This window comes from Triticum aestivum, chromosome 2A, assembly GCF_018294505.1.
Source record: "Triticum aestivum cultivar Chinese Spring chromosome 2A, IWGSC CS RefSeq v2.1, whole genome shotgun sequence".
Taxonomy (NCBI): Eukaryota; Viridiplantae; Streptophyta; class Magnoliopsida; order Poales; family Poaceae; genus Triticum; species Triticum aestivum.
In genome coordinates, this window is record NC_057797.1 from 773,125,361 (window position 1) to 773,197,449 (window position 72,089).

General features: G+C 44.0%; 2 protein-coding genes and 2 long non-coding RNA genes across 4 annotated transcripts; all 4 read right to left on the reverse strand.

The window, feature by feature from the left end:
* Window positions 1–24,411: 24,411 nt before the first annotated feature.
* Window positions 24,412–34,095, reverse strand: LOC123186646 (uncharacterized). Its single transcript, XR_006493684.1, has 3 exons — window positions 33,800–34,095; window positions 27,736–27,996; window positions 24,412–24,699 (listed from the first exon to the last, which is right to left on the reverse strand). It is a non-coding gene; the product is annotated as an uncharacterized lncRNA (long non-coding RNA).
* A 6,574-nt stretch (window positions 34,096–40,669) lies between these two features.
* On the reverse strand, window positions 40,670–42,855 carry LOC123038271 (putative receptor-like protein kinase At4g00960). The gene is made up of 6 exons (XM_044462139.1): window positions 42,280–42,855; window positions 41,897–42,162; window positions 41,357–41,575; window positions 41,102–41,252; window positions 40,773–40,993; window positions 40,670–40,709 (listed from the first exon to the last, which is right to left on the reverse strand). The coding sequence occupies exons 1-6, from the start codon at window positions 42,853–42,855 to the stop codon at window positions 40,670–40,672; spliced, it is 1,473 nt and encodes a 490-aa protein (XP_044318074.1).
* A 5,667-nt stretch (window positions 42,856–48,522) lies between these two features.
* On the reverse strand, window positions 48,523–58,205 carry LOC123186647 (uncharacterized). The gene is made up of 3 exons (XR_006493685.1): window positions 57,910–58,205; window positions 51,847–52,107; window positions 48,523–48,810 (listed from the first exon to the last, which is right to left on the reverse strand). It is a non-coding gene; the product is annotated as an uncharacterized lncRNA (long non-coding RNA).
* Window positions 58,206–64,780: 6,575 nt separating this feature from the next.
* Window positions 64,781–67,009, reverse strand: LOC123038272 (putative receptor-like protein kinase At4g00960). Its single transcript, XM_044462141.1, has 6 exons — window positions 66,434–67,009; window positions 66,051–66,316; window positions 65,468–65,686; window positions 65,213–65,363; window positions 64,884–65,104; window positions 64,781–64,820 (listed from the first exon to the last, which is right to left on the reverse strand). Exons 1-6 carry the CDS (start codon window positions 67,007–67,009, stop codon window positions 64,781–64,783), a joined length of 1,473 nt encoding a protein of 490 aa, XP_044318076.1.
* Between the last annotated feature and the right edge of the window lie 5,080 nt (window positions 67,010–72,089).

A 72,089-nucleotide genomic window follows, 5' to 3' on the forward strand; every position in this document is an offset into this window, starting at 1 on the left:
GTTTAGTGTGCAGTTAATATCATAACAAATATTAATGCCAATGCTAATCACATAATTAATACGCAAATAATATCCTATCTAGTATTTAAGTGTAATTAATACATTACCTAATATTAACGTGCACTGCATGTACACATTTACTAGTGCAGATAAAGACGAGATGCGGCGCGGCCGGTCCGGGTGCCGACTAGTTCTAGTACCCATTTTGGCAAGGTGTTGCTGGCCGCACGTACGTTTGGGGCAGGCGGGAACCGGCCAGGCATGGACCATCCACCGATGGAGCCGGTCTAAGGCTAGTCATAGTGGGAGTAACTTAGGCTGGTCATAGTGGGAGTAACATAGGTAGTAACATAGATGCCACATAAGCAAAAATGATGATGTGGCAAGTAGTTAATGAGGAGAGAGGCAAATAGAGTAACATAATATGTTACCATCACATAGCGGTTTCCAATGCATAATGAGTCTACAAAGTAATAAATGAAGGCAACTATGTTACCACACCTATGACACTACCCACTATGAAGGTAGTAACATAGACTAGTAACATATGTATGTTACTAGTCTAAGTTACTCCCCACTATGACCAGCCTTAGCAAGTAACATAGCGCACTTCAAGATTTTTTTGCTTATGTGGCAAGTAATTAATGAGAGGTGGTAACATAATATGTTACTGTAACATAGCGCTTTTCAAGACAAGATGAGTCTACAAGGTAATTAATGAAGCCATCTAACTTACTACTATTATGTTACTTTGTATTATGAAGATAGTAACTTAGCCTAGTGTCATATGCATGACACTAGTCTAAGTTACTCCCCACTATGACCAGCCTAATAAGTATTGCTGCTCGTTCCCCTTAGGGCTTTATTCCGTATGACAATCGCTGCTTGTACGTACTAGCTCAGCTCACATGGAGAAACATAAAAAAAACGTACTCCCTCAGTTCCAAAATAGATGATTCAACTTCATATAAAGATCATACAAAACTGAGTCATCTATTTCGGAACGGAGGGAGTACGTACGTAGATAAAGACCGTGCAGTGTTTGAACTGGCGGGAACCGGGGATGGGACGACGAATGAACACGATGGCGTGGCAGGCGGGCAGGGGCCTCCACCCGTCCATCGGATGCGCCTATGCGCCTGCGCCTGTGCCCATACGTGCCCAACCGACCGATCCAAATCGCGAGCGTGCCGTTAGGGATGATGATGATGACCACGAGGAGACGTTAGATCAGATCGGGAGGAGGGACGGTGCAAGCCACAGATTACGTCCGCGGAAATCATTGCGCCGTCGCATCCGTCGACCTCGATCTCCTTTTCAGGGACTTGTTGGTTTAGGAATTTAAAAAAGTCCCTATAAGTCCCATCTAAACCAAACAGAAGGGACTTATAGGGACTTATTGGGGTCATTTGGGACTTATCAGAAAAGACTCTCAGGGAGGAACTTATTAGGACTTATCGATCTGGACGCACCTACCCCGCATCGCCCCGCACGAACCCCGCCCTGCTCGTTCCCCTCCTCCTCGCCTCGCTCCTTCCCTGCCTCGCCCCAATCGCCGCCGCCGCCGGTACCCTCAACCGTCGCCGCCATGGCCGATGAGGAGGACGAGATCCCCTTCTTCTCTCAATTCCCCTCGTCTCAACAGGGACCCGAAGGCTCATCCGCCGGTGAAAATCTCAACAGGCACCCGAAGGCTCATCCGTCGGTGGAAATCTTCGACCAGTCGGCCGGTCATGGCCTTCCTCCGGTTGGACCTGGTCATGGGAGGCCCGTGCCCCAGGGCGGAGGAGGCCGCAGCTGGTGAACATCGGAGGCCGAGGCGGCTCTCACCTGCGTCTGTTCGTCGCCCCGGACTTATAAGTCCCTGTAAATAAACAGGAAGGGACTCGGGACTTATAAATCAATGTAAACAAACAGGTAGGAACTTATGATTTATAAGTTGGGATTTAAAAAAGTCCTATAACTTATGAAATAAACAGGACCTTAGTTTGCGGTCGTTCTCAGTGGAAGAGCACGTGTGAGACGTGGCAAGTCATTCCGTCTTTATTTTGATCTAAAAATATAAAACGTAGATTGCCGTGCTGCTCTCGTCCATTGTGGTGCGTGGTGGACCACTGGACATTTCCTACCTACAGTACCTTGGACTAACAAATGTCAGAGCATTAGAACCGCAAAAGGCGCACCTTACGACCGTTTGGAACCGCTGCTAGTGGGAGTAACATAGGTGGTAACATCACACATATCAAAAAAAGATGAGTCTATAAACTAATAAATGAAGTGATGCATGACACAACACATATGTTAGGCTAGTCATAGTGGGAGTAACTTAGCAAGTAACATAGCACACTCCGAGATTTTTTTGCTTATGTGGCATGTAGTTAATGAGAAGTGGTAACATAATATGTTACTGTAACATAGCGCTTTTCAAGACAAGATGAGTCTACAAACTAATTAATAAAGTCATCTATGACACTACTACTATGTTATTTTGCACTATGAAGGTAGTAACTTAGGCTAGTATTATATGCATGACACTAATATAAGTTACTCCTCACTATGACCAGCCTTACTATCCACTGTGGAGGTAGTAACATAGACTAGTAACATGTGCATGTTACTACTTTAAGTTACTTCCCACTGTGACTAGTCTGAAGAGAAAGGCGAAGTGAGCGGCGACTCAGTTTCCCCCCGTTTCCTCGGTGCCGTCGTGGGTTCCCTTTCCCTTCTCCGGCCGCTTCGGCGGCGGAAGGGCAGGGGAACCCCAGATCTGGTTATCCGGTTTGTGTGCCTGGTGGCGCCGTTTTCATGGGAACAGCGGCGCAGTCGAAGGCAATAAAGTATCCCCGATCCTCGCTCCCTCTCGACGGAGATCTCGGCATTGGCGTTGGTTGATCAGTGGGAATTTGGTCTGGTGCTGCAACAGCAGCGGCGATAGTAACACCCCTGGTCGTTTGGGCTATCAGCTCTTTGGCTTCGAATCCGGCGACCATGACTTCGTCTCTGACATGTTTGGCAGTGATGACTTCTCGTCCGCATGATTTTTCATGGTTCGCCGCAATCTAGCAGCGGGGCTGCCTGAGCGGCGTGCCATGGCCCATCTTGGAGGTTGGAGAAGTGTGACATCCCAGGGACCTGATCACACCACTATCCACTAATTTTCACATCGAATCAAATAATGTTCATATGTATTACATAAGATTCGAATAGCAGTTGCATAATCACAGCAAATAATCTAACAGTAAGAAATTGGGTCCTTGCGGGGGTGAAGCGTTTCTGTTCTTCGATACCGCGAGCGAAAATCCTAGACTTACGAAGGGCTACGTAGCTGCTACGTAAACTTCCATCTAATCTATATATGCCCCCTTGATTTTCAGGTGGGGTGGGCCTAATCCTCTCTTTTAATTCAATCAAATAGTCCCACGTCAGATCAGTTCGTAACCTTACGTAAACCATTACGTGGATGTAGCATTGCTCTACCGCGAGAGTAGGTTGTATTCTCTTCCATTTGTGGAGGTGTAATGTACTTCTTTGAATCATTTTGGATTCCTTTTCTTTTTTTAATGAGACGAGGCAAAACTTTCACCTCCGTTAAAAAAATAAATTGTAGGTAAAATTCAAAACTACAAGGATGTAGATCAATATCGTTGAGTGTGTGTGGACAGGCGGGGACTACGAATACGATCGTGTGCTCTGCAGGGGCCTCCACCACCAGCTAATGCGGCCGCGTGAATACGGCCATGCGCCCATACGTGTCGCCCGGCTCGGCTCTTTCCCAACTGACTGATCCAGACCGCGGGCGTGCGTGCGTGCGTGCGTACAGGTCAGGTCGTTACGCCTACCTCACGTAGTACTACGTAGATCAGACCACGTCTACGTTGCTTGCTCCCGTCCCTTCCCTTTTGCATCTGCTGATTGATCTGGATCATCTTCACTGGAGTAGATCGTTTGGTGTGGCTCGGTGGAAGAGCGCGTGGCGTGTGGCCATTCGCCCACAATGCTCGATCTCGTCTCTTTCTTCCTTTGTGGCGCCTGGACGAGTGGCGATGTCGACATCTCCTTACCTTGAACTAATAAATAACAAATAATTCCCTCAAGGTATTCCGTCCCATTGATCCGGACTAGGGAAAGGTGTGGACACAGGTACGCCATGCCTGCAGCTTGCATCGGGTTGCTTGGTCGGTCGTGATTTGGACAGCCGGGAACCGGGGACGAATTCATAGCCATCGCGTGGCTGCCGTCTCCACCGGTTGCAACCAAGACTGCGTGTGTGTGTATTTCGAAGCGGCCATTTATTTTTATTTATTTATTTCATTTCCGGGCGCTCGCAGCTGCCTGGACCTGACACGCTGCGCGCTGTACGCCACGGCGCTACTGCCTACCCCAGGTCGTACGTTGCTTTGTTTCGAGTGATTTACGGAAGAAAGTCCGTTGGGCCCGTGCCCGTGCTAGGTGGTCAGGACGGGGCGACGAAGGGACGGTCGAGACGAGACAGCGGAAAGCGTAGCCGGATCATCTGCGGACGCCGGGTCGATCGACCTCGATCAAATCGCTGTTTCTTTGCGCTGCAACAGCCACAGTGATTTCGTCACCTTTTTGTATATGGAGATGGCATCTCGAACTTTGGACCGGCGACTGGCCAGTGCCGATGTCGACATCTCTCATGTCTCCTCACCTCAGGGCTGATTGTAATTGGGAGTATCATATACTACTGGTATCATACATATGATACTAGTCTAGGTTAGTCGTAATGATAGTATCATAGTTAGTATCATGCATGCCAACTAGGCAATTTTGATGAGGTGTCATAGCATTAAATAAAAAAAAAGAGTATGGAGTATCATATCATGCATGGCAATAAATAAAGTGCTACATGATACTAATATATGATACTATGCATTAGGGAGATAGTATCATAAACTAGTATCATATGCATAATATTACTATATGATACTCCCATTACAACCAGCCTGATACTACATCTGTAATGTATAATATCATATGTTAGTATCATATAGAATTACATTTATTGTCATGCATGACACAAAGTAGTACATCATTTAATATGACACGGTATCATAATATGATACTCAAGCCTCTTTTTCTTCATTTAATTCTATGTCACCTCATCTAAATTGCTTAGTTGACATGTATGATACTATCTATAATACTTCCATTATGGGCAGCCTCAGAGCAACGACCCGACGCACCTTTGTTCGCCTTTTCTCGTTTGGATCGACAGCCCGCTCCTCGTCTTTTTTTTATCCGCCGTGCGCTCAATACACACACTTATTTTATGTTCTCGTAGAATTTTAAAAAGGTAAATACAACTGTGATGCTTCAACTTGCCATGGATGTTCAGTTTAGTGCCTGAACTTAAAAAATACGTCGAACTGGTTCTAAAACTTGGCACAGACACGCACATACGATGCTAATCACACTCCTAGACGTAAAGTGCGTCGAGGTGGCACCGTATATGCTGATGTGGCACAGACATGGCATGGGGTCCACTTATAACTATGAAATATAATTACTTTACTATATGTCTCTTATAACCACTAAACTCATATATTGAGACGGAAACTCCTGTGTCCTGAAATGGTCTGCAGCTAGTAGCCCATATTGCACACGTTATTTTTTAAAAAAATGTTAAAAAAACGTAAATAATAATCATAATAATAAAAGTAAGATTCAAATATTCATGTGTTATGAGAAATTACCGCATGCCACAAAAATCTGTGTGCACACAAAGTAAATATATAGAGGTGTCACCACTTGGCATGAGTGGTAAGCTATATCAAAAAACAATATAGAGGTGTACCGTACACAATAAAATAAATTACTAAACAATATTCCTGTAATATTTAGAAATATGAAGTTATTATTTAGAAAATAGTCCATATGTCCCATAGTATAAGACATTTTCTGAAACTAGTGTAGTGTCAAAAAACGTTTTACATTATGGGATAGGGGGAGTACTATTTTTAGAAAATAATTATTATTTATAAAAACTATTTTAATGTTAGTATTTACAAACATTTTTAAACACTCATGGATTATATTTAAATAGTATTTTAAAATAATAAGTTAATATTTCTAAAAATTACAGGAACATTTTAAGCAAGATATTTTATTACATACCTCTCTATATTTATTGTGTGCACAAGGATATTTGTGTAGCATGAAGTAATTATTAATTACACATGAATATTAAATCTAGATTTTATTATTGATATTATTATTGACATATGTTTTACATAAAAAAAAATAGCGTGCGTTAAATGGGCCACATGCTGCAACCCATTTATCTATACAAGAGTTTTAGGTTCAAATACATTAAGTATGAGGGGCTGACATTGACATGGAAATATATTTGGTGGAATGATGAGCGAAATTTTCCCCAAGCGTCAGGTCGCAGGTTCAATGCATGTCCAGTACATTTTTATGTTAATTTTCTTACTAATTACTGACAGGCGGGCCCACTAGTCATAGGGTCATATAGTACTCAAGTAATTCTGTTTTGTACCTACAAGTGGGCCCCATGCCATGTCAGTGCCACGTGGACGCACTTTACGTCTGTGGGCAGGATTAGCACCGTATTTGCACGTTCGTGTCAAGTTTTAGAACCAATTCGGTGTATTTTTCAAGTTCAGGCACTGAAGTGAGCATCAATGACAAGTACAGACACCACCGGTGTATTTACCTCAGTTTTAAAAAGGCCTCTGATCATAGATCATTCCAGCGGCCATGTCATCATCCAGAGTTCATGCCGACGTCATGAAAGCGGCCGGCAGACATGCCAGCCTAAAAAAACCGTCACATAGTTCATGCTGGCACATTTGACAGCGGCTGATACTGAAGGAAATATGCCCTAGAGGCAATAATAAAGTTATTATTTATTTCCTTATAATCATGATAAATGTTTATTATTCATGCTAGAATTGTATTTACCGGAAACATAATACATGTGTGAATACATAGACAAACAAAGTGTCACTAGTATGCCTCTACTAGACTAGCTCGTTAATCAAAGATGGTTATGTTTCCTAACCATGAACAATGAGTTGTTATTTGATTAACGAGGTCACATCATTAGTAGAATGATCTGATTGACATGACCCATTCCATTAGCTTAGCACCCGATCGTTTAGTATGTTGCTATTGCTTTCTTCATGACTTATACATGTTCCTATGACTATGAGATTATGCAACTCCCGTTTACCGGAGGAACACTTTGGGTACTACCAAACGTCACAACGTAACTGGGTGATTATAAAGGAGTACTACAGGTGTCTCCAATGGTCGATATTGGGTTGGCGTATTTCGAGATTAGGATTTGTCACTCCGATTGTCGGAGAGGTATCTCTGGGCCCTCTCGGTAATACACATCACATAAGCCTTGCAAGCATTACAACTAATATGTTAGTTGTGAGATGATGTATTACGGAACGAGTAAAGAGACTTGCCAGTAACGAGATTGAACTAGGTATTGGATACTGACGATCGAATCTCGGGCAAGTAACATACCGATGACAAAGGGAACAACGTATGTTGTTATGCGGTCTGACCGATAAAGATCTTCGTAGAATATGTAGGAGCCAATATGGGCATCCAGGTCCCGCTATTGGTTATTGACCGGAGACGTGTCTCGGTCATGTCTACATTGTTCTCGAACCCGTAGGGTCCGCACGCTTAAGGTTACGATGACAGTTATATTATGAGTTTATGCATTTTGATGTACCGAAGGTTGTTCGGAGTCCCGGATGTGATCACGGACATGACGAGGAGTCTCGAAATGGTCGAGACGTAAAGATTGATATATTGGAAGCCTATATTTGGATATCGAAAGTGTTCCGGGTGAAATCGGGATTTTACCGGAATACCGAGAGGGTTACCGGAACCCCCCGGGAGCTATTTGGGCCATAGTGGGCCTTAGTGGAAAAGAGAAGGGGCTGCCCTAGATGGGCTGCGCGCCACCCCCTAGTCCTATTAGGACTAGGAGAGGTGGCCGGCCCCCTCCTCCTCTTTTCCCCTCCGAGGAATCCTAGTTGGACTAGGATTGGAGGGGGAATCCTACTCCCAGAGGGAGTAGGACTCTCCTGCGCCTCCCCCCCTTGGCCGGCCAGCCTCCCCTCCTCTCCTCCTTTATATACGGAGGCAGGGGCACCTCTAAACACACAAGTTGACACAAGTTGATCCACGTGATCGATTCCTTAGCCGTGTGCGGTGCCCCCTGCCACCATATTCCTCGATAATACTGTAGCGGAGTTTAGGCGAAGCCCTGCTGCTGTAGTTCATCAAGATCGTCACCACGCCGTCGTGCTGACGAAACTCTTCCCCGACACTTTGCTGGATCGGAGTCCGGGGATCGTCATCGAGCTGAACGTGTGCTCGAACTCGGAGGTGCCGTAGTTTCGGTGCTTGATCGGTTGGATCGTGAAGACGTACGACTACTTCCTCTACGTCGTGTCATCGCTTCCGCAGTCGGTCTGCGTTGGGTACGTAGACAACACTCTCCTCTCGTTGCTATGCATCACATGATCCTGTGTGCGCGTAGGAAAATTTTTGAAATTACTACGAAACCTAACAAGAACATCCTAAAATACCTGAAAAGGACTAAGGATATGTTTCTCGTATATGGAGGTGACAAAGAGCTCACCGTAAAAGGTTACGTTGATGCAAGCTTTGACACTGATCCGGACGATTCTAAATCGCAAACCGGATACGTGTTTACATTAAACGGTGGAGCTGTCAGTTGGTGCAGTTCTAAACAAAGCGTTGTAGCGGGATCTACATGTGAAGCGGAATACATAGCTGCTTCGGAAGCAGCAAATGAAGGAGTCTGGATGAAGGAGTTCATATCCGATCTAGGTGTCATACCTAGTGCATCGGGTCCAATGAAAATCTTTTGTGACAATACTGGTGCAATTGCCTTGGCAAAGGAATCCAGATTTCACAAAAGGACCAAACACATCAAGAGACGCTTCAACTCCATCCGGGATCTAGTCCAGGTGGGAGACATAGAGATTTGCAAGATACATACGGATCTGAATGTTGCAGACCCGTTGACTAAGCCTCTTCCACGAGCAAAACATGATCAGCACCAAAGCTCCATGGGTGTTTACAGTGTAATCTAGATTATTGACTCTAGTGCAAGTGGGAGACTGAAGGAAATATGCCCTAGAGGCAATAATAAAGTTATTATTTATTTCCTTATAATCATGATAAATGTTTATTATTCATGCTAGAATTGTATTTACCGGAAACATAATACATGTGTGAATACATAGACAAACAAAGTGTCACTAGTATGCCTCTACTAGACTAGCTCGTTAATCAAAGATGGTTATGTTTCCTAACCATGAACAATGAGTTGTTATTTGATTAACGAGGTCACATCATTAGTAGAATGATCTGATTGACATGACCCATTCCATTAGCTTAGCACCCGATCGTTTAGTATGTTGCTATTGCTTTCTTCATGACTTATACATGTTCCTATGACTATGAGATTATGCAACTCCCGTTTACCGGAGGAACACTTTGGGTACTACCAAACGTAACAACGTAACTGGGTGATTATAAAGGAGTACTACAGGTGTCTCCAATGGTCGATGTTGGGTTGGCGTATTTCGAGATTAGGATTTGTCACTCCGATTGTCGGAGAGGTATCTCTGGGCCCTCTCGGTAATACACATCACATAAGCCTTGCAAGCATTACAACTAATATGTTAGTTGTGAGATGATGTATTACGGAACGAGTAAAGAGACTTGCCAGTAACGAGATTGAACTAGGTATTGGATACCGACGATCGAATCTCGGGCAAGTAACATACCAATGACAAAGGGAACAACGTATGTTGTTATGCGGTCTGACCGATAAAGATCTTCGTAGAATATGTAGGAGCCAATATGGGCATCCAGGTCCCGCTATTGGTTATTGACCAGAGACGTGTCTCGGTCATGTCTACATTGTTCTCGAACCCGTAGGGTCCGCACGCTTAAGGTTACGATGACAGTTATATTATGAGTTTATGCATTTTGATGTACCGAAGGTTGTTCGGAGTCCCGGATGTGATCACGGACATGACGAGGAGTCTCGAAATGGTCGAGACGTAAAGATTGATATATTGGAAGCCTATATTTGGATATCGGAAGTGTTCCGGGTGAAATCGGGATTTTACCGGAATACCGGGAGGGTTACCGGAACCCCCCGGGAGCTATTTGGGCCATAGTGGGCCTTAGTGGAAAAGAGAAGGGGCTGCCCTAGTTGGGCTGCGCCCCCTCCCTTCCCCTAGTCCTATTAGGACTAGGAGAGGTGGCCGGCCCCCTCCTCCTCTTTTCCCCTCCGAGGAATCCTAGTTGGACTAGGATTGGAGGGGGAATCCTACTCCCAGAGGGAGTAGGACTCTCCTGTGCCTCCCCCCCTTGGCCGGCCAGCCTCCCCTACTCTCCTCCTTTATATACGGAGGCAGGGGCACCTCTAAACACACAAGTTGACACAAGTTGATCCACGTGATCGATTCCTTAGCCGTGTGCGGTGCCCCCTGCCACCATATTCCTCGATAATACTGTAGCGGAGTTTAGGCGAAGCCCTGCTGCTGTAGTTCATCAAGATCGTCACCACGCCGTCGTGCTGACGAAACTCTTCCCCGACACTTTGCTGGATCGTAGTCCGGGGATCGTCATCGAGCTGAACGTGTGCTCGAACTCGGAGGTGCCGTAGTTTCGGTGCTTGATCGGTTGGATCGAGAAGACGTACGACTACTTCCTCTACGTCGTGTCATCGCTTCCGCAGTCGGTCTGCGTTGGGTACGTAGACAATACTCTCCCCTCGTTGCTATGCATCACATGATCTTGCGTGTGCATAGGAATTTTTTTGAAATTACTACGAAACCCAACAGTGGTATCAGAGCCTAGGTTATTGATGTTGATGTTATATGCACGAGTAGAACACAAGTGAGTTGTGGACGATACAAGTCATACTGCCTACCAGCATGTCATATTTTGGTTCGGCGGTATTGTTGGACGAGACGACCCAGACCAACCTTACGCGTACGCTTACGCGAGACCGGTTCCCTCGACGTGCTTTGCACAGAGATGGCTTGCGGGCGACTGTCTCTCCAACTTTAGTTGAACCAAGTATGGCTACGCCCGGTCCTTGCGAAGGTTAAAACGGAGTCTATTTGACAAACTATCGTTGTGGTTTTGATGCGTAGGTGAGATTGGTTCTTACTTAAGCCCGTAGCAGCCACGTAAAACAAGCAACAACAAAGTAGAGGACGTCTAACTTGTTTTTGCAGGGCATGTTGTGATGTGATATGGTCAAAGCATGATGCTGAATTTTATTGTATGAGATGATCATGTTTTGTAACCGAGTTATCGGCAACTGGCAGGAGCCATATGGTTGTCGCTTTATTGTATGCAATGCAATCGCGATGTAATGCTTTACTTTATTACTAAACGGTAGTGATAGTCGTGGAAGCATAAGATTGGCGAGACGACAACGATGCTACGATGGAGATCAAGGTGTCGCGCCGGTGACGATGGTGATCATGACGGTGCTTCGGAGATGGAGATCACAAGCACAAGATGATGATGACCATATCATATCACTTATATTGATTGCATGTGATGTTTATCTTTTTATGCATCTTATCCTGCTTTGATTGATGGTAGCATTATAAGATGATCTCTCACTAAATTATCAAGAAGTGTTCTCCCTGAGTATGCACCGTTGCCAAAGTTCGTCGTGCCCAGACACCACGTGATGATCGGGTGTGATAAGCTCTACGTCCATCTACAACGGGTGCAAGCCAGTTTTGCACACGCAGAATACTCAGGTTAAACTTGACGAGCCTAGCATATGCAGATATTGCCTCGGAACACGGAGACCGAAAGGTCGAGCGTGAATCATATAGTAGATATGATCAACATAACAATGTTCACCATTGAAAACTACTCCATCTCACGTGATGATCGGTCATGGTTTAGTTGATTTGGATCACGTAATCACTTAGAGGATTAGAGGGATGTCTATCTAAGTGGGAGTTCTTAAATAATATGATTAATTGAACTTAAATTTATCATGAACTTAGTACCTGATAGTATCTTGCTTGTTTATGTTGATTGTAGATAGATGGCTCGTGCTGTTGTTCCGTTGAATTTTAATACGTTCCTTGAGAAAGCAAAGTTGAAAGATGATGGTAGCAATTACACGGACTGGGTCCGTAACTTGAGGATTATCCTCATTGCTGCACAGAAAAATTACGTCCTGGAAGCACCGCTGGGTGCCAGGCCTGCCGCTGGAGCAACACCAGATGTTATGAACGTCTGGCAGAGCAAAGCTGATGACTACTCGATAGTTCAGTGTGCCATGCTTTACGGCTTAGAATCGGGACTTCAACGACGTTTTGAACGTCATGGAGCATATGAGATGTTCCAGGAGTTGAAGTTAATATTTCAAGCAAATGCCCGAATTGAGAGATATGAAGTCTCCAATAAGTTCTATAGCTGCAAGATGGAGGAGAACAGTTCTGTCAGTGAACATATACTCAAAATGTCTGGGTATAATAATCACTTGATTCAATTGGGAGTTAATCTTCCGGATGATTGTGTCATTGACAGAATTCTCCAATCACTGCCACCAAGCTACAAGAGCTTCGTGATGAACTATAATATGCAAGGGATGAACAAGACTATTCCCGAGCTCTTCGCAATGCTGAAAGCTGCGGAGGTAGAAATCAAGAAGGAGCATCAAGTGTTGATGGTTAACAAGACCACTAGTTTCAAGAAAAAGGGCAAAGGGAAGAAAAAGGGGAACTTCAAGAAGAACGGCAAGCAAGTTGCTGCTCAAGAGAAGAAACCCAAGTCTGGACCTAAGCCTGAAACTGAGTGCTTCTACTGCAAGCAGACTGGTCACTGGAAGCGGAACTGCCCAAGTATTTGGCGGATAAGAAGGATGGCAAGGTGAACAAAGGTATATGTGATATACATGTTATTGATGTGTACCTTACTAGAGCTCGCAGTAGCACCTGGGTATTTGATACTGGTTCCGTTGCTAATATTTGCAACTCGAAACAGGGACTACGGAATAAGCGGGCACTGGCAAAGGACGAGGTGACGATGCGCGTGGGAAACGGTTCCAAAGTCGATGTAATCGCAGTCGGCACGCTACCTCTACATCTACCTTCGGGATTAATATTAGACCTAAATAATTGTTATTTGGTGCCAGCGTTGAGCATGAACATTATATCTGGATCTTGTTTAATGCGAGACGGTTATTCATTTAAATCAGAGAATAATGGTTGTTATATTTATATGAGTAATATCTTTTATGGTCATGCACCCTTGAAGAGTGGTCTATTCTTATTGAATCTCGATAGTAGTAATACACATATTCATAATATTGAAGCCAAAAGATGCAGAGTTGATAATGAAAGTGCAACTTATTTGTGGCACTGTCGTTTAGGTCATATCGGTATAAAGCGCATGAAGAAACTCCATGCTGATGGACTTTTGGAACCACTTGATTATGAATCACTTGGTACTTGCGAACCGTGCCTCATGGGCAAGATGACTAAAACACCGTTCTCCGGTACTATGGAGAGAGCAACAGATTTGTTGGAAATCATACATACCGATGTATGTGGCCCGATGAATATTGAGGCTCGTGGCGGACATCGTTATTTTCTCACCTTCACAGATGATTTAAGCAGATATGGGTATATCTACTTAATGAAACATAAGTCTGAAACGTTTGAAAAGTTCAAAGCATTTCAGAGTGAAGTTGAAAATCATCGTAACAAGAAAATAAAGTTTCTACGATCTGATCGTGGAGGAGAATATTTGAGTTACGAGTTTGGTGTACATTTGAAAAAACTGTGGAATAGTTTCGCAACTCACGCCACCCAGAACACCACAGCGTAATGGTGTGTCTGAACGTCGTAATCGTACTTTACTAGATATGGTGCGATCTATGATGTCTCTTACTGATTTACCGCTATCTTTTTGGGGATATGCTTTAGAGACGGCCGCATTCACGTTAAATAGGGCACCATCAAAATCCGTTGAGACGACGCCTTATGAACTGTGGTTTGGCAAGAAACCAAAGTTGTCGTTTCTTAAAGTTTGGGGCTGCGATGCTTATGTGAAAAAGTTTCAACCTGATAAGCTCGAACCCAAATCGGAGAAATGTGTCTTTATAGGATACCCAAAGGAAACTGTTGGGTACACCTTCTATCACAGATCCGAAGGCAAGACTTTCGTTGCTAAGAATGGATCATTTCTAGAGAAGGAGTTTCTCTCGAAAGAAGTGAGTGGGAGGAAAGTAGAACTTGACGAGGTAACTGTACCCGCTCCCTTACTGGAAGGTAGTTCATCACAGAAAACTGTTTCAGTGACACCTACACCAGTTAGTGAGGAAGCCAATGATAATGATCACGAAACTTCAGATCAAGATACTGCTGAACCTCGTAGATCAACCAGAGTAAGATCCGCACCAGAGTGGTACGGTAATCCTGTTCTGGAGGTCATGCTACTAGATCATGATGAACCTACGAACTATGAAGAAGCGATGGTGAGCCCAGATTCCGCAAAGTGGCTTGATGCCATGAAATCTGAGATGGGATCCATGTATGAGAACAAAGTATGGTGGTTGACTTGCCCGATGATCGGCAAGCAATTGAGAATAAATGGATCTTTAAGAAGAAGACTGACGCTGATGGTAATATTACTGTCTACAAAGCTCTACTTGTCGCAACAGGTTTTCGGCAAGTTCAAGGGATTGATTACGATGAGACCTTCTCACCCGTAGCGATGCTTAAGTCCGTCCGAATCATGTTAGCAATTGCCGCATTTTATGATTATGAAATTTGGCAAATGGATGTCAAAACTGCATTCCTGAATGGATTTCTGGAAGAAGAGTTGTATATGATGCAACCAGAAGGTTTTGTCGATCCAAAGGAAGCTAACAAAGTGTGCAAGCTCCAGCGATCCATTTATGGACTGGTGCAAGCCTCTCGGAGTTGGAATAAACGTTTTGATAGTGTGATCAAAGCATTTGGTTTTATACAGACTTTCGAGAAGCCTGTATTTACAAGAAAGTGAGTGGGAGCTCTGTAGCATTTCTGATATTATATGTGGATGACATATTACTGATTGGAAATGATATAGAATTTCTGGATAGCATAAAGGGATACTTGAATAAAAGTTTTTCAATGAAAGACCTCGGTGAAGCTGCTTACATATTAGGCATTAAGATCTATAGAGATAGATCAAGACGCTTAATTGGACTTTCACAAAGCACATACCTTGACAAGATTTTGAAGAAATTCAAAATGGATCAAGCAAAGAAAGGATTTTTGCCTGTATTACAAGGTGTGAAATTGAGTAAGACTCAATGCCCGACCACTGCAGAAGATAGAGAGAATATGAAAGATGTTCCCTATGCATCAGCCATAGGCTCTATCATGTATGCAATGCTGTGTACCAGACCTGATGTGTGCCTTGCTATAAGTTTAGCAGGGAGGTACCAAAGTAATCCAGGAGTGGATCACTGGACAGCGGTCAAGAACATCCTGAAATACCTGAAAAGGACTAAGGATATGTTTCTCGTATATGGAGGTGACAAAGAGCTCATCGTAAAAGGTTACGTTGATGCAAGCTTTGACACTGATCCGGACGATTCTAAATCGCAAACCGGATACGTGTTTACATTAAACGGTGGAGCTGTCAGTTGGTGCAGTTCTAAACAAAGCGTCGTAGCGGGATCTACATGTGAAGCGGAATACATAGCTGCTTCGGAAGCAGCAAATGAAGGAGTCTGGATGAAGGAGTTCATATCCGATCTAGGTGTCATACCTAGTGCATCGGGACCAATGAAAATCTTTTGTGACAATACTGGTGCAATTGCCTTGGCAAAGGAATCCAGATTTCACAAAAGGACCAAACACATCAAGAGACGCTTCAACTCCATCCGGGATCTAGTCCAGGTGGGAGACATAGAGATTTGCAAGATACATACGGATCTGAATGTTGCAGACCCGTTGACTAAGCCTCTTCCACGAGCAAAACATGATCAGCACCAAAGCTCCATGGGTGTTAGAATCATTATAGTGTAATCTAGATTATTGACTCTAGTGCAAGTGGGAGACTGAAGGAAATATGCCCTAGAGGCAATAATAAAGTTATTATTTATTTCCTTATAATCATGATAAATGTTTATTATTCATGCTAGAATTGTATTTACCGGAAACATAATACATGTGTGAATACATAGACAAACAAAGTGTCACTAGTATGCCTCTACTAGACTAGCTCGTTAATCAAAGATGGTTATGTTTCCTAACCATGAACAATGAGTTGTTATTTGATTAACGAGGTCACATCATTAGTAGAATGATCTGATTGACATGACCCATTCCATTAGCTTAGCACCCGATCGTTTAGTATGTTGCTATTGCTTTCTTCATGACTTATACATGTTCCTATGACTATGAGATTATGCAACTCCCGTTTACCGGAGGAACACTTTGGGTACTACCAAACGTCACAACGTAACTGGGTGATTATAAAGGAGTACTACAGGTGTCTCCAATGGTCGATGTTGGGTTGGCGTATTTCGAGATTAGGATTTGTCACTCCGATTGTCGGAGAGGTATCTCTGGGCCCTCTCGGTAATACACATCACATAAGCCTTGCAAGCATTACAACTAATATGTTAGTTGTGAGATGATGTATTACGGAACGAGTAAAGAGACTTGCCAGTAACGAGATTGAACTAGGTATTGGATACCGACGATCGAATCTCGGGCAAGTAACATACCAATGACAAAGGGAACAACGTATGTTGTTATGCGGTCTGACCGATAAAGATCTTCGTAGAATATGTAGGAGCCAATATGGGCATCCAGGTCCCGCTATTGGTTATTGACCAGAGACGTGTCTCGGTCATGTCTACATTGTTCTCGAACCCGTAGGGTCCGCACGCTTAAGGTTACGATGACAGTTATATTATGAGTTTATGCATTTTGATGTACCGAAGGTTGTTCGGAGTCCCGGATGTGATCACGGACATGACGAGGAGTCTCGAAATGGTCGAGACGTAAAGATTGATATATTGGAAGCCTATATTTGGATATCGGAAGTGTTCCGGGTGAAATCGGGATTTTACCGGAATACCGGGAGGGTTACCGGAACCCCCCGGGAGCTATTTGGGCCATAGTGGGCCTTAGTGGAAAAGAGAAGGGGCTGCCCTAGTTGGGCTGCGCCCCCCCCTTCCCCTAGTCCTATTAGGACTAGGAGAGGTGGCCGGCCCCCTCCTCCTCTTTTCCCCTCCGAGGAATCCTAGTTGGACTAGGATTGGAGGGGGAATCCTACTCCCAGAGGGAGTAGGACTCTCCTGCGCCTCCCCCCCTTGGCCGGCCAGCCTCCCCTCCTCTCCTCCTTTATATACGGAGGCAGGGGCACCTCTAAACACACAAGTTGACACAAGTTGATCCACGTGATCGATTCCTTAGCCGTGTGCGGTGCCCCCTGCCACCATATTCCTCGATAATACTGTAGCGGAGTTTAGGCGAAGCCCTGCTGCTGTAGTTCATCAAGATCGTCACCACGCCGTCGTGCTGACGAAACTCTTCCCCGACACTTTGCTGGATCGTAGTCCGGGGATCGTCATCGAGCTGAACGTGTGCTCGAACTCGGAGGTGCCGTAGTTTCGGTGCTTGATCGGTTGGATCGAGAAGACGTACGACTACTTCCTCTACGTCGTGTCATCGCTTCCGCAGTCGGTCTGCGTTGGGTACGTAGACAATACTCTCCCCTCGTTGCTATGCATCACATGATCTTGCGTGTGCGTAGGAAATTTTTTGAAATTACTACGAAACCCAACAGATACATATGCCTGCACACAAAAAAGAAGCGGGAATTCAACCACGCCATGTTGGCCATGGTCATGCCCGCACACTTGCCGGCATACAAAAAAAGGATGACACTCTCCACCATAAATCACTCGTCATCAAACTTGAGCATATCGGCCTACACCTTCTCAAACCAAGGCCTCTTCCTCAGGACACCGTACTGAAGTCCACTTTCATGATCTCCACACCTGCCATGATGCTAGCGAGCGCCATTTCTTTTGCCTTGGTCTTGACGTTGGTGGCCTCCATCTCGAGCATCTTCGCTTGCTTCTCCGCCTTCATCTCGAGCATTGACGGCGACTCCGGCATTGTTTTCCTCTTGCTGTGCAGCGGAGGCCAGGGCGGCGGCGGACACGGCTTCGAGCTTGCAGTCCTTCGCATGCCTCTGGTCCTTCCTCTTGGCCGACTGCACGGCCCACTGCTCGGCTGTCAATGGCTTCTTCTTGGGCGGTGCCGCCGTTTTGCGAGAGGCACGGAGCTTGCCTTTGGTGGAGGCGAGGTGGGCGTGGCCGGGGGCGGCGTTGAGGATTGGCACGTCGTCTATGGCGAGCGGGTGGGAGTTTTTTGGGAAAGAGGAGGAAATGGGGTGGTTGTGGCACTGACTGGCCGGCTAGGGGAGGAGTAGGTGGGCCTCGCGCGCATCTATTTCGTGTCCGCGCTGGCGCAAATGAGGCTCAAATTTGAGTCGGAAATGGGTTGGCAAGTGGGCAAAAGGCGGACGAGCGTTCATTTGGGGCGACTTTTCTCTCTGTTTCGACTTAAACGGACACGCACAGACGAAATGAATCGGCGCATTAGGGTTACTCTTATCTTAGACTAACTCAAATAATTCCCTTGCACGGCAATATTCGGTCCGTTGATCGGGGTTCAGGAAAGGTGTGGGCGCCCCGTGCCGGCTGTCGGTGCTGCGCGCGCCCGTCCATGCAATCATCTTCTGGATACGGAAACCAGCACAGCGGCATCTGATCTCTCGGCCACCTCGATGATTATGATCCGATTTTTGTCTGAGAATAAATTACTAGTGCTAGTTGAGTTGTAAGAACCCGAGAAGAATGACAAAGTCCAGATGGACGCGTTCGGGCAGGCGGGAACTGGGGACGAAAGCAATAGACGTTGCCGGCCCAATAAATGAGATGGGGAGACCCGATGATTTTCCAGACGTGTGTGGCGTGGCGGCGCCGGCGAGCAGGCGGGCAGGCAGGGCCTCCACCGGATGCACCCGCGTGCGCCCATACGTGCGTGCCTGCCCGGTTCGTTCCCGTCCCAACCGACCGACCCGGACTGCGTGCGTCGAGGTCGGGTCGTTTGCGCCTAGGTACGTGCTGCTCGCTCTATGGGATCGACACGGAACCAACCGGCCGTGAACGACCATTCATTCCCAGCCGCCCTTCTCACTGTACTGCTGGTCAGCACAGTAATAAATTTTGAACGATCGATTGTGCTCGTGGCATATTCCTTTGCTCGCGTGTAAGATCGTCTTTCGCCCGGTGGTTGGGGATGTGGCATGGCGAGTTGATGACTGACCGCCAAGGAAAGAGACGGCCAGATGCGAGCGTGTACATTTGCAGATGCCGTCTCATTCGATCGGCGTCTCAACTTGCCTTCTCTTTTGTGTGCCGCGAGACCGACCACAACGAAAGTGTGATTAACGATGACCCAACTTTATATTAATTTTGTACTAAAATTAATATAAAATTGGGTCATTTATTTCAGTACAAAATTGGGTCATTTATTTTGGAACGAAAGGAATACTACGTAAGTGCGTGATGCTTCTGCATCGGTCGATCGACGGACAGCCGGCCAGAGCGCACGCACTGGTCGATGCGGTAGTCCCCAGCCGAGGTCGGCATTTGTATGTGTTCTGGCGCGCTCTGGCGACGTTGACAGCTGCACGTGTGGAGCAGTGGCGGACCTAGCCCACTGGGTCAGGGTGGGCCAACGGTGCAATTGTACATATAATTTTATTTTTTCTTTTATTTTTTTAGCTTTTTCCCTATGGTATAAAGCCCATTTTCCAATCTCAGGGTGGCCATGGCCGACCCTGTCCACCCTCTACATCCGCCACTGGTGTGGAGCTCCATCTGCCGACTGCTGTTGCAGCAGCTCGAGGGTTCCATCCAAACAGTCCAGATCGCGGGCAGGGCCACACTACAAGTGCCGACCTCGCTAGCCTAAAGTAAGCTAAATTCTTTGTTTTGACCTTTTAAGATTTCAATATAAACTACATAAAAATGTATATAAACATATTCTAGACTGAACGTTCACTCACTCATTTTGTTTCGTATATAATTTACATTGAGATCTTTAAAAAGACTTATATTTATGAGCGGAGGGAGTCGTATTTTTCAAAATATAAACAAAAGAAAGAAAAATACACGTGATGTCAGCATGATGAAACCATGTGGTTTCCTGGCCGGCCCAGTACCGGCTCCCTTCAGGCAATGCCACTTTCCACACAGCGGGCGCCTGAAGCACACAGCCTCACCCGTGAGCTGGGCCGGCCCACATAGTTTTTTTCTTCTGACTTGTATATCGCAAAAATAAAATCGAGGGGGATGGGATTCAAACAGCAAACCTCGAGTTTCGGTACGAAAGGAAGCAACCAACTGGACTAGCAACCTGTTAGTGACAAGTTTGTTTTTTATACATCTTTAACGTAGAAAAACCGCGACCTGTTTGTGCCTACTCTCTTTCTCTTTTCATGTTCTCTTTCTTTAAAAAAATCATGAATTTTCTTAAATTCGTGTACTTTTCAAATTCACAACCCTCTTTTGAATCCCATGAACTTTCTTCAAATTTGTAAATTTTTATTTTTTTATAATTCATGAACTTTTTCCAAATGGATGAATATTTTTTTCAATTCACATGAACTTTTTCAATTTTGATGATCTTTTTTCAAAATTGATGAATGCTTTTCAAGTTCGATGAATTTTTTCAAAATGGATTACCTTTTTTGAAATTCGATGAACTTTTTTTCCAAAATCGACGAACCCGTTTCAAAATCGATGAACTTTTTTATCAAGGCGATGAACTTTTCTGAAATCTGTGAACTTTTTTCAAAATCCGGTGATTTTATTTCGAATTCGTGAACTTTTTTTCAAATTCTTGGTTGGTCTCAATATTTTTAAGAATTCTCTCTCAAATTTATGCTTTCTTTTAAAAAGTTTATATTGGACATATAATGTGTATTTATGTTGTACTATAACAAGGTCAAATAGCATTGTTCCCTAATAGCAGACAACTAAGTGAATGTCGCCAAGTGGGCCACAACTCGCTGTGAGCTCCACGAGAACCAGCGCCAATTAGGATCTCCCGCATGGAAATTCCTATTTGCGGCTCGCTGCGGCTAGTAGTCGAGGCGACGACGAACGTTCGAATGGGCCCGCCCGTTCAAACGTTGGAGCGAATATGGTTTTAGGAATCTTCTAGGTGCTTCCCAGCCTTTTTTTCTGGTTTTGGGAACTTTCTAGGAGGTTCGTGAACCCTTTTATCTATTTCCTCTATTGCCCCCTTTCGTTTCTTTCCTTTTTCTGTTTTCTTTTCTTTTCTTTGCTCTTTCGTTTTTTCTTTTTCATGTTTCTTTGTTTGAGAATTTCAAAATTTGCTCCCAATTTCAAAAAATGTTCCCATTTCCAAATTTTGATGACAATTAAAAAAATTTCATGCTTCAAAAAGTCTTTCACGAATTTAATTTTTTTCTTGTTTTAAAGTTTTGTTCACAATTGTAGAAAATATTTGTGTTAAAAAAATTGTTCAGTCATTTCAAAAAAATGTTCGCGGTTTAAAATTTTCTTATGTTCATGTTTGAAAAAATGTTCAGGAATTTCAAAAAATATTATCTTTTTCAAAATCTGTTCAGAATGTCATTCACAAAATGTTCATGTTTCAGACGTCCGAATGAGATGGAACTTGGCATGGATATCACACACGCAAGCATCTTTCATCACATTTTTTTAGAATGTTTCTAGTATTTGTTTTGAATTTACTGTTCACAGGGTGTAGATTAGCTTGGGGACTGAATTGGATATTCTGAGTTCAGAACCATTTTATAAACACACATGCATCATGCATGCAAGTGAGCACCGACATGGCTCTCTAAGGTGGGTGCACATCCATGCACATTTCAACGTTATTCCGTCATGCATATCTTCAAGATAGGATCATGCAAACATTATATCTTTGACATTTATTTTCTTTAGGTCACATCATCGGTGCTTACAAGAGATCGTGTAGCCTAGTTGGATGTGCATCTATCCTATACTCGCTTACTTGCCGCCGTTACAAGTTATGGCTAAAGAAATGGGAGACCTCAAGGTGCCAAGCCTGCTATGCTTGCTACTGCTCATGCCACTCCTCTTGGTTCCTGGTAAGCGTTGTCTGAAAATTTCACCCATAGAGTAAGGCACTTCTTCCATGCATGATGTACACATTGCTAGTCATATGTGATGTTTGTATTCCAAGCCACTTCTTTCTGTCTTGTTTTTCTATAGAACATCATAGGTCCTCTTTCCTTTTCTTTTTGATACACCATATTGTGTGTTCATTGTTTTGTAGGCTATGAAGCCCATACATGCAGCAAGTTCAGCAAGACCTATATCGGCAAGGCTTCCTTGTGCAAGTATGCTCCATGTGCCAAGGCCTGCCACAAGGAGGCTTTGCCGAAGGGGTGTGTGCCATGATCCGCGCGAGACCCCTTTTTATGCGTTGTCTCTGCAAGAAAAAGTGCTAAATGAGAACATGCTTGCAACTGATGTAGGATGTATGATGTAACAAGCAATAAGTTAATAACACTTTGTAAGTTGAGACTCTAGCAAATATTCCTTATTACTAACGGATCTACACTAATCAAACTGGATGAAGTGGAGTGGATTACAGGACATCTGAAAAAATCAAGGGAAGAAAAATAATGGAATCTTGGAACAACTGATGAAGTAAATTAGGCTTGGTAACAAGATTCTGAAGCGCCAGTGCTAGTTTCTACATGTAAGCTGTGGCTAAAATCACTGTACTTTTACTGTACACTATGAAGAAAACAATCAAAATTAGCATTACCCCACAGGTTCTTCCATGCTGGCTTCACCACTGGCACTACCCAATACCCACCCTACCTCCGGGCTCCAGCTAGCAGCCGGAGGGGGAGAGAAACAAGCACTTGCAACCTTCAATTTGTTAGCAGCCTGGGTAACTAACTAGCTGAGTTCCTGATCTGTCTGTAAACTAGGCGCAAACTCATTCGAGCGAGTAACTGTCACAAAACTCACTGGAGTCAGCGTACTGCCTTACTTGGCTATCCAAGGTTCGGGAAACAGTGAGCCCTTCGGTTGATGTGCAAATACACTATCTATGCGAGCAGAGCATCCCAGCACAATCAGAAGGTCAGAACAATGTTCGGTACCATCACATGACACTAGGAGCAGCATTGCAGAGCCCTCACACTCAAACTGTGATTAAACCATGTCAAATCCGTTATCGTTGCGTGGTGTACAAGAGTTTACTGTTCAAATCTATAGTGGTATCCAGGGCGAGGCGAGTGGAGTATAGGGATGGCAATGGGTACCCATTACCCGCGTACCCTGTGGGTAAAAACCCTATTAGGATAAGGGTATGGGACAAAAAATTACCCATGGATACTTAAATAGGAAAAATATCATACCCATCGGGTAGAGAGGGTACGGGTATGGGATCGTATAACCCATGCCCGCGTACCCATGTACCCATCTAAAATGTTGACAGGTGGGTTTCCGTTAATATCCCAATGTATTCATTTCCCCTCCTAATCACGCTAGGTAAAAACTCTAATGTGTATTCAAATTATCTCTATAATTTTTCATGATTTGGTGAACTTAAAGTATATTCATATGTGTTGTTGTTTAACATTTTTATATGTCACTTTATAGTCAAGTATTTTTGTTTATGAGAATATGTTGTTGTTACAATATGTTGTTGTAAATTGTTGTTTAAAATGTGTTGCTATTAATAATTTATGATTATATATTGCTTTTTACAACTATTTTCTACTCAATTGATGTGTTGTAAACGCGGGTATTTTTACCCGTGGGTACCCATATACCCTGTCGGGTGACGGGTATGGAAAAAAATTGTACCCTTGACGGGTATGGGTATAGGTGATGGGTAAACTCAGGACGGATGGGTAAGGGTATGTGATAGCTCCACCTGTACCCATACCCTGCGGATGCCATCCCTAGTGGTGGAGTACGCCACGACTACCCCCGCGATGGTCTGCATGGACGACCGCTTGGAACGAGCCGGGATCGACGCATCGGCTCATCACGCTACACCTCACTGCCAGGTCATGTTCTGCATTGGTTCACCCACGCTGGCAAGTGTGGATGCAGCGACTCACTACACGATATATGAATGCAATGTCCTCAGATACTAGATATGCAGATGTTCAAGCACAATGCTAACAAGAGTATGAGAGGCCTAGCAAAACAAACACGCTCACGGCGTGACTGTTGAGTGATCATACCTGGGCTGTTGTATACGTTGCCTCGTTGCTAATGTTTAAAAATAAGTGTCTTAACTTCCGTACAACTTTGTGCTAAAGTTATAGTAAAGTTATTACACTTATTTTAGGATGGAGAGAGTACTTTCTACTTCTTCAAGCATACTGATAACCTCTGTTATCTGAGGCCTCTTGGTGCGATCGGGATTCACACAGATTAGACCAACATGCATCCATCTCTTTATTTGGTCCAGGGTCTGTTTCTAGGGATCGATGTCCCAGTGATCTATGTAGCACATTTCTCTATTTTGTAAGGGTCTGCAAAATCAGAACACACATATGGAAAGTTAGTGTGCAAAGGGTAAAATGCAACATCGGGTATGTGAAATAGGAATGACAATGGGTAGGGTATGGGCGGGTACAACCTCCTTCTATCCAAACCCATACCCATAGAAACCTTTTATATCCATCCATACCCATGGGTATAAACTAACACCCATGCCCATACCCATCGGGTATCCTATACCTAACGGGTATCCATTGGTTACAATATATAGCATTCAAATTCTTAAGAGGTAGAGAAATGAGTTCAAAATTCAAGTGATCATGGTAGAGTAGTATAGCACGTATGTGGCCTCCTCCAGTGGGTGGCCTCTTGGAGGCATCAGGGGAGTATGAGCAGCGGTTTGTGGAAGGCCGGCGTAGTGGAAGGCGGCGGTGGGAATTGGGGATCGCTGGATCGAGTGTTCGACAAGAGTCTGGTAGCGAAGAGTCGATATTTCATCTTTTTGAGGAGTCACATAGGACGTATGAGGAGTGGCGAGCAGGTGATTATGAGCCTATGAGCTATGACTTGTTTAAGGAATACGAGATTTAGGGTTGGACCATATGAGTTGGATGTCAACCCCACATGTTATAGGAGTTATTTTCATTTATTAATTTTTTCTGGGTATTCATTGGGTTACCATGGGCATAATTTCTTACCCATGCCTTACCCATATATTTTGCGGGTATGGATACCCATTACCCGTGGATAGAAAATCTCTTCAAGTCTTGCCCATACCCATTGTTTTCGAATAGGGTACCCGCGGGTACCCATACCCATGGGCAAAACTGCCATCCCTAATGTGAAACATAGACCTCCGTTTTGAAGTATGAGACAAAAATCCCTTACAAGCTCAATAAGATGACTTTAGTAACAACGACCGGGTAGTCCCTAATGTGAAACATAGACCTCCGTTTTGAAGAGTCGATGTGGAGGCACGTGGTTAATGGCGCCGGGCGGGACGGTGCGAGGTAAGGCGACGCGGGATATGCGGTCACACGGCCGTCTCATTTCCTCAGCTGCTCGACTTCCCGATCGATGGTGGAGGTGCGTTACTGATCGGATCGCCTACTTTTTTGCCTCTTTCCTTGAGTTCAAGAGCCCACAAATTCCTACCCAGATTCATTCCATATGTGATGGCGGCCATGGCGGCCTCTTTGCTTCCCTTCTCCTTACCCTTGGGGCTTGCATCCCCTCTGCCTTCGAGGTGGTAGGTGCCGAGGTGCGTCCGCTTTCCCTCCCCGGTGTAAAACGGAGAGAAGAGGCGGTGACAGTGATTCATCGAGTAGAGGAAGCTACCACTAGGACAGAGTCCTCGATGGCGAACACGAGGAGGTGGCTCCCGTTCTGGGAGGACATTGGCAGCGCTCACAAGCCGGATGCAGTGGATAAAGGTACGTACCAATTCTTTTGCTGATCGTGGACAATCAAAGGAGAGAAAAATAAGACTCCTGCACGATTCCTCCTTCCCATTATATTAATGATGTGATCTTGCTTTGCTTACCTTCCTAAATTTCCTCCCGACATCCTGATATTTGCATGTTTTTCTGTTCAATCTGTCATGTATGCGTTTTACTTTTATTTCAGTTGATAAGTCACTAGGCATCTGCGACAGATGATTGCTATGTATGGCCGTGACCCGTGAGCTTCTTTAACTATATTTCTACATTCAAATAACAGGACCGTGGTTGGGTTGAAAACTTGAAACCTGAAGGAAATTAACTATTAGATTGATCATATAGCTTCAATCACAATTCATGAGTCGTCAAGCTGACACTTTACACCTTCCATTAGTTGTTTCCAACACTCGGCTGGTTTGGAAGGCACAATTGAATATGTTTCCAATACTCAGGTCAGTTACAATTTTTTTCTTTTGAGGGAAAACAATTCACCAAACATTCACCAGAGCCAGATCACACTCCTTACAATACAACTCAGGAACGCTAGATTCTAATCTTAAATCTCCATGGAAATCAGCATATGCGGCAACTTCATGGGCCAATGCGCCGCTCTCCTTTTGAATTGTCCTGACGCAACTGGTCTCAAAGTCTTTCATGAAAGTTTTTATGTCCTCAGTTATTGGGAACGCCAGTGCCCTGCTGACAATTGCTGATTGGATCGAGAAGATAGCTGCAGTCACTTTCCAGGATTGGTGATTTTCAATTTGTTCACTTATTGGGACGATCCTTCTGCATGCCACTGACGAGCAGGCAACATTAATTCAGACTTTCAGGCAGAGGAGCAAAAAGAATGGGATCCAATAGAGGCAAGGGTGATACCGAGAAGAAGGCAACCCTAGCTCAATCGAGGATGGCTAGAAGAAGGGCAAGGGGAATAGTGCCAGGCCGGTGGAGCTAAGCTATCCACCCCAGGACTATTTCCATGTCTGGTAGGGACAGGGAAGGTATAGGCACAACCTTACAAAGAGCATACATAACTGTCGATGGATGCCCTTTCTTTTTCCTTGTTCAGTTTGTCGAATTTGTTTGTGGCGTATTGAATTCTGCCTCGACATGCATAGGTGAGAATAGAGAGGATCAATCAGAGGATGAAGTTCGACGCTTCTTGAGGACCTGACAATAGCATTTCCAGGATGTAACGGTCAGCTACTTGTTCTTCTCTATTTTCTTAATAAGAGTCTTATTAATTCTAGATGGTGAGATTATAACGAACAGAATTGAGACCATCTTGCTTTAAGTTAGTTCTTGAAACAAAGCGTTTACAAGCATGATATTACTTTTGTTGTTTCTGTTTTCATGGGAACATATTTTTCGAAAATGCGGATTATCTTGTGTTTGTTTGGTAACATTGCTTCCCGGTTGGCCAATCTTTTTCTAACATCCATGTCATCATTTTGTCAAAATGGACGGGCGCGACAACGCGCGTCATCATGGTCTAGTATTTACCTATTGCAACACCTGGTATATGTGAATGAAATACAATCTTTTGGAGCAAAGTTCAAACCTCACATGCTAAAATCTCAAATAAAGAAGAAACCAAGAAAATGAATACCATATGGAATGGCATACCTGATAGATAATTATCCAGGCTTCCTTGGGCAGATACTCCAAGCAAAGTAACCTTTCCGCCATTTCCGTGAAAACATATCTTCCGTCACACTCTAAGCGCGAATTATGTGTTTCATAGCAGTAGCCTACAAACTGCACTATATTGGGGTGCTTAAGCATCATAAGATGATAAACGTCATTCTCGAATTGCTTCTGTAGGCCTGGCCTAAATGACGACACAATTTTCTTCACAGCAATCATTTCACCATCTTGCTCCACTCCCTATACCACCAGACGATTATGGATGTGTGTCAACTCTAGATACATGCATATATTTGTAGCTGAGATAAAAATCGAGTTTGAAATAAAGTAAAGACAATGATATGTTGCGATCTTACACTGTATGCTATGGTCTTGAGAGAAGTTTTTTGTGATTTTTTTCTTTAGATACATGCATATACAACACCAAAACCACCTTGTCCAAGTATTCGCTCTTGAGAGAAGTTTTTTGTGATTTTTTTCAAATATTGTAATGGTACACTGTATGGTCTTGAACTCTGGCGGCGTAATACGCATTCGAGGTCATTGGAAACATGGAAATCTCGAGAGCATATTACAGTATCCACCGACAGAAAAAGGTTTGAAGGTCTGATGGAGGCGTCATCAGTAGTGTATACTTTGAGAGCCAATCCCCCTGTGACGAAGAACATCCTACGCTTCTTCAGTGGATAAAGCAAGACTTTAGCATCATGGAAGGGCAGGAATGAGGTCCGATCAACTCTGACCTTGCCAACCAAGGACTCAGAACCTTTGAATAGTCTGTCGACATGGTAGACATATGCTTTAAGATGAATCTCAGGGTGATTAGATGGATCCGACAAGTTGAAGTAGAAGCGCTCCTTCCACACCGGGTTCAGGTCTTGCTCCTTGACAGCCGTGCGGTACCGGAAATTATCAAAGGCAAGCTCGACAAAGGTACTTGCAGAACCCTGCTCATCCATGGGCATGAGGTCATAAGCGCTTCTGACCTCCACACACAACCACATTGGTTTGTTTTTCCCGTATGAGCACGATATGAAGTCAGTGTCAGTTTCCCAGTTGTATAGTACTCCCTTCGTCCGGAAATACTTGTTATCAAAATGAATAAAAAGAGATGTATCTAGAACTAAAATACATCTAGATACATCCCCTTTTATCCATTTTGATGACAAGTATTTTCGGACGGAGGGAGTACGGGTTACTCTACATAATCAGAGAGGCGCATGTCTGAGGCGCTATAAAATCGGCAGTGTTGCTATACACACGACACTGGGTAGCCGATTTGCGCACGATCGCACTGATCCGGCCGTGCATGCGTTGGACAAAGTGGAGGCCAGCGGTTAGATCACGCATCGTCCAACGTTCGGCTGCTATGTATCGGCTGCATAGTAGTTTCGTAAAATCGGATGGAACTGGCTGCACCACCTTCGAGAAGAACTTAACGAAGATTCGATAGATCTAGCAGGTGAAAGTAGACGCGCTGGTTCCGCACCTGGTTCAAATATTTTAGGCGGACACGGACACTGGAAGAACCTTGTGCAGATTCGGTGACGTCGTAAACACAGGCTTTGAGAGCAAAAGCGCAAAGCAGGTGGAAGCAGACGCGCTGGCTCCACAGCGGGTCCAGATCATCAACCTCCACACCTTGGCCAGATTCGTTGACGCTATATACACTTGCTTGGAGAGAAAGAGCGCAAAGTTTCGATAGCTTGAGCAGGTCCGAGTACAAGGGCTAGTTCCACACCGGGTCCAGTTCCTTCAGCTTGATGACCGTGCGGAACCGGTGACCATCAAATCGAAGCTCCAAATAGGCCCTTGCGACCTCCACATGTAGGGTAGTCATTACCTCTGCTGCGGATGTAGGCACCTACTGTCCACAACTCCACATCCATTCGAACTGTCGGAACGATATATAGCTCCATGTTCCTATTTAGAGCAGCGAAAAAAGCCAGGGGGTCGGGGAGGAGGAAATCTCGGAACAATCAAACTACGGGCTTGCTATTTCACATCTAGATGTGAAATAGCTATCTCACATCTAAATTTACAGCCACAGGATTAAACTTGCAATAAAATTTGTGCAATTGGGAAATAATCTGTCTCGTTTTGTTCCAAGTCCTCATCGATGCGTGTTCTGTGTCTTGTTGGGCCTTTTTTGTTCGCTCCATCCTCTGTGTCTTGCTGGGCCTTTTTTATTCGCTTTCTAGCTCGTCCCCTGTGTCTGGCATGGGCCTTGTTGTGGTGGTCCTTTGTTTTTTCCGCTGTTGGCTGCGTTTTTCTATTTCTTTTCACAAGTCTGTGCTACGACTCGGTCCTAGTTCTTCTCATTCTTGTACACTCCCATTTTGGCTCCCAGAATTTGTTTTTTCTGTTCGTTTCTGTTTTATTTTGTTTTTTGTTTTCTTTTTTACTTCATTATTTGTTAAATTACGAACTATTTTTTAAAATACACGATCTTTTGTTTTTATTTATATTTTCTATTTCTTTCTCCATTTATACTTTACTTATTTGTTTAAAATTCATGAACTAGTTTTCAATTTTTCATATGTTCATTTTAAATCTCGTACAAATCTTGATCGCCCGGTCATTTTGTCACGTGCACTTTGTGTTGCGTCGTGTGTTTGTTGTCTACTTGTTGACTTATTCGTGCGTACGTCTTTTGTTGTGCCATTTTTGCGGCGTGGTCTGGATCCCGTTTTGGATTGGTTTGCTATCATCTAAATGAGAGTTAATAATGTTTTAGCTAACTCATATCACTGTTAGATACATGTGCTTCTGAGTCGTGCTTGTTGTTGCTGCGTCCTATTTTTTGTTTGTCCCTCATGAAGCAGTGAGACCCGATATGACATTTTTATTGGTCCATTATTATGTTTTGTGTATTGTTTTATTTTTGCGGCTTAGCTTTTTTGTGGAGGGCCACATATATTTTTATTTCCTGTTTTATTTTATTTTGGTTTCACGTGTAGCAAGATAAGATTGTAACTAGATTTTTCTTTTCTAGATTTGCTAAATCTAATCTAGATGAGTTTTTGCTCATCTAAGTCTATAGATGCCTGATTTGTTTGCTTTAATGTTTGCACAAACTCGATCATGCGCGCCCATGTTAGCTCGTCCTTTTTTTCTCGCTTGTCTTCTTGTCCCGTTTGTTTTGTGTTGTGATGTTCTCGCGTTTCTTTTCACCTGGGCCCATATATCTCGTTGTTTGGAGGCTCGACGGTGAAGCTCATCCCCTATCTTCTCACTGACCAAAATTTGGCCCCTATTATTTTGCCTGTGTATTGTTTTTCATCCTAGTTATAGGTCCACCCTTTGACATGCAACTGAGCCTATAATTTGTTTCATCCTAGTTGCAACTCGACACTTGACTCGTAACTGGAGCATGTGCTTTTGTTTTCATCCTAGTTGCAGGTCCACCACTGATACACAATTGGGCATGTAGTTTGTTTCATCCTAGTTGTAAGTCGACCCTTGAGTCGCAATTGGACTCGTAGTTTCGTAGTTGTACCAGGTGCAAGTCCACCCTTGACTCGCAACTAGAGCATGTGTTTTTGTTTTTCAGCACAGTTGCAGCTCCACCATTGACACACAATTGGGCCTATAGTTTGTCTCATCTTAGTTTGCAAGTCGATCCTTGACTCGCAACTTAGCACGTAGTTTCGTAGTTCTCTTAGGTGCAAGACCACCACATACTCGCAATTGGGCTTGTAGTTGTCAGAGTTGCAACCCCACCATTGACTCGCAACTTAGCACGTAGTTTTATAGTTCTCCCAGGAGCAAGTCCACCATCTACTCGCAAATGGCTCATAGTTGTCAGAGTTGCAAGCCCACCCTCGACTCGCAACTAGAGCATGTGTTTTGTTTTTCATCCCAGTTGCAGGTCCACCATTGGCACGCAACTGGGATTGTAATTTGTCTCATGTTAGTTGCAAGTTGACCCTTGACTCGCAATTGGGCACATAGTTTCATAGTTGTTCTAGTTGCATGTCTCCCTCGACTCGTAACTGGGCTTATAGTTGTCCAAGTTGCAAGCCCACCCTCGACTCACAACTGGAGCATTTTTTTCATCCCAGTTGCAAATCCACCTTTTGACTTGCAATCGGCCCATAGCTTTTCTCATCTTAGTTGCAACTCGACCCTTAACTCGCAATTGGGCTTGTATTTTCCTAGTTGTCCCAGTTGCAAGTCCACCCTCGACTTGCAACTGGTCTCGTAGTTGTCTGAGTTATGAGCCCACCCTCGACTTGCAACTAGGCTTTATGCTTTATTTTTCATCTCGATGCATGTCCAGCTTTGTCTCGCAATTGGGCCTATAATTTATTTAATCCCAGTTGCAAGTCAACCCTTGACTCGGAACTGGGGTTCGATTTTTTTGTCCCATTTCCAAGTCCACCCCTCGACGACGAACAAACCGCAGATGAGTCAGCCCAAGTAGCTAGGACACTTTTTTGTTTTGTTTTCTTCATGATTTTCTATTTTCTATTTTATCATTTTTTCATCATTGGTTTTCCTCTTGTTTTAATCCCAATTGCAAGTCCACCCTAGACTCATAACTGGGACCATAGTTTGTTTCATCCGAGTTGCAAGCCAACTCTTGTGACTTGTAATTGGGCTCGTTGTTTCTTAATTGTCCTAGTTGCAAGTTCACCCTCGACTTGCAACTGGGGCACAATCTTTTTTGTCCCAGTTGCAAGTCCACCCACGACTCGCAATAGGGACCGACCTTTTTTGGTCTTAGTCGTAAGTCCACCCTTGACTCGCGACCTGGGCCCATCCTTTTTTGTCCCAGTTGCAAGTCAATTTTCGACTCGCAACTCGGGCCCGACCTTTTATGTACAAGTTGCAAGTCCACCCTCGACTCGCAACTAGGGTCGAGTCTTTTTTGTCCCAGTTGCAAGTCCACCCTCGACTCGCAACTGGGGTCCAGGCATTTTTTCTTCCAATTGTAAGTCCATCCTTGACTCACAACTAGGGTCCTACCTTTTTTTGTCCCAGTTGCAATCCCACCCTCGACTCGTAACTAGAACCCAACCTTTTTTCTCCCAATTGCAAGTCCATCGGCAACTCGCGACTGGGGTCCGACATTTTTTGGTCTCAGTTGTAAGTCAACCTTCGGCTCGCAACTGGGTTTGACCCTTTTTTATACCAGTTTCAAGTCAACCATCGACATGCAATCGTGACCTTTGATTTTTTTCGTAGTTGCAAGTCAACCATAGACTCACAACTAGGTCCGACCATTTTTTAACCAGTTGCAAGTTCCCCATTGACACGCAACGGACACTAGATTATGTTTTTTTTCCTGAGTTGCAAGTCCATCCTTGACTCACAACTGGCCAAAAAAATTCTGACACAATTGCAAGTCCATTATTGACTAACTACCGGGCTTGACCTTTTTTTATCCGAGTTGCAAATCCACAACTGACTCACAACTGGGCTGAAACTTTTTTGTCCTAGTTGCAAGTCCACCATTAACATGCAATTTGTCTATTTGATTATTTTTCCTTTTTTGTTATCAGAAAGTCAAAATTTTGAAAAATGTTCAATGTATATTTTAAAAAATTGTTTATGTAAAAATTCAGAATTTCAATAATTGTTCACATTTTCTAAATAATGTTCAGAATTAAAACTTTCAAAAAAAATGATCGTGTTTTTCAAAGAAAAATTGGAATCAAAATTGTGTTCAAGATTCAAAATATGTTCGCAAAATGTTCACAACTTCAAGAAAATATTCGTATTGTAGAATTGCTCCCTTTTTCAGAAAAATATTCAGAGTTCCTTGCTGTTCGCTCGTATGTGGAAAGCTAGCTCAAACCAACCACACAAGCAAGCACTTTGACTGATCTACAGTAGCTTGCATGCGTAGCGGCCACGGCCAAACTTTTTTGAGCGCGTGTAGCCATACGTGAATCGTGACAGTTTTCTTGTGTATATATTGTTAAAAAATACAAGAAAAACAAGTGAAGGGGGGCCACAAAACAGATGATGAAATTAACTTAGATGTGAGATATTATCTCACATTTAGATGTAACATAGTCGAACCCATCAAACTAACCTCAATCAAGTTCGATCTGCTCACCAACGGCACCAGGGGATGAATCCAGAGTCCGAATGCGCCAGGGGCAGTCCAGTGGAGCGGATCGATGGAGGTCGTCGGAGGACTCTGGGAGAAAAGTGCGTCGAGGTTGGGTAAAGCGGAGTGGTTGTTGGGTAGGGGAAGAAGATCAAGGAAGCACTGCAGGTCTGCAGCAGTATGTGTTAACACTCTGGATCAGATCAGTACGGATCGTGTGGAATTATGGAGCCTAACAAACGCCTCGCTTCGTGCGGGCGGGTGTGGCCTGACACTCACCGGCGAGGATTCAGTCGATGTGGAGCCCGGATCTGCCGGAGCCTCGTTTACGTACTATAGACGTGGTAACTTTTAACCCCACCTCTGTTAAAAAGAGTCGTTGGAATATATTAATATGGGGTCTAGTTTTAAAAATCTCGCCTTGAAGAATTTGATGGCAAAAACAAAATTTTAATCAGATTTGTCATTTAAGAGATAAAACATGTTTAAGATTGAAAATACAAAAAGATACCTGCTGACAGCTTCAATTTCTTCATTGTATACATGCATGTGTAGAGAGAAGAAAAATATGTGGGCCGAACTTCTTCGTACCATACGTGTGATATTTATCATTCGAGATTTGTTTTACATTAACACATAGCAGAGACCCCTGTACCTATCTTCGGACCTATCCAAACATATCTATGAATAAATAGTGAGTCTGATTTTTTCTTTTTGCGCTGATAGAAGAGTTTTATTCCAAAGGTATAGGGTTACAATCGCGAGGCAAGAGATCCTCGATACAGGGCGGACCTCGGCCAAGCCATACAACAGTAGCACGCTCTGTACGACTATACAGGGCCAAACGATCTGCTACCCTATTCTGCACACAACTAATCTTCATAGGAATGAAAACTCTATCTACCATTAGGTGACGAATTTCAGTAACTAAGTGCCCATAGGCAGATCTAGATAAACTGTCGCCCGACAGGGCGGACAGGGCGACGGAAGAGTCCGACTGGACTATGACAGGTAGCTCAAAATGTTGGATTGCTAGCGCCATGCCTTGCATTAGTGCATGCAACTCCGCTTCCAACGCTTTGTTGCAGTTAAATATGTATCTGTATGCTGAGAAGATAACGCTCCCATCATGATTCCTCAATACCATTCCTGCCGCAGCTGAGCCATCAGTGTGTAGATAGGAACCATCAACCGATAGGGCCACCTTCCCCGGTGGTGGCTTCGGCCATGGTTGAACACTGGCCTCCGCCCGCGCAGCAGCCGGAGCCTCCCGTCCTACCGGCATTTTCCCTTTGATAATCTCCTCCACTTAAAACTTCCTGGATAGGTCGAGGGACTGCATGTAGCTGTGCAAAAAAGAGACAGTTGTAGCCACCGGAGGAACTTCCTTTCCATGAGCCACATCTGAGCGAAGTGACCAAATGCGCCAGATCAACATAATTACACAATCCCTCATGAACTCATCACAGTTTGACAACAAGTTTAGTAACTAATCCTGCCCTGTGTCATGCAGAAGTTCATGTCGTGGTAAATTCCATACCATCCTCATTTCTCGCCATACCGTCCGTGCATGATCGCATGTGACAAGGGCATGGAAACTGGTCTCCTTTTATCTCGCACACAAGGGACAAATGTCTCTAGTGGATATATGCCGATACTTTTTGCAAGAATTTGTTGCAAGTGCACCCGAGACAACTTTCCACGCCAAGATCCTCATCTTTAGGGGAACCTTGGCTGCCCAAATACATTGCCATACCGGCCTTTCCCCGGAAGGGTTGTTGCTGGTCGCCGGTACCCTCTCCTGGGCGACACCAAGAGTGGCCAGCCGGTATGCACTTCTTACCGTAAATTGTCCGCTTCTCTCCGGGAACCAGGCTATGAAGTCTTGACCATTCCTCGGTGAAGTGCGGATCTTAAGAATTTCGCGTACGTCCATATCCCAAAAATGTTCTCTCAGCCTTTGTTCATTTCATGCACCATGTTCATTCAAGAAATCCGCCACCCAGTTGAGTCTGCAATTACGTTTCGGTGTTATCGGCCGAAAGTTATGCCCCTTGGGATCCACGCATCTCTCCAAGTTCTTATCAGTGTTCCGTCACCCACACGCCAAATAATGCCTTTCTTAACCAGCTCAAGACCATGTACAATCCCCTTCCACACTACCGACAAACTGGTTGGAAACACCATATCCAATAGATTACCATGGGGATAATATTTCGCTCTTAGCAATCTTGCACACAAGCTATTAGGGAAATCCAATAAACGCCAAGCCTGCTTCGCCAGCAAGGCTTGGTTGAATGCTCTCATGTCCCGAAATCCCATGCCCCCCATAGACTTGGGGACCACCATCTTCTTCCAACTAAACCAGGCCATTTTCCTCTTACCATTCTCCACACCCCACCGGTACTGCCTCATCATGCGTGTTAAGTCATCACAGACAGATGCCGGCAGTTTAAAGACACTCATCACATATGTAGGAATGGCCTGTGCAACAGCTTTGATCAATATTTCCTTGTTTCCCAGAGATACAAATTGTTCACTCCAATCAATCAACCTTGCTCTTAATCTCTCCTGCACCGTTTCAAACTGCCCTCTATGCACTCTTCCTTCTGGCACAGGCAAGCCTAGATATTTAGGATCAAATACTTGCTGTGAAACTTCTAATATGTCTTTTACCTCATCCGCCACCACCGCGTTGCAGTTGTCAGAGAAGAGGATGGAACACTTTTCGGGGTTAATGAGTTGACCCGTCGCTGCAGTATAAGTGTTCAACAACCCTTTGACTATGCCTGCTTGCTGGCTCGATGCCTCAAAGAACAACATTGTGTCATCCGCAAAAAGCAAGTGAGATATTTCCGGAGCACCACGGCATATGGTTACTCCCTTCAACTCCCCATCCTCATCTGATTTGGTAATAAGAGCAGACAGTGCATCAGCAACAAACAGAAAGAGGAAAGGAGACAATGGATCACCTTGCCGCAGCCCCCTCGAGGGGCAGAATTCATCCAGTAACTTTCCATTGAGCTTCACCGAGTATGTCACAGATCTTACGCATGCCATGATCCAGGTGATCCATGTTGCAGAAAAACCCCACCTGCCCAAGGCTTTCTCTAGGAAGTCCCAATCCACCCGGTCGTACGCTTTTGACAAGTCCAACTTGTAAGCACATGCCGCCGGGTGATTATTCTTCATTGTCTGAATATGATTAATACATTCGAAGGCTATAATTGAGTTTTTCGAAATTAGCCTACCAGGTATGAAAGCATTCTGGTTTTCTGAGATCAACTCAGCCAACATAGGACGTAGACGGTTTACCAAGCATTTAGACACAATCTTATAGATCACGTTACACAAACTTATTGGACGAAAATCCTTGAGCTCCTTAGGGAAAGAAACTTTCGGGATTAGTACAATAGGTGTCTCGTTCACACCTGCCGGCATAACTCCGGTGCTGAAAAACTCCAGGACCGCCGCAGTAATCTCCCCTTTCATGACTGTCCAATTACGTTGATAGAATCGAGCGGGAAATCCATCTGTACCTGGTGCTTTTAGCGGCCCTATTTGGAACAGGGCATTGGATACATCTTCAGCACTAAACGGCGCACATAATGCAACATTCATCTCCTGTGTAACTCGCGGTACAATCCTTCCGAGGACCGACTCCGGGGAAAGGGTCGGGTCCTTTGTAAAAACCTCCTTGAAGTAAGATGTTGCCATCAGCTCCATGTTGGAGGGAGACAAGCACCAAGTTCCATCAAGACGCCTCAATCTCTGAATATGATTACGGCGAGCACGCCACACAGCCCGGCGGTGGAGATACGCCGTGTTCCTTTCCCCCTCCTTAAGCCACGTTATTCGTGACCGTTGCAACCACAACATCTCTTCACGGTACAACAACTCGTCAAGTTGATACATTTTCTTCCGGATGGCCACCCTATCCGCATCGTGCAGCTGCAAATCCGCCAGTTCAGACCGCAACTTTTCGATTTCAGATGTAACATGATCGAAGTTTTCCTTGCTCCATGCACGCAAACGCTGCATCATCTCTTTCAAGGCATCTCGGACCGATCCCAAGTGCCCGTTCGGCTTGCTCTTACCCCAACTTTCTGCAATCATTGCTTCGAGATGAGGGTGCCTTTCCCACATTATTTCATACCTGGGAGCACCCATGGTGCGTCGGGGTTCTACATGTGCTAACCGAACCATGATAGGAGCATGATCGAAGCACGAGGACGCCAGGTGCACAACTTGCGCAAACGGGAATATTTCCTTGAAGGCTTCATCCGCACACGCTCTATCAAGCCGAACCCGAACATTCCTATCACCATGCTGTCCGTTATCATATGTGAACGGAGTGCCCGAGAAGCCCAAGTCCATAAGCTCGCAGTCCTCCAAGCAGACTCGGAATAGGAGCATTTGGTTCTCGGACCGAGGCGACCGGGAAAAGTGTTCATGCTGCCACATTGCTTCATTAAAATCACCACATACTAGCCACGACTCAGACGACACTGCCCGTAGGCCTGACAGTGCACTCCACATACGGTGTCGGTGTTCCACTCTTGGTTCACCATACACAAACGTTGTTCACCACGCTTTATCATTCGCGTTGTCAACAATTCTCACATCAATATACCACGTGCAGGAATCAAGCACGGTCACTTGCAGATTTTCATCCCAAAATAATGCAAGCCCCCCACTGAGGCCCGCACTAGAGACACCAACAAACCCTTTCATATTCAATCTTCTTTTAAGCTTTTCCATTTGACTAGAGGCTTGACGTGTTTCTGACAGGAAGATCAGCCCCGGGGAATTGGCTTTTGAGAGGGCCAAAACCTCACGAACTGTCCGGCGGTCCCCCTCGGCAGTTCCACATTAGGATACTCATTGTACCCGACGGTCCTCCTCGAAGGCGGCCGCCGATTTCTCATCTGAATAACCCTGGGAGTCTATCCTTGCCTTCTTACTGTTTGAACTATTACATGGTGACGAGGGGGCATCACCATCTTCACCTAGCCCTTGAGTTAGCGCTAGCGTAGCATTCGGTATGTTGGGCAACTCCAGCCCGGAGCTGTCCATGGCCAGCCTCTTACGAGCTGGGGGGTCGACCTGCATCACCCTAGTGCCACTTTTCGACGGGCTAGACGCAGTATCAGCCAAGTCCGGATCGATGACCTTCTTGGCGTCCTTTCCTTTGGTTGGGGAACGTTGCTTCTGACTTTGCTTGTCCTTGCTCCGATCGAACTCATCAGCTCTAGGCTTGTTCGGACCATCTGCGTACAGCCAGCTCCCAAATTTCATATCCTTTTCCTCATGGACCCCGGTACCACATTCTTTGCAATCATGCCCAATCAGACCACAAACACTGCAAAAGTGAGCAAGCTTTTCATACCGGACCAAGTAAACTTGCCTTGCTTCACCTCTGATAATACTAACGAATTTTGTGAGGGGTCGGCGGATGTCATGACGAACCCTAACCCTCACATAATCACCCCGAGTGTTGCCGTTTAACCTCATCTCCAAAATATCCCCAGACTTTTTCAGCAACGATTCCACAATATTCCTCCTGCAGAAACCCTCAGGAAGCTTATGGATCTGGAGCCATACTGGCATGAACAGCATGGGAACCTCTTCTGCCTTAGTGAATCCATCATACGGGCACATGAGTACCGCCCAATTCCTGAAAAGCCATGGACCAAGCTCTACCATCCGCTCCCAATCACCCAGGCACTCCGCCTGAACGACGAACAAATTTGGTCCAACAGGTCTGAACCTCACCTGCTTCGCCGGGTTCCAGGCTGCGCGCATCTCTCGGTAAAACGCCGTTGGACTGAAGGTTTTCTCCGTGTGAACCCTAGCGAGGGCCAACCAGCGAACCCCTTCATTGATTACAGGGTCGTCCTCCTCGATCACCAGATCATCAAATTCCTCATCCTCTAAGTTAAGTTGCTCCATGAAATCACCCAGATCTGACTTGCTTGCGGCGGCACTTCCGCCGCCACTTGTCCCAGACATGGCGTCCGCCATCAGACCCGTCACCGGAAGCCGAGCCGAGGGGCGCGCTCCGATATGGCACGAACCGTAGGCTTCGATCTCTCGCTGCCCAGCCGCGGAAGGGTTTACGTCGGGTAGGGAACTCTCAGACGATGGGATCGCCAGAGAGGAAAGAAACCCTAGCCTTGGCGTAGGGGAAAAAACTGTTTTTTTTAGCGAGTCTGATTTAGAGGACGGCGTTGGACATGCCGTTGGGTGTCTACTAGTCCAGACACTACTGGGAGGCCGTTGGCCGGCTTTGGTACACCCAGTAGCCGTCATTAATCGGAGATTATTGGGGTACGGGCCCCTTGAAGTTCGAAAGACTGTCAAGTTTCAGTCGGTGAAGAAGATGACCGGGCTACTATATTGAAGTTTGAACCAGTGACTAGACCACTGGATTCGCACTGCTGTACATTCCGACAGTTGTATACATACATACTTCATACTTGGGTAAGAAGCGAAACACAGTCACTGTCCCTGACTTCAATAACAACAATCCAAGGCCAAGCATTCAGTTATCAGATTAGCTCAGCTGCATGATGAAACATTTTAAGGACACTTGTAACTTGCAAGAATACACGCAGGAGTCGACCATAAGCCTCCCCCTAGCCCTCTACTACCTCAACCAACGACCACGATCAGTTTTAGCGTACGACCGTGTGAAAACCACAAAGTGGAGGAGTGCAGATCAATCATGTTCTCCAGCCATCCGGCCTCTCATGGTCTGCATCGATCCACGGTCACTTATACAAGTGTCTTCTTACCACACTGCAATACTGCATATGAACGCAAGCTCCTCAGATACTAGATACATAGTTTCTAGCGTGTATCCTTGAGGTGCGATGGCTTACCCATATTGCTGAAAGACAATGAAAAGGGGTAGCAAATAACATCCATGACCGTTGAGTGATCATATATATACCTGGTCCACCAATAACGCAGCCTTGTTGCTAATGTCACAGCCGATACTCTTTCAGATTCTTGGAGCACACTGATAATGTTCGTTATTGGCGGCCTCTTGGCGCGGTCAGGATTCACGCATAATAAACCTACCTGGAGGCATTTCTTTATTTGCTTGCAACATGTTTCTAGGGATCCATACCCCCGTGATCTCTGCAACACATTTCTCCATTTCTCAACCGTCTGTAGAATCAGAACAAACATGTGCAACTTTAGTGTGTAGAAGATCTAATGTGTTACCGTGTCTGAAAGAAAGACCTCCATCTTGAAACGTCAGGAAATTTTCCTTACAAGCTCGATAAAGTCATCTGAAGGTGTTCTAGTAACGTCGGGGTAGTCCCTATGTCCTGTTATGACCTCCAAGATCAGTACACCCAAACTGAATATATCTGATTTTGGTGTCATTGTACCTCCGTGCAAAAATTCCGGTGCCATGTAACCACTGAATCACAACACATATACAATTTTGCAGTATTAAAGAGTCTAATGAAAATACAAACTTCTCATGACAAAAATGCACGGTATTAACAAGTGGCGTCAACTTACAATGTCCCATCACGAGATGAGGTGCAAATAGTTTGTTGACCAAACAGTCTTGACAGACCAAAGTCTGTGATTTTCGGCACCATACCATCATCGAGCAATATGTTTGAAGGTTTTAGGTCCAGGTGAATAATAGGCTTATCAATTTCTGTATGAAGATGGTGTAAACCATAGCAGATCCCCTCGATTATTTTATAGCGTGTGCTCCAATTAAGTCCAGAAGTTTCATCTACATTGGTAATTAGTAGAAGAGCATTCTCACAGATGTCACATGAAAAATCTTTGTAGTTGTTTTCTAGATAATATAATCAAGCATGATGTCTATAAAATTTTACAGCGTGTTCTCAGTTGTCCATTATTGATTGATATCAGCATCAAATGTCTATCCGTTTTGACACTTAATTAGTATATGTGGATAAATAAGTCCGAGAAACAACATTTTGACACTTAATTAGTATATGTGGATAAAATAAATTTTGCAGAGCAAAGCTCAAACCTCACAAACTAGAATCTCAAACCGAGAAACAACATTCCATATTGAATGACTTATCCGATATATACTTATCAAGGCTTCCGTTGGGCATATACTCCAAGCAAATTAACTTTTCCACCATCTCAGCAAAAACATATTTCCCCTTGTACTCTAAACACTCATTTTTTGTTTCGTAGCAGTAGCCTACAAATCGCACTATATTGCGGTGCTTAAGCATCATAAGATGATAGACCTCATTTTCAAATTGTTTCTGGCTTGACATTAAGAAAGACACGATCTTCTTGACAGCAATTGCTTCCCCATTTCGTTGCACCCCCTGTTTAAAAGTCTCACCCTATTAATACCTAGTATATGGGTTTGTGGATTAGCTTCATAATGTAGCAAAAAAAAAAACAGTCAACAACGACATGCTATAATCTTACATTCTTACTACCTTGTATACCACACCGTAACCACCTTGACCAAGGATTCGCTCATCAGAGAAGTTGTTTGTGATTTCTTTCAAATATTGTAATGGTATATCATGCGGTGTTGGACTCTGATCCTCCAACAACAGTGGTGCTGAGAAGGAGCATATCACATTATCCATCAGCTGATGTGGAGGAGGTTCCAAAGCTTTGACAGAGGAATCACTGGTTGCGAGGTATAATTTCAAACCCAACTTCCCACTGACACACCGGATAAGTGAATGCTTCTGCAGCGAGCGCATCTCCAACTTGTAATATTGTGATATTACAATATCAGAGAGGTCCGCGATTGTGGAACAAGCAATTTGGACCCTGCCAAAGAAGGAGGAGGATCCGTCACCACCTTCTGTGGATTTTTCGACGTGGTAGACATATGCTTCAAGACTAAGCTCGTCAAGAGTTGATGGATCAGACACGTCGAAGTAAAAACGCTCATTCCACACCAGGTTTAGATCATTCTCCCTGACGGCCGTGGAGAGCCGATGTCCATCAAAGCGAAGTTGGACACAGGCGCTCAAGGGACCTTGGCTATCCTTAGGCATCACGCCATGAGCACCCACAACTTCCACGCCAAGCTTATATCTTGGCATTGTGTTTGGCAGTTATGTTGCAGTCTACTAGACCGTAATGCTGCAAAAGAGAAAAAACATAGTTACTTAGCATCATTGCCTACAAGCGGGAAGGAGTCCATGACGTGAAGTGGCTCCAAAAGTTTGTAACTGAATCTCGAAAACCATTCGACCTAAATGAGCCGTGAAAGGTGAGATTATATCATAATGCATTAGCATCCTGAATATAAAAGCTGGGCATGACTTAAGTTAGGGCATTTTCGATTCACAAGATTTCTAAGACACAAATGAGAAAAGCACAGGAATACAATGTCATGACATGTTGAATACTACATGATTGTAAGAAAGTTCGTTTGTGACGGAAAGTATATTATTCTTCACATACGGCTGGAGTAAAAATATATATGAAAGAAGTATAAATTGTTAGAATTAATGGCCTTGAATAAATGGCAAGAGGTGCTGCAAATCATTTAGTCCCATGCCGCTAGTTATTTTTGAGAAAAATTCCACTGGTGGAGGTGGTGTGAGACCACCTTATATAGTGGGTTCTCCCAACTACACTTAGTGATTGGTATGATGAGAGAATGATAACACCATATGTGTGCTAGCTTGGCCAGGGTGAAGGGCGCATACGTGTGACATGCGACATGTGCGTGAATGGTCTACCAAAATCCGGTCCATGGCTTTGCAGGTGCGTGACTTTCTTTTGATGTTTTATATTTTAGTTTCTTGACCATTTAGTTTTGGAAACCTAATCAGTTTGGATCATGAGACGAGATCGCGTGAGTTCTCCTACATATACAACTTATTGGTCACTGCCAAATACATGCAGAACAAGTTAGGGTTTTGCCTCTGCTCTCTACCTGTGTCGCCACTGTAGTCTACTCCATCCCGAATGCTGGCATACACCGATGAGCATGAGAGCAGGCCTCAAGATCCTCTCGTCCTTGTGATCATGCATTGGGGTAGGGCAGATTAGGTTTTTGGGAAGCACTCCACGCGACAACTCACATTCGTCAACACGAGTAGTTTTCCTTTCAAGTCTAGGGGCGTCGCGTACCGTTATCTCCGCTACGGTCTGTTTTGGCCGGTCTTCATAAACGTTGTCATCAACGACATCACCTCTGTAGTAGCCATGACTACTTCACCTACAAATGATTAGTACGTGCGTTGTGACATTATCCAATTTATAATTATGGTTGTTGCTGCATGTGCTGTGTTGCTGTTTGTGTTGCACTGTTCATTTAGTTTGCTAGAGATATGCATGCTAATAATGGTTTTACTCATGAATTATTTACAGGAGAGCAAATTAACATATGGAACGACTCTTGGGTTTCAGGAGTCCCAATAGTAAAATCATTACTGAAAGGGGAGGTACACTTCTCCCAAAGGTAAATGAGTTGATTGACCCTGCTTCGGGCAATCACGAGATTTGTCTAACTTCCCAACACAAATGAATCATATCATAGGAAAAGAAAATCAAGGATAGCAATCCTACAAATCAAACAACGTGGGAAAGTTTCTCAAGGCATGATGAAACCATGTGGTTTCCTGGCCGGCCCAGTACCGGCTCCCTTCAGGCAATGCCACTTTCCACACAGCGGGCGCCTGAAGCACACAGCCTCACCCGTGAGCTGGGCCGGCCCACATAGTTTTTTTCTTCTGACTTGTATATCGCAAAAATAAAATCGAGGGGGATGGGATTCAAACAGCAAACCTCGAGTTTCGGTACGAAAGGAAGCAACCAACTGGACTAGCAACCTGTTAGTGACAAGTTTGTTTTTTATACATCTTTAACGTAGAAAAACCGCGACCTGTTTGTGCCTACTCTCTTTCTCTTTTCATGTTCTCTTTCTTTAAAAAAATCATGAATTTTCTTAAATTCGTGTACTTTTCAAATTCACAACCCTCTTTTGAATCCCATGAACTTTCTTCAAATTTGTAAATTTTTATTTTTTTATAATTCATGAACTTTTTCCAAATGGATGAATATTTTTTTCAATTCACATGAACTTTTTTCAATTTTGATGATCTTTTTTCAAAATTGATGAATGCTTTTCAAGTTCGATGAATTTTTTCAAAATGGATTACCTTTTTTGAAATTCGATGAACTTTTTTTCCAAAATCGACGAACCCGTTTCAAAATCGATGAACTTTTTTATCAAGGCGATGAACTTTTCTGAAATCTGTGAACTTTTTTCAAAATCCGGTGATTTTATTTCGAATTCGTGAACTTTTTTCAAATTCTTGGTTGGTCTCAATATTTTTAAGAATTCTCTCTCAAATTTATGCTTTCTTTTAAAAAGTTTATATTGGACATATAATGTGTATTTATGTTGTACTATAACAAGGTCAAATAGCATTGTTCCCTAATAGCAGACAACTAAGTGAATGTCGCCAAGTGGGCCACAACTCGCTGTGAGCTCCACGAGAACCAGCGCCAATTAGGATCTCCCGCATGGAAATTCCTATTTGCGGCTCGCTGCGGCTAGTAGTCGAGGCGACGACGAACGTTCGAATGGGCCCGCCCGTTCAAACGTTGGAGCGAATATGGTTTTAGGAATCTTCTAGGTGCTTCCCAGCCTTTTTTTCTGGTTTTGGGAACTTTCTAGGAGGTTCGTGAACCCTTTTATCTATTTCCTCTATTGCCCCCTTTCGTTTCTTTCCTTTTTCTGTTTTCTTTTCTTTTCTTTGCTCTTTCGTTTTTTCTTTTTCATGTTTCTTTTGTTTGAGAATTTCAAAATTTGCTCCCAATTTCAAAAAATGTTCCCATTTCCAAATTTTGATGACAATTAAAAAAAATTTCATGCTTCAAAAAGTCTTTCACGAATTTAATTTTTTTCTTGTTTTAAAGTTTTGTTCACAATTGTAGAAAATATTTGTGTTAAAAAAATTGTTCAGTCATTTCAAAAAAATGTTCGCGGTTTAAAATTTTCTTATGTTCATGTTTTGAAAAAATGTTCAGGAATTTCAAAAAATATTATCTTTTTCAAAATCTGTTCAGAATGTCATTCACAAAATGTTCATGTTTCAGACGTCCGAATGAGATGGAACTTGGCATGGATATCACACACGCAAGCATCTTTCATCACATTTTTTTAGAATGTTTCTAGTATTTGTTTTGAATTTACTGTTCACAGGGTGTAGATTAGCTTGGGGACTGAATTGGATATTCTGAGTTCAGAACCATTTTATAAACACACATGCATCATGCATGCAAGTGAGCACCGACATGGCTCTCTAAGGTGGGTGCACATCCATGCACATTTCAACGTTATTCCGTCATGCATATCTTCAAGATAGGATCATGCAAACATTATATCTTTGACATTTATTTTCTTTAGGTCACATCATCGGTGCTTACAAGAGATCGTGTAGCCTAGTTGGATGTGCATCTATCCTATACTCGCTTACTTGCCGCCGTTACAAGTTATGGCTAAAGAAATGGGAGACCTCAAGGTGCCAAGCCTGCTATGCTTGCTACTGCTCATGCCACTCCTCTTGGTTCCTGGTAAGCGTTGTCTGAAAATTTCACCCATAGAGTAAGGCACTTCTTCCATGCATGATGTACACATTGCTAGTCATATGTGATGTTTGTATTCCAAGCCACTTCTTTCTGTCTTGTTTTTCTATAGAACATCATAGGTCCTCTTTCCTTTTCTTTTTGATACACCATATTGTGTGTTCATTGTTTTGTAGGCTATGAAGCCCATACATGCAGCAAGTTCAGCAAGACCTATATCGGCAAGGCTTCCTTGTGCAAGTATGCTCCATGTGCCAAGGCCTGCCACAAGGAGGCTTTGCCGAAGGGGTGTGTGCCATGATCCGCGCGAGACCCCTTTTTATGCGTTGTCTCTGCAAGAAAAAGTGCTAAATGAGAACATGCTTGCAACTGATGTAGGATGTATGATGTAACAAGCAATAAGTTAATAACACTTTGTAAGTTGAGACTCTAGCAAATATTCCTTATTACTAACGGATCTACACTAATCAAACTGGATGAAGTGGAGTGGATTACAGGACATCTGAAAAAATCAAGGGAAGAAAAATAATGGAATCTTGGAACAACTGATGAAGTAAATTAGGCTTGGTAACAAGATTCTGAAGCGCCAGTGCTAGTTTCTACATGTAAGCTGTGGCTAAAATCACTGTACTTTTACTGTACACTATGAAGAAAACAATCAAAATTAGCATTACCCCACAGGTTCTTCCATGCTGGCTTCACCACTGGCACTACCCAATACCCACCCTACCTCCGGGCTCCAGCTAGCAGCCGGAGGGGGAGAGAAACAAGCACTTGCAACCTTCAATTTGTTAGCAGCCTGGGTAACTAACTAGCTGAGTTCCTGATCTGTCTGTAAACTAGGCGCAAACTCATTCGAGCGAGTAACTGTCACAAAACTCACTGGAGTCAGCGTACTGCCTTACTTGGCTATCCAAGGTTCGGGAAACAGTGAGCCCTTCGGTTGATGTGCAAATACACTATCTATGCGAGCAGAGCATCCCAGCACAATCAGAAGGTCAGAACAATGTTCGGTACCATCACATGACACTAGGAGCAGCATTGCAGAGCCCTCACACTCAAACTGTGATTAAACCATGTCAAATCCGTTATCGTTGCGTGGTGTACAAGAGTTTACTGTTCAAATCTATAGTGGTATCCAGGGCGAGGCGAGTGGAGTATAGGGATGGCAATGGGTACCCATTACCCGCGTACCCTGTGGGTAAAAACCCTATTAGGATAAGGGTATGGGACAAAAATTACCCATGGATACTTAAATAGGAAAAATATCATACCCATCGGGTAGAGAGGGTACGGGTATGGGATCGTATAACCCATGCCCGCGTACCCATGTACCCATCTAAAATGTTGACAGGTGGGTTTCCGTTAATATCCCAATGTATTCATTTCCCCTCCTAATCACGCTAGGTAAAAACTCTAATGTGTATTCAAATTATCTCTATAATTTTTCATGATTTGGTGAACTTAAAGTATATTCATATGTGTTGTTGTTTAACATTTTTATATGTCACTTTATAGTCAAGTATTTTTGTTTATGAGAATATGTTGTTGTTACAATATGTTGTTGTAAATTGTTGTTTAAAATGTGTTGCTATTAATAATTTATGATTATATATTGCTTTTTACAACTATTTTCTACTCAATTGATGTGTTGTAAACGCGGGTATTTTTACCCGTGGGTACCCATATACCCTGTCGGGTGACGGGTATGGAAAAAAATTGTACCCTTGACGGGTATGGGTATAGGTGATGGGTAAACTCAGGACGGATGGGTAAGGGTATGTGATAGCTCCACCTGTACCCATACCCTGCGGATGCCATCCCTAGTGGTGGAGTACGCCACGACTACCCCCGCGATGGTCTGCATGGACGACCGCTTGGAACGAGCCGGGATCGACGCATCGGCTCATCACGCTACACCTCACTGCCAGGTCATGTTCTGCATTGGTTCACCCACGCTGGCAAGTGTGGATGCAGCGACTCACTACACGATATATGAATGCAATGTCCTCAGATACTAGATATGCAGATGTTCAAGCACAATGCTAACAAGAGTATGAGAGGCCTAGCAAAACAAACACGCTCACGGCGTGACTGTTGAGTGATCATACCTGGGCTGTTGTATACGTTGCCTCGTTGCTAATGTTTAAAAATAAGTGTCTTAACTTCCGTACAACTTTGTGCTAAAGTTATAGTAAAGTTATTACACTTATTTTAGGATGGAGAGAGTACTTTCTACTTCTTCAAGCATACTGATAACCTCTGTTATCTGAGGCCTCTTGGTGCGATCGGGATTCACACAGATTAGACCAACATGCATCCATCTCTTTATTTGGTCCAGGGTCTGTTTCTAGGGATCGATGTCCCAGTGATCTATGTAGCACATTTCTCTATTTTGTAAGGGTCTGCAAAATCAGAACACACATATGGAAAGTTAGTGTGCAAAGGGTAAAATGCAACATCGGGTATGTGAAATAGGAATGACAATGGGTAGGGTATGGGCGGGTACAACCTCCTTCTATCCAAACCCATACCCATAGAAACCTTTTATATCCATCCATACCCATGGGTATAAACTAACACCCATGCCCATACCCATCGGGTATCCTATACCTAACGGGTATCCATTGGTTACAATATATAGCATTCAAATTCTTAAGAGGTAGAGAAATGAGTTCAAAATTCAAGTGATCATGGTAGAGTAGTATAGCACGTATGTGGCCTCCTCCAGTGGGTGGCCTCTTGGAGGCATCAGGGGAGTATGAGCAGCGGTTTGTGGAAGGCCGGCGTAGTGGAAGGCGGCGGTGGGAATTGGGGATCGCTGGATCGAGTGTTCGACAAGAGTCTGGTAGCGAAGAGTCGATATTTCATCTTTTTGAGGAGTCACATAGGACGTATGAGGAGTGGCGAGCAGGTGATTATGAGCCTATGAGCTATGACTTGTTTAAGGAATACGAGATTTAGGGTTGGACCATATGAGTTGGATGTCAACCCCACATGTTATAGGAGTTATTTTCATTTATTAATTTTTTCTGGGTATTCATTGGGTTACCATGGGCATAATTTCTTACCCATGCCTTACCCATATATTTTGCGGGTATGGATACCCATTACCCGTGGATAGAAAATCTCTTCAAGTCTTGCCCATACCCATTGTTTTCGAATAGGGTACCCGCGGGTACCCATACCCATGGGCAAAACTGCCATCCCTAATGTGAAACATAGACCTCCGTTTTGAAGTATGAGACAAAAATCCCTTACAAGCTCAATAAGATGACTTTAGTAACAACGACCGGGTAGTCCCTAATGTGAAACATAGACCTCCGTTTTGAAGAGTCGATGTGGAGGCACGTGGTTAATGGCGCCGGGCGGGACGGTGCGAGGTAAGGCGACGCGGGATATGCGGTCACACGGCCGTCTCATTTCCTCAGCTGCTCGACTTCCCGATCGATGGTGGAGGTGCGTTACTGATCGGATCGCCTACTTTTTTGCCTCTTTCCTTGAGTTCAAGAGCCCACAAATTCCTACCCAGATTCATTCCATATGTGATGGCGGCCATGGCGGCCTCTTTGCTTCCCTTCTCCTTACCCTTGGGGCTTGCATCCCCTCTGCCTTCGAGGTGGTAGGTGCCGAGGTGCGTCCGCTTTCCCTCCCCGGTGTAAAACGGAGAGAAGAGGCGGTGACAGTGATTCATCGAGTAGAGGAAGCTACCACTAGGACAGAGTCCTCGATGGCGAACACGAGGAGGTGGCTCCCGTTCTGGGAGGACATTGGCAGCGCTCACAAGCCGGATGCAGTGGATAAAGGTACGTACCAATTCTTTTGCTGATCGTGGACAATCAAAGGAGAGAAAAATAAGACTCCTGCACGATTCCTCCTTCCCATTATATTAATGATGTGATCTTGCTTTGCTTACCTTCCTAAATTTCCTCCCGACATCCTGATATTTGCATGTTTTTCTGTTCAATCTGTCATGTATGCGTTTTACTTTTATTTCAGTTGATAAGTCACTAGGCATCTGCGACAGATGATTGCTATGTATGGCCGTGACCCGTGAGCTTCTTTAACTATATTTCTACATTCAAATAACAGGACCGTGGTTGGGTTGAAAACTTGAAACCTGAAGGAAATTAACTATTAGATTGATCATATAGCTTCAATCACAATTCATGAGTCGTCAAGCTGACACTTTACACCTTCCATTAGTTGTTTCCAACACTCGGCTGGTTTGGAAGGCACAATTGAATATGTTTCCAATACTCAGGTCAGTTACAATTTTTTTCTTTTGAGGGAAAACAATTCACCAAACATTCACCAGAGCCAGATCACACTCCTTACAATACAACTCAGGAACGCTAGATTCTAATCTTAAATCTCCATGGAAATCAGCATATGCGGCAACTTCATGGGCCAATGCGCCGCTCTCCTTTTGAATTGTCCTGACGCAACTGGTCTCAAAGTCTTTCATGAAAGTTTTTATGTCCTCAGTTATTGGGAACGCCAGTGCCCTGCTGACAATTGCTGATTGGATCGAGAAGATAGCTGCAGTCACTTTCCAGGATTGGTGATTTTCAATTTGTTCACTTATTGGGACGATCCTTCTGCATGCCACTGACGAGCAGGCAACATTAATTCAGACTTTCAGGCAGAGGAGCAAAAAGAATGGGATCCAATAGAGGCAAGGGTGATACCGAGAAGAAGGCAACCCTAGCTCAATCGAGGATGGCTAGAAGAAGGGCAAGGGGAATAGTGCCAGGCCGGTGGAGCTAAGCTATCCACCCCAGGACTATTTCCATGTCTGGTAGGGACAGGGAAGGTATAGGCACAACCTTACAAAGAGCATACATAACTGTCGATGGATGCCCTTTCTTTTTCCTTGTTCAGTTTGTCGAATTTGTTTGTGGCGTATTGAATTCTGCCTCGACATGCATAGGTGAGAATAGAGAGGATCAATCAGAGGATGAAGTTCGACGCTTCTTGAGGACCTGACAATAGCATTTCCAGGATGTAACGGTCAGCTACTTGTTCTTCTCTATTTTCTTAATAAGAGTCTTATTAATTCTAGATGGTGAGATTATAACGAACAGAATTGAGACCATCTTGCTTTAAGTTAGTTCTTGAAACAAAGCGTTTACAAGCATGATATTACTTTTGTTGTTTCTGTTTTCATGGGAACATATTTTTCGAAAATGCGGATTATCTTGTGTTTGTTTGGTAACATTGCTTCCCGGTTGGCCAATCTTTTTCTAACATCCATGTCATCATTTTGTCAAAATGGACGGGCGCGACAACGCGCGTCATCATGGTCTAGTATTTACCTATTGCAACACCTGGTATATGTGAATGAAATACAATCTTTTGGAGCAAAGTTCAAACCTCACATGCTAAAATCTCAAATAAAGAAGAAACCAAGAAAATGAATACCATATGGAATGGCATACCTGATAGATAATTATCCAGGCTTCCTTGGGCAGATACTCCAAGCAAAGTAACCTTTCCGCCATTTCCGTGAAAACATATCTTCCGTCACACTCTAAGCGCGAATTATGTGTTTCATAGCAGTAGCCTACAAACTGCACTATATTGGGGTGCTTAAGCATCATAAGATGATAAACGTCATTCTCGAATTGCTTCTGTAGGCCTGGCCTAAATGACGACACAATTTTCTTCACAGCAATCATTTCACCATCTTGCTCCACTCCCTATACCACCAGACGATTATGGATGTGTGTCAACTCTAGATACATGCATATATTTGTAGCTGAGATAAAAATCGAGTTTGAAATAAAGTAAAGACAATGATATGTTGCGATCTTACACTGTATGCTATGGTCTTGAGAGAAGTTTTTTGTGATTTTTTTCTTTAGATACATGCATATACAACACCAAAACCACCTTGTCCAAGTATTCGCTCTTGAGAGAAGTTTTTTGTGATTTTTTTCAAATATTGTAATGGTACACTGTATGGTCTTGAACTCTGGCGGCGTAATACGCATTCGAGGTCATTGGAAACATGGAAATCTCGAGAGCATATTACAGTATCCACCGACAGAAAAAGGTTTGAAGGTCTGATGGAGGCGTCATCAGTAGTGTATACTTTGAGAGCCAATCCCCCTGTGACGAAGAACATCCTACGCTTCTTCAGTGGATAAAGCAAGACTTTAGCATCATGGAAGGGCAGGAATGAGGTCCGATCAACTCTGACCTTGCCAACCAAGGACTCAGAACCTTTGAATAGTCTGTCGACATGGTAGACATATGCTTTAAGATGAATCTCAGGGTGATTAGATGGATCCGACAAGTTGAAGTAGAAGCGCTCCTTCCACACCGGGTTCAGGTCTTGCTCCTTGACAGCCGTGCGGTACCGGAAATTATCAAAGGCAAGCTCGACAAAGGTACTTGCAGAACCCTGCTCATCCATGGGCATGAGGTCATAAGCGCTTCTGACCTCCACACACAACCACATTGGTTTGTTTTTCCCGTATGAGCACGATATGAAGTCAGTGTCAGTTTCCCAGTTGTATAGTACTCCCTTCGTCCGGAAATACTTGTTATCAAAATGAATAAAAAGAGATGTATCTAGAACTAAAATACATCTAGATACATCCCCTTTTATCCATTTTGATGACAAGTATTTTCGGACGGAGGGAGTACGAGTTACTCTACATAATCAGAGAGGCGCATGTCTGAGGCGCTATAAAATCGGCAGTGTTGCTATACACACGACACTGGGTAGCCGATTTGCGCACGATCGCACTGATCCGGCCGTGCATGCGTTGGACAAAGTGGAGGCCAGCGGTTAGATCACGCATCGTCCAACGTTCGGCTGCTATGTATCGGCTGCATAGTAGTTTCGTAAAATCGGATGGAACTGGCTGCACCACCTTCGAGAAGAACTTAACGAAGATTCGATAGATCTAGCAGGTGAAAGTAGACGCGCTGGTTCCGCACCTGGTTCAAATATTTTAGGCGGACACGGACACTGGAAGAACCTTGTGCAGATTCGGTGACGTCGTAAACACAGGCTTTGAGAGCAAAAGCGCAAAGCAGGTGGAAGCAGACGCGCTGGCTCCACAGCGGGTCCAGATCATCAACCTCCACACCTTGGCCAGATTCGTTGACGCTATATACACTTGCTTGGAGAGAAAGAGCGCAAAGTTTCGATAGCTTGAGCAGGTCCGAGTACAAGGGCTAGTTCCACACCGGGTCCAGTTCCTTCAGCTTGATGACCGTGCGGAACCGGTGACCATCAAATCGAAGCTCCAAATAGGCCCTTGCGACCTCCACATGTAGGGTAGTCATTACCTCTGCTGCGGATGTAGGCACCTACTGTCCACAACTCCACATCCATTCGAACTGTCGGAACGATATATAGCTCCATGTTCCTATTTAGAGCAGCGAAAAAAGCCAGGGGGTCGGGGAGGAGGAAATCTCGGAACAATCAAACTACGGGCTTGCTATTTCACATCTAGATGTGAAATAGCTATCTCACATCTAAATTTACAGCCACAGGATTAAACTTGCAATAAAATTTGTGCAATTGGGAAATAATCTGTCTCGTTTTGTTCCAAGTCCTCATCGATGCGTGTTCTGTGTCTTGTTGGGCCTTTTTTGTTCGCTCCATCCTCTGTGTCTTGCTGGGCCTTTTTTATTCGCTTTCTAGCTCGTCCCCTGTGTCTGGCATGGGCCTTGTTGTGGTGGTCCTTTGTTTTTTCCGCTGTTGGCTGCGTTTTTCTATTTCTTTTCACAAGTCTGTGCTACGACTCGGTCCTAGTTCTTCTCATTCTTGTACACTCCCATTTTGGCTCCCAGAATTTGTTTTTCTGTTCGTTTCTGTTTTATTTTGTTTTTTGTTTTCTTTTTTACTTCATTATTTGTTAAATTACGAACTATTTTTTTAAATACACGATCTTTTGTTTTTATTTATATTTTCTATTTCTTTCTCCATTTATACTTTACTTATTTGTTTAAAATTCATGAACTAGTTTTCAATTTTTCATATGTTCATTTTAAATCTCGTACAAATCTTGATCGCCCGGTCATTTTGTCACGTGCACTTTGTGTTGCGTCGTGTGTTTGTTGTCTACTTGTTGACTTATTCGTGCGTACGTCTTTTGTTGTGCCATTTTTTGCGGCGTGGTCTGGATCCCGTTTTGGATTGGTTTGCTATCATCTAAATGAGAGTTAATAATGTTTTAGCTAACTCATATCACTGTTAGATACATGTGCTTCTGAGTCGTGCTTGTTGTTGCTGCGTCCTATTTTTTGTTTGTCCCTCATGAAGCAGTGAGACCCGATATGACATTTTTATTGGTCCATTATTATGTTTTGTGTATTGTTTTATTTTTGCGGCTTAGCTTTTTTGTGGAGGGCCACATATATTTTTATTTCCTGTTTTATTTATTTTGGTTTCACGTGTAGCAAGATAAGATTGTAACTAGATTTTTCTTTTCTAGATTTGCTAAATCTAATCTAGATGAGTTTTTGCTCATCTAAGTCTATAGATGCCTGATTTGTTTGCTTTAATGTTTGCACAAACTCGATCATGCGCGCCCATGTTAGCTCGTCCTTTTTTTCTCGCTTGTCTTCTTGTCCCGTTTGTTTTGTGTTGTGATGTTCTCCGCGTTTCTTTTCACCTGGGCCCATATATCTCGTTGTTTGGAGGCTCGACGGTGAAGCTCATCCCCTATCTTCTCACTGACCAAAATTTGGCCCCTATTATTTTGCCTGTGTATTGTTTTTCATCCTAGTTATAGGTCCACCCTTTGACATGCAACTGAGCCTATAATTTGTTTCATCCTAGTTGCAACTCGACACTTGACTCGTAACTGGAGCATGTGCTTTGTTTTCATCCTAGTTGCAGGTCCACCACTGATACACAATTGGGCATGTAGTTTGTTTCATCCTAGTTGTAAGTCGACCCTTGAGTCGCAATTGGACTCGTAGTTTCGTAGTTGTACCAGGTGCAAGTCCACCCTTGACTCGCAACTAGAGCATGTGTTTTTGTTTTTCAGCACAGTTGCAGCTCCACCATTGACACACAATTGGGCCTATAGTTTGTCTCATCTTAGTTTGCAAGTCGATCCTTGACTCGCAACTTAGCACGTAGTTTCGTAGTTCTCTTAGGTGCAAGACCACCACATACTCGCAATTGGGCTTGTAGTTGTCAGAGTTGCAACCCCACCATTGACTCGCAACTTAGCACGTAGTTTTATAGTTCTCCCAGGAGCAAGTCCACCATCTACTCGCAAATGGCTCATAGTTGTCAGAGTTGCAAGCCCACCCTCGACTCGCAACTAGAGCATGTGTTTTGTTTTTCATCCCAGTTGCAGGTCCACCATTGGCACGCAACTGGGATTGTAATTTGTCTCATGTTAGTTGCAAGTTGACCCTTGACTCGCAATTGGGCACATAGTTTCATAGTTGTTCTAGTTGCATGTCTCCCTCGACTCGTAACTAGGCTTATAGTTGTCCAAGTTGCAAGCCCACCCTCGACTCACAACTGGAGCATTTTTTTCATCCCAGTTGCAAATCCACCTTTTGACTTGCAATCGGCCCATAGCTTTTCTCATCTTAGTTGCAACTCGACCCTTAACTCGCAATTGGGCTTGTATTTTCCTAGTTGTCCCAGTTGCAAGTCCACCCTCGACTTGCAACTGGTCTCGTAGTTGTCTGAGTTATGAGCCCACCCTCGACTTGCAACTAGGCTTTATGCTTTATTTTTCATCTCGATGCATGTCCAGCTTTGTCTCGCAATTGGGCCTATAATTTATTTAATCCCAGTTGCAAGTCAACCCTTGACTCGGAACTGGGGTTCGATTTTTTTGTCCCATTTCCAAGTCCACCCCTCGACGACGAACAAACCGCAGATGAGTCAGCCCAAGTAGCTAGGACACTTTTTGTTTTGTTTTCTTCATGATTTTCTATTTTCTATTTTATCATTTTTTCATCATTGGTTTTCCTCTTGTTTTAATCCCAATTGCAAGTCCACCCTAGACTCATAACTGGGACCATAGTTTGTTTCATCCGAGTTGCAAGCCAACTCTTGTGACTTGTAATTGGGCTCGTTGTTTCTTAATTGTCCTAGTTGCAAGTTCACCCTCGACTTGCAACTGGGGCACAATCTTTTTTGTCCCAGTTGCAAGTCCACCCACGACTCGCAATAGGGACCGACCTTTTTTGGTCTTAGTCGTAAGTCCACCCTTGACTCGCGACCTGGGCCCATCCTTTTTTGTCCCAGTTGCAAGTCAATTTTCGACTCGCAACTCGGGCCCGACCTTTTATGTACAAGTTGCAAGTCCACCCTCGACTCGCAACTAGGGTCGAGTCTTTTTTGTCCCAGTTGCAAGTCCACCCTCGACTCGCAACTGGGGTCCAGGCATTTTTTCTTCCAATTGTAAGTCCATCCTTGACTCACAACTAGGGTCCTACCTTTTTTTGTCCCAGTTGCAATCCCACCCTCGACTCGTAACTAGAACCCAACCTTTTTTCTCCCAATTGCAAGTCCATCGGCAACTCGCGACTGGGGTCCGACATTTTTTGGTCTCAGTTGTAAGTCAACCTTCGGCTCGCAACTGGGTTTGACCCTTTTTTATACCAGTTTTCAAGTCAACCATCGACATGCAATCGTGACCTTTGATTTTTTCGTAGTTGCAAGTCAACCATAGACTCACAACTAGGTCCGACCATTTTTTAACCAGTTGCAAGTTCCCCATTGACACGCAACGGACACTAGATTATGTTTTTTTTCCTGAGTTGCAAGTCCATCCTTGACTCACAACTGGCCAAAAAAATTCTGACACAATTGCAAGTCCATTATTGACTAACTACCGGGCTTGACCTTTTTTTATCCGAGTTGCAAATCCACAACTGACTCACAACTGGGCTGAAACTTTTTTGTCCTAGTTGCAAGTCCACCATTAACATGCAATTTGTCTATTTGATTATTTTTCCTTTTTTGTTATCAGAAAGTCAAAATTTTGAAAAATGTTCAATGTATATTTTAAAAAATTGTTTATGTAAAAATTCAGAATTTCAATAATTGTTCACATTTTCTAAATAATGTTCAGAATTAAAAACTTTCAAAAAAAATGATCGTGTTTTTCAAAGAAAAATTGGAATCAAAATTGTGTTCAAGATTCAAAATATGTTCGCAAAATGTTCACAACTTCAAGAAAATATTCGTATTGTAGAATTGCTCCCTTTTTCAGAAAAATATTCAGAGTTCCTTGCTGTTCGCTCGTATGTGGAAAGCTAGCTCAAACCAACCACACAAGCAAGCACTTTGACTGATCTACAGTAGCTTGCATGCGTAGCGGCCACGGCCAAACTTTTTTGAGCGCGTGTAGCCATACGTGAATCGTGACAGTTTTCTTGTGTATATATTGTTAAAAAATACAAGAAAAACAAGTGAAGGGGGGCCACAAAACAGATGATGAAATTAACTTAGATGTGAGATATTATCTCACATTTAGATGTAACATAGTCGAACCCATCAAACTAACCTCAATCAAGTTCGATCTGCTCACCAACGGCACCAGGGGATGAATCCAGAGTCCGAATGCGCCAGGGGCAGTCCAGTGGAGCGGATCGATGGAGGTCGTCGGAGGACTCTGGGAGAAAAGTGCGTCGAGGTTGGGTAAAGCGGAGTGGTTGTTGGGTAGGGGAAGAAGATCAAGGAAGCACTGCAGGTCTGCAGCAGTATGTGTTAACACTCTGGATCAGATCAGTACGGATCGTGTGGAATTATGGAGCCTAACAAACGCCTCGCTTCGTGCGGGCGGGTGTGGCCTGACACTCACCGGCGAGGATTCAGTCGATGTGGAGCCCGGATCTGCCGGAGCCTCGTTTACGTACTATAGACGTGGTAACTTTTAACCCCACCTCTGTTAAAAAGAGTCGTTGGAATATATTAATATGGGGTCTAGTTTTAAAAATCTCGCCTTGAAGAATTTGATGGCAAAAACAAAATTTTAATCAGATTTGTCATTTAAGAGATAAAACATGTTTAAGATTGAAAATACAAAAAGATACCTGCTGACAGCTTCAATTTCTTCATTGTATACATGCATGTGTAGAGAGAAGAAAAATATGTGGGCCGAACTTCTTCGTACCATACGTGTGATATTTATCATTCGAGATTTGTTTTACATTAACACATAGCAGAGACCCCTGTACCTATCTTCGGACCTATCCAAACATATCTATGAATAAATAGTGAGTCTGATTTTTTCTTTTTGCGCTGATAGAAGAGTTTTATTCCAAAGGTATAGGGTTACAATCGCGAGGCAAGAGATCCTCGATACAGGGCGGACCTCGGCCAAGCCATACAACAGTAGCACGCTCTGTACGACTATACAGGGCCAAACGATCTGCTACCCTATTCTGCACACAACTAATCTTCATAGGAATGAAAACTCTATCTACCATTAGGTGACGAATTTCAGTAACTAAGTGCCCATAGGCAGATCTAGATAAACTGTCGCCCGACAGGGCGGACAGGGCGACGGAAAGAGTCCGACTGGACTATGACAGGTAGCTCAAAATGTTGGATTGCTAGCGCCATGCCTTGCATTAGTGCATGCAACTCCGCTTCCAACGCTTTGTTGCAGTTAAATATGTATCTGTATGCTGAGAAGATAACGCTCCCATCATGATTCCTCAATACCATTCCTGCCGCAGCTGAGCCATCAGTGTGTAGATAGGAACCATCAACCGATAGGGCCACCTTCCCCGGTGGTGGCTTCGGCCATGGTTGAACACTGGCCTCCGCCCGCGCAGCAGCCGGAGCCTCCCGTCCTACCGGCATTTTCCCTTTGATAATCTCCTCCACTTAAAACTTCCTGGATAGGTCGAGGGACTGCATGTAGCTGTGCAAAAAAGAGACAGTTGTAGCCACCGGAGGAACTTCCTTTCCATGAGCCACATCTGAGCGAAGTGACCAAATGCGCCAGATCAACATAATTACACAATCCCTCATGAACTCATCACAGTTTGACAACAAGTTTAGTAACTAATCCTGCCCTGTGTCATGCAGAAGTTCATGTCGTGGTAAATTCCATACCATCCTCATTTCTCGCCATACCGTCCGTGCATGATCGCATGTGACAAGGGCATGGAAACTGGTCTCCTTTTATCTCGCACACAAGGGACAAATGTCTCTAGTGGATATATGCCGATACTTTTTGCAAGAATTTGTTGCAAGTGCACCCGAGACAACTTTCCACGCCAAGATCCTCATCTTTAGGGGAACCTTGGCTGCCCAAATACATTGCCATACCGGCCTTTCCCCGGAAGGGTTGTTGCTGGTCGCCGGTACCCTCTCCTGGGCGACACCAAGAGTGGCCAGCCGGTATGCACTTCTTACCGTAAATTGTCCGCTTCTCTCCGGGAACCAGGCTATGAAGTCTTGACCATTCCTCGGTGAAGTGCGGATCTTAAGAATTTCGCGTACGTCCATATCCCAAAAATGTTCTCTCAGCCTTTGTTCATTTCATGCACCATGTTCATTCAAGAAATCCGCCACCCAGTTGAGTCTGCAATTACGTTTCGGTGTTATCGGCCGAAAGTTATGCCCCTTGGGATCCACGCATCTCTCCAAGTTCTTATCAGTGTTCCGTCACCCACACGCCAAATAATGCCTTTCTTAACCAGCTCAAGACCATGTACAATCCCCTTCCACACTACCGACAAACTGGTTGGAAACACCATATCCAATAGATTACCATGGGGATAATATTTCGCTCTTAGCAATCTTGCACACAAGCTATTAGGGAAATCCAATAAACGCCAAGCCTGCTTCGCCAGCAAGGCTTGGTTGAATGCTCTCATGTCCCGAAATCCCATGCCCCCCATAGACTTGGGGACCACCATCTTCTTCCAACTAAACCAGGCCATTTTCCTCTTACCATTCTCCACACCCCACCGGTACTGCCTCATCATGCGTGTTAAGTCATCACAGACAGATGCCGGCAGTTTAAAGACACTCATCACATATGTAGGAATGGCCTGTGCAACAGCTTTGATCAATATTTCCTTGTTTCCCAGAGATACAAATTGTTCACTCCAATCAATCAACCTTGCTCTTAATCTCTCCTGCACCGTTTCAAACTGCCCTCTATGCACTCTTCCTTCTGGCACAGGCAAGCCTAGATATTTAGGATCAAATACTTGCTGTGAAACTTCTAATATGTCTTTTACCTCATCCGCCACCACCGCGTTGCAGTTGTCAGAGAAGAGGATGGAACACTTTTCGGGGTTAATGAGTTGACCCGTCGCTGCAGTATAAGTGTTCAACAACCCTTTGACTATGCCTGCTTGCTGGCTCGATGCCTCAAAGAACAACATTGTGTCATCCGCAAAAAGCAAGTGAGATATTTCCGGAGCACCACGGCATATGGTTACTCCCTTCAACTCCCCATCCTCATCTGATTTGGTAATAAGAGCAGACAGTGCATCAGCAACAAACAGAAAGAGGAAAGGAGACAATGGATCACCTTGCCGCAGCCCCCTCGAGGGGCAGAATTCATCCAGTAACTTTCCATTGAGCTTCACCGAGTATGTCACAGATCTTACGCATGCCATGATCCAGGTGATCCATGTTGCAGAAAAACCCCACCTGCCCAAGGCTTTCTCTAGGAAGTCCCAATCCACCCGGTCGTACGCTTTTGACAAGTCCAACTTGTAAGCACATGCCGCCGGGTGATTATTCTTCATTGTCTGAATATGATTAATACATTCGAAGGCTATAATTGAGTTTTTCGAAATTAGCCTACCAGGTATGAAAGCATTCTGGTTTTCTGAGATCAACTCAGCCAACATAGGACGTAGACGGTTTACCAAGCATTTAGACACAATCTTATAGATCACGTTACACAAACTTATTGGACGAAAATCCTTGAGCTCCTTAGGGAAAGAAACTTTCGGGATTAGTACAATAGGTGTCTCGTTCACACCTGCCGGCATAACTCCGGTGCTGAAAAACTCCAGGACCGCCGCAGTAATCTCCCCTTTCATGACTGTCCAATTACGTTGATAGAATCGAGCGGGAAATCCATCTGTACCTGGTGCTTTTAGCGGCCCTATTTGGAACAGGGCATTGGATACATCTTCAGCACTAAACGGCGCACATAATGCAACATTCATCTCCTGTGTAACTCGCGGTACAATCCTTCCGAGGACCGACTCCGGGGAAAGGGTCGGGTCCTTTGTAAAAACCTCCTTGAAGTAAGATGTTGCCATCAGCTCCATGTTGGAGGGAGACAAGCACCAAGTTCCATCAAGACGCCTCAATCTCTGAATATGATTACGGCGAGCACGCCACACAGCCCGGCGGTGGAGATACGCCGTGTTCCTTTCCCCCTCCTTAAGCCACGTTATTCGTGACCGTTGCAACCACAACATCTCTTCACGGTACAACAACTCGTCAAGTTGATACATTTTCTTCCGGATGGCCACCCTATCCGCATCGTGCAGCTGCAAATCCGCCAGTTCAGACCGCAACTTTTCGATTTCAGATGTAACATGATCGAAGTTTTCCTTGCTCCATGCACGCAAACGCTGCATCATCTCTTTCAAGGCATCTCGGACCGATCCCAAGTGCCCGTTCGGCTTGCTCTTACCCCAACTTTCTGCAATCATTGCTTCGAGATGAGGGTGCCTTTCCCACATTATTTCATACCTGGGAGCACCCATGGTGCGTCGGGGTTCTACATGTGCTAACCGAACCATGATAGGAGCATGATCGAAGCACGAGGACGCCAGGTGCACAACTTGCGCAAACGGGAATATTTCCTTGAAGGCTTCATCCGCACACGCTCTATCAAGCCGAACCCGAACATTCCTATCACCATGCTGTCCGTTATCATATGTGAACGGAGTGCCCGAGAAGCCCAAGTCCATAAGCTCGCAGTCCTCCAAGCAGACTCGGAATAGGAGCATTTGGTTCTCGGACCGAGGCGACCGGGAAAAGTGTTCATGCTGCCACATTGCTTCATTAAAATCACCACATACTAGCCACGACTCAGACGACACTGCCCGTAGGCCTGACAGTGCACTCCACATACGGTGTCGGTGTTCCACTCTTGGTTCACCATACACAAACGTTGTTCACCACGCTTTATCATTCGCGTTGTCAACAATTCTCACATCAATATACCACGTGCAGGAATCAAGCACGGTCACTTGCAGATTTTCATCCCAAAATAATGCAAGCCCCCCACTGAGGCCCGCACTAGAGACACCAACAAACCCTTTCATATTCAATCTTCTTTTAAGCTTTTCCATTTGACTAGAGGCTTGACGTGTTTCTGACAGGAAGATCAGCCCCGGGGAATTGGCTTTTGAGAGGGCCAAAACCTCACGAACTGTCCGGCGGTCCCCCTCGGCAGTTCCACATTAGGATACTCATTGTACCCGACGGTCCTCCTCGAAGGCGGCCGCCGATTTCTCATCTGAATAACCCTGGGAGTCTATCCTTGCCTTCTTACTGTTTGAACTATTACATGGTGACGAGGGGGCATCACCATCTTCACCTAGCCCTTGAGTTAGCGCTAGCGTAGCATTCGGTATGTTGGGCAACTCCAGCCCGGAGCTGTCCATGGCCAGCCTCTTACGAGCTGGGGGGTCGACCTGCATCACCCTAGTGCCACTTTTCGACGGGCTAGACGCAGTATCAGCCAAGTCCGGATCGATGACCTTCTTGGCGTCCTTTCCTTTGGTTGGGGAACGTTGCTTCTGACTTTGCTTGTCCTTGCTCCGATCGAACTCATCAGCTCTAGGCTTGTTCGGACCATCTGCGTACAGCCAGCTCCCAAATTTCATATCCTTTTCCTCATGGACCCCGGTACCACATTCTTTGCAATCATGCCCAATCAGACCACAAACACTGCAAAAGTGAGCAAGCTTTTCATACCGGACCAAGTAAACTTGCCTTGCTTCACCTCTGATAATACTAACGAATTTTGTGAGGGGTCGGCGGATGTCATGACGAACCCTAACCCTCACATAATCACCCCGAGTGTTGCCGTTTAACCTCATCTCCAAAATATCCCCAGACTTTTTCAGCAACGATTCCACAATATTCCTCCTGCAGAAACCCTCAGGAAGCTTATGGATCTGGAGCCATACTGGCATGAACAGCATGGGAACCTCTTCTGCCTTAGTGAATCCATCATACGGGCACATGAGTACCGCCCAATTCCTGAAAAGCCATGGACCAAGCTCTACCATCCGCTCCCAATCACCCAGGCACTCCGCCTGAACGACGAACAAATTTGGTCCAACAGGTCTGAACCTCACCTGCTTCGCCGGGTTCCAGGCTGCGCGCATCTCTCGGTAAAACGCCGTTGGACTGAAGGTTTTCTCCGTGTGAACCCTAGCGAGGGCCAACCAGCGAACCCCTTCATTGATTACAGGGTCGTCCTCCTCGATCACCAGATCATCAAATTCCTCATCCTCTAAGTTAAGTTGCTCCATGAAATCACCCAGATCTGACTTGCTTGCGGCGGCACTTCCGCCGCCACTTGTCCCAGACATGGCGTCCGCCATCAGACCCGTCACCGGAAGCCGAGCCGAGGGGCGCGCTCCGATATGGCACGAACCGTAGGCTTCGATCTCTCGCTGCCCAGCCGCGGAAGGGTTTACGTCGGGTAGGGAACTCTCAGACGATGGGATCGCCAGAGAGGAAAGAAACCCTAGCCTTGGCGTAGGGGAAAAAACTGTTTTTTTTAGCGAGTCTGATTTAGAGGACGGCGTTGGACATGCCGTTGGGTGTCTACTAGTCCAGACACTACTGGGAGGCCGTTGGCCGGCTTTGGTACACCCAGTAGCCGTCATTAATCGGAGATTATTGGGGTACGGGCCCCTTGAAGTTCGAAAGACTGTCAAGTTTCAGTCGGTGAAGAAGATGACCGGGCTACTATATTGAAGTTTGAACCAGTGACTAGACCACTGGATTCGCACTGCTGTACATTCCGACAGTTGTATACATACATACTTCATACTTGGGTAAGAAGCGAAACACAGTCACTGTCCCTGACTTCAATAACAACAATCCAAGGCCAAGCATTCAGTTATCAGATTAGCTCAGCTGCATGATGAAACATTTTAAGGACACTTGTAACTTGCAAGAATACACGCAGGAGTCGACCATAAGCCTCCCCCTAGCCCTCTACTACCTCAACCAACGACCACGATCAGTTTTAGCGTACGACCGTGTGAAAACCACAAAGTGGAGGAGTGCAGATCAATCATGTTCTCCAGCCATCCGGCCTCTCATGGTCTGCATCGATCCACGGTCACTTATACAAGTGTCTTCTTACCACACTGCAATACTGCATATGAACGCAAGCTCCTCAGATACTAGATACATAGTTTCTAGCGTGTATCCTTGAGGTGCGATGGCTTACCCATATTGCTGAAAGACAATGAAAAGGGGTAGCAAATAACATCCATGACCGTTGAGTGATCATATATATACCTGGTCCACCAATAACGCAGCCTTGTTGCTAATGTCACAGCCGATACTCTTTCAGATTCTTGGAGCACACTGATAATGTTCGTTATTGGCGGCCTCTTGGCGCGGTCAGGATTCACGCATAATAAACCTACCTGGAGGCATTTCTTTATTTGCTTGCAACATGTTTCTAGGGATCCATACCCCCGTGATCTCTGCAACACATTTCTCCATTTCTCAACCGTCTGTAGAATCAGAACAAACATGTGCAACTTTAGTGTGTAGAAGATCTAATGTGTTACCGTGTCTGAAAGAAAGACCTCCATCTTGAAACGTCAGGAAATTTTCCTTACAAGCTCGATAAAGTCATCTGAAGGTGTTCTAGTAACGTCGGGGTAGTCCCTATGTCCTGTTATGACCTCCAAGATCAGTACACCCAAACTGAATATATCTGATTTTGGTGTCATTGTACCTCCGTGCAAAAATTCCGGTGCCATGTAACCACTGAATCACAACACATATACAATTTTGCAGTATTAAAGAGTCTAATGAAAATACAAACTTCTCATGACAAAAATGCACGGTATTAACAAGTGGCGTCAACTTACAATGTCCCATCACGAGATGAGGTGCAAATAGTTTGTTGACCAAACAGTCTTGACAGACCAAAGTCTGTGATTTTCGGCACCATACCATCATCGAGCAATATGTTTGAAGGTTTTAGGTCCAGGTGAATAATAGGCTTATCAATTTCTGTATGAAGATGGTGTAAACCATAGCAGATCCCCTCGATTATTTTATAGCGTGTGCTCCAATTAAGTCCAGAAGTTTCATCTACATTGGTAATTAGTAGAAGAGCATTCTCACAGATGTCACATGAAAAATCTTTGTAGTTGTTTTCTAGATAATATAATCAAGCATGATGTCTATAAAATTTTACAGCGTGTTCTCAGTTGTCCATTATTGATTGATATCAGCATCAAATGTCTATCCGTTTTGACACTTAATTAGTATATGTGGATAAAATAAGTTTTGCAGAGCAAAGCTCAAACCTCACAAACTAGAATCTCAAACCGAGAAACAACATTTTGACACTTAATTAGTATATGTGGATAAAATAAATTTTGCAGAGCAAAGCTCAAACCTCACAAACTAGAATCTCAAACCGAGAAACAACATTCCATATTGAATGACTTATCCGATATATACTTATCAAGGCTTCCGTTGGGCATATACTCCAAGCAAATTAACTTTTCCACCATCTCAGCAAAAACATATTTCCCCTTGTACTCTAAACACTCATTTTTTGTTTCGTAGCAGTAGCCTACAAATCGCACTATATTGCGGTGCTTAAGCATCATAAGATGATAGACCTCATTTTCAAATTGTTTCTGGCTTGACATTAAGAAAGACACGATCTTCTTGACAGCAATTGCTTCCCCATTTCGTTGCACCCCCTGTTTAAAAGTCTCACCCTATTAATACCTAGTATATGGGTTTGTGGATTAGCTTCATAATGTAGCAAAAAAAAAAACAGTCAACAACGACATGCTATAATCTTACATTCTTACTACCTTGTATACCACACCGTAACCACCTTGACCAAGGATTCGCTCATCAGAGAAGTTGTTTGTGATTTCTTTCAAATATTGTAATGGTATATCATGCGGTGTTGGACTCTGATCCTCCAACAACAGTGGTGCTGAGAAGGAGCATATCACATTATCCATCAGCTGATGTGGAGGAGGTTCCAAAGCTTTGACAGAGGAATCACTGGTTGCGAGGTATAATTTCAAACCCAACTTCCCACTGACACACCGGATAAGTGAATGCTTCTGCAGCGAGCGCATCTCCAACTTGTAATATTGTGATATTACAATATCAGAGAGGTCCGCGATTGTGGAACAAGCAATTTGGACCCTGCCAAAGAAGGAGGAGGATCCGTCACCACCTTCTGTGGATTTTTCGACGTGGTAGACATATGCTTCAAGACTAAGCTCGTCAAGAGTTGATGGATCAGACACGTCGAAGTAAAAACGCTCATTCCACACCAGGTTTAGATCATTCTCCCTGACGGCCGTGGAGAGCCGATGTCCATCAAAGCGAAGTTGGACACAGGCGCTCAAGGGACCTTGGCTATCCTTAGGCATCACGCCATGAGCACCCACAACTTCCACGCCAAGCTTATATCTTGGCATTGTGTTTGGCAGTTATGTTGCAGTCTACTAGACCGTAATGCTGCAAAAGAGAAAAAACATAGTTACTTAGCATCATTGCCTACAAGCGGGAAGGAGTCCATGACGTGAAGTGGCTCCAAAAGTTTGTAACTGAATCTCGAAAACCATTCGACCTAAATGAGCCGTGAAAGGTGAGATTATATCATAATGCATTAGCATCCTGAATATAAAAGCTGGGCATGACTTAAGTTAGGGCATTTTCGATTCACAAGATTTCTAAGACACAAATGAGAAAAGCACAGGAATACAATGTCATGACATGTTGAATACTACATGATTGTAAGAAAGTTCGTTTGTGACGGAAAGTATATTATTCTTCACATACGGCTGGAGTAAAAATATATATGAAAGAAGTATAAATTGTTAGAATTAATGGCCTTGAATAAATGGCAAGAGGTGCTGCAAATCATTTAGTCCCATGCCGCTAGTTATTTTTGAGAAAAATTCCACTGGTGGAGGTGGTGTGAGACCACCTTATATAGTGGGTTCTCCCAACTACACTTAGTGATTGGTATGATGAGAGAATGATAACACCATATGTGTGCTAGCTTGGCCAGGGTGAAGGGCGCATACGTGTGACATGCGACATGTGCGTGAATGGTCTACCAAAATCCGGTCCATGGCTTTGCAGGTGCGTGACTTTCTTTTGATGTTTTATATTTTAGTTTCTTGACCATTTAGTTTTGGAAACCTAATCAGTTTGGATCATGAGACGAGATCGCGTGAGTTCTCCTACATATACAACTTATTGGTCACTGCCAAATACATGCAGAACAAGTTAGGGTTTTGCCTCTGCTCTCTACCTGTGTCGCCACTGTAGTCTACTCCATCCCGAATGCTGGCATACACCGATGAGCATGAGAGCAGGCCTCAAGATCCTCTCGTCCTTGTGATCATGCATTGGGGTAGGGCAGATTAGGTTTTTGGGAAGCACTCCACGCGACAACTCACATTCGTCAACACGAGTAGTTTTCCTTTCAAGTCTAGGGGCGTCGCGTACCGTTATCTCCGCTACGGTCTGTTTTGGCCGGTCTTCATAAACGTTGTCATCAACGACATCACCTCTGTAGTAGCCATGACTACTTCACCTACAAATGATTAGTACGTGCGTTGTGACATTATCCAATTTATAATTATGGTTGTTGCTGCATGTGCTGTGTTGCTGTTTGTGTTGCACTGTTCATTTAGTTTGCTAGAGATATGCATGCTAATAATGGTTTTACTCATGAATTATTTACAGGAGAGCAAATTAACATATGGAACGACTCTTGGGTTTCAGGAGTCCCAATAGTAAAATCATTACTGAAAGGGGAGGTACACTTCTCCCAAAGGTAAATGAGTTGATTGACCCTGCTTCGGGCAATCACGAGATTTGTCTAACTTCCCAACACAAATGAATCATATCATAGGAAAAGAAAATCAAGGATAGCAATCCTACAAATCAAACAACGTGGGAAAGTTTCTCAAGGCTAGATTTTTCCAAAACCCCTTTGGGAATCCTTTGAACCAAGGAGAGCCCTTGACCTTTTGATTGAACTGAGCACTGATGTTAAATCCCCTATTGGATGAGGCTAGAGCAGAAGGGGAGAGAGTAAAGGAGGCGGTATATGCGTACAATAGCTGTAGGTAAGGGCGGATTCAATTTTCTCTTGGAAAAACAAGGGACTGCCACCAGGGCCATACATGAAAAATTGGAGGCCCGGTGCAAAATCAAAAAATAGGCCCTGGGCGTAAAAAATGGCAAGTGTAGAAAACAGGGCTTTGTTATGTATATCATCCTTCTTTCTGTGTTTTCGAATTGATAATCTCATCGCCATGAACCTCAACAGCACAAGTATCTGCACTACAATTTTCAGAAGGAATATTCAATTCTTTTGCTAATAAGTTATCAAAAGCGCCTTTTCGAGGTCGAGTGAGTTTTTCAATCTCTTTCATTTTCTTACATTTTTCATACCCGACTCAAAATTCCTAATTCTAAAACTACAAGACATCTCAGAAAATAAAACTAAGAGGCAAATTTCAGGCACTAAAAACTGAACATAGAAACAACAAGGATTGAAACTACCTCTGATTCTATAAAAAAGAAATCCTTTGATAGATATGGGAAGAAGACCATGTGGCGGTACTGTATGTGGCATTGGTACTGATAGTCCAGTTGATCCTCTTGATGAACCAATGACCTAGCGCTGGTGGCCTCCCTCTGACTTTGATTGATGCACCCAGGACACGGGCCACCAGCAAGCAAAAAGGGGATTGAAATAATCAGATGAGAGAACAGAGAAAAAGGCACCGATTAAACATATGGATTGAGGGTGGAGCAGTTCATACTGATTGCGTCAGGGATTTGTTTTGGGGAAAATGTGAGTGCATTACTCCATTTGAGAAGATCGGGAGCTGAGATAAAATACTTGGACTATGGGAAGAGAAAGAGATGTTTGTGCTGCAAGAGAAAGAGGATTGAGAGAAGCGGAAGACGTGAATGAGATGGGGTCTTGGGAGTAAATTTCTTGCAGATTCCGAAGCAGCAGTATTTGCTAGATGCATTGATTAACCATAGTTAAAGTATTCATTAGTACTAGTAGAAATTTGGGGGCCCTGCCAAGTTGGGGGCCCTGTGCAGTTGAACACCCTGCACAGGTGTCCGGTACGGGCCTGACTGCCACTGCCCACTGGATATCTCTCCGGCGATTAAGCAGCAAATTAAACTCGTATTAGTTCTCCCCCACGCGACGCAAGCAGCAAAGGAATCCACAGCAAACTGGATGCATGGGAGGCAGTGAAACAAATACTGCAGTATGCTTGATTAGAGCAGCCAGCGAAACGACCAGTGTGAGAGAAAAACATTAATGGAAAAAGTTAGATTTGCTCACCGATGGCTCGATCGCAGGGCATGTATCCGATCCGGATAGGATGTGCCAGTCCGGTAGAGCAGATGGATCGAGGTCGGAGAAGACTAGAAGAGGAGGCTTGGAGCCTTGGACGGTGGTAGCGGATAGGGTTGGGTCGTTGTCACAGCCTAGTGGAAGAAGAACCAGGAAATTTGGAAGTGTCGACAGCACATAGCTAGCTGACCCCTTCCCTATCAATGCATACATACAGACACGACCACGTGGCCTATGTGTTGTAATAGTACTACCTCCGCCCTGATTCATTAGTCCCCTTAGTATTTTGTGCCAAATTTTAACCATGAATTTAATTAATTAAATGTTAATGCATGTCATAAAAAAACAATTTTATTATAAACTATGTTCAAATACGAATCCAACGGTATCACTATTTATGACTTGCATTAACATTTTGTCAGTTAAACTTATGGTCAAATTCCGACACAAAATACAAAGAGGACTAATAAATCTGGACGGAGGTTGTAATAACCTATCTCAAAAGACCAAATGGATACAGACACGGTATCTTGTTGTCAACGTTATTACTCCGTACAATATACTACAGATCTGTCTGGATATACGCCGGCCAAATCGCTAGCTACTTGCGTGCGAAGCCCAACCGACGCATCCTGATGCTGCCCTACTCCTCGGCCGGCCTCTGTATATACTAGTATAATGCCATGCGTTGCCACGGGCTTTTAAAATATTTTGCTAGAGTTATATATAAATATAATGCATATTAAATTTCACGTGTATAGAAAAGATGAAAAAAATAATTTGATGATTTATACATAAAGAACGATGATCCAACAAATAATCTGTTACGAATTAAGATCTACTTTATGCGCTTAGTTATTCTCATACAATATCAAAAATGTTGTCGTTTGCACAATATTTGAGCAAGTCTAATTAAAAAAAATCTCAACTCAGAACCAAATTGTTTTTCTTTCAGCTACGGGCCTTTTAATTTTTTTTCCTTCTGATTACGTACACTTAATACTTGGTGGATTTTTGGCCCCTTCAAACACATCGCCTTGGGGCCCTCGTCGCTGGATTCTTTTTGAACGTTAACATGATCCCCTTAGTTAAACTTCTTTTGTTTTATTGTGCTACACATCGACTTATGGTGACTTGCGTTGTACAAATTCACTACAACACATGGACACATATTTAAAAGACTTCTCCTAATTATCAAAGGTTCCAATAAGGAACATGGGCGGATAGTCAGCATATTGCAATGCTGATTTGGACTTGAAGAAGACATGGTGTTACTACTTTTCTGTTCTTTAGACAATTCTTCTAAGGACGGCTCCATCCTACATCCTCATGTAATTCTGTAACCTGAACCAAAAGAAGATTAAAATTTAGGAACTAATCAATTGTTGTGATAGAACAGTGTATGGTATGCGTAAAGTATCATGTATGCTAATGACATTTCCACATGGATTAGGAATCAAGTACAGTTGTATATAAAAATGTATCTCCGCAAAGACTTTCATCTCTATCATACTATTAACCTAAACGAACCCAACAATAAAAGCTTCAAAATCATAACGAAACAGTAGGAATTCAACAACATTCATTATTCCATAGAGGTTCTGGAATGGACACCATGCAAAAACCAGAAGGACAAGCAAACCATTGTAGTTTGTATGAAAATGATTACCATCAGGAAAGAACAATTTTCTTGAAAATTTTCCTTTAGGTGGTACTGACATGCACTTTACTATTAATATAAAAAACATGCACTTTACTGAGATATGAAAAATTATGATACTGCAATAAAACTCTATAGTTGAGTAGAAAAATGACCAAAAAGTAGGGCTCCATGTGCCTACATGACCTTACTTTTTAGAAATATCACCAGTTGCTTTACATAAAGTTAAAAATAACTTGCCTGCTACGAGTACAAAATAGCTTCTACTATCTTATGGGGTTTTGGCATACAGAGCTCACCAACATATGCATTCTGACTTTATGGCTAGCACTGATGATAGGAACGACATCCGATACTGATGGTAAATTAGACGGGAGTAAATAAAAGAGCTTGCTCAAGTCAAATCATTTGTGTCAACCTTCGCCATATAATTAGTATGTAAATTTCCTAT

Excerpts from the sequence above, each read along its gene's own strand:
- LOC123038271 (XM_044462139.1), bottom strand. The coding sequence starts at position 42,855 with ATGCCTAAGGATAGCCAAGGTCCCTTGAGCGCCTGTGTCCAACTTCGC. Across the intron at positions 42,163-42,279 it reads GTTACGGTGTGGTATACAAG|GGGGTGCAACGAAATGGGGA; the intron begins GTAGTAAGAATG and ends ACTTTTAAACAG. Across the intron at positions 40,994-41,101 it reads CAGATGACTTTATCGAGCTT|ACGGTTGAGAAATGGAGAAA; the intron begins GTAAGGAAAATT and ends CTGATTCTACAG.
- LOC123038272 (XM_044462141.1), bottom strand. The coding sequence starts at position 67,009 with ATGCCTAAGGATAGCCAAGGTCCCTTGAGCGCCTGTGTCCAACTTCGC. Across the intron at positions 65,364-65,467 it reads TCATCTCGTGATGGGACATT|TGGTTACATGGCACCGGAAT; the intron begins GTAAGTTGACGC and ends GTTGTGATTCAG. Across the intron at positions 65,105-65,212 it reads CAGATGACTTTATCGAGCTT|ACGGTTGAGAAATGGAGAAA; the intron begins GTAAGGAAAATT and ends CTGATTCTACAG.